At 37.4% G+C, this 72089-nt stretch overlaps 4 protein-coding genes and 1 long non-coding RNA gene across 5 annotated transcripts; 2 read left to right on the top strand and 3 right to left on the bottom strand.

Annotated features, from left to right (window-relative positions):
- Window positions 1-4090: 4090 nt before the first annotated feature.
- LOC138903524 (uncharacterized) lies at window positions 4091-4758 on the bottom strand. The gene is made up of 2 exons (XR_011412716.1): window positions 4654-4758; window positions 4091-4543 (listed from the first exon to the last, which is right to left on the bottom strand). It is a non-coding gene; the product is annotated as an uncharacterized lncRNA (long non-coding RNA).
- A 2458-nt stretch (window positions 4759-7216) lies between these two features.
- LOC108948700 (uncharacterized) lies at window positions 7217-9088 on the bottom strand. Its single transcript, XM_070191126.1, has 2 exons — window positions 7451-9088; window positions 7217-7354 (listed from the first exon to the last, which is right to left on the bottom strand). The coding sequence occupies exons 1-2, from the start codon at window positions 9086-9088 to the stop codon at window positions 7217-7219; spliced, it is 1776 nt and encodes a 591-aa protein (XP_070047227.1).
- Window positions 9089-31569: 22481 nt separating this feature from the next.
- LOC104087937 (uncharacterized) lies at window positions 31570-32509 on the bottom strand. Its single transcript, XM_009592533.1, has 3 exons — window positions 32447-32509; window positions 32106-32207; window positions 31570-31986 (listed from the first exon to the last, which is right to left on the bottom strand). The coding sequence occupies exons 1-3, from the start codon at window positions 32507-32509 to the stop codon at window positions 31570-31572; spliced, it is 582 nt and encodes a 193-aa protein (XP_009590828.1).
- Window positions 32510-33387: 878 nt separating this feature from the next.
- LOC104087935 (glycosyltransferase-like At2g41451) lies at window positions 33388-40419 on the top strand. Its single transcript, XM_009592531.4, has 11 exons — window positions 33388-33923; window positions 35514-35663; window positions 35804-35856; window positions 36738-36846; window positions 36924-37058; window positions 37215-37259; window positions 37518-37705; window positions 37987-38128; window positions 38436-38482; window positions 39523-39610; window positions 39741-40419. The coding sequence occupies exons 1-11, from the start codon at window positions 33606-33608 to the stop codon at window positions 40035-40037; spliced, it is 1572 nt and encodes a 523-aa protein (XP_009590826.1). The 5' UTR covers window positions 33388-33605; the 3' UTR covers window positions 40038-40419.
- A 2926-nt stretch (window positions 40420-43345) lies between these two features.
- Window positions 43346-44803, top strand: LOC104087936 (UPF0481 protein At3g47200-like). The gene has a single exon (XM_009592532.4). It carries the CDS (start codon window positions 43346-43348, stop codon window positions 44801-44803), a length of 1458 nt encoding a protein of 485 aa, XP_009590827.1.
- Window positions 44804-72089: the final 27286 nt, after the last annotated feature.

The following is a 72089-nucleotide window of genomic DNA, read 5'->3' as shown; positions in this document are numbered from 1 at the left end:
CTTATGGGTTATGGCTACATTGTGGATGCTACTGAATGAGAAGGAAGGATCCTCAATTTATACAAGTCCAATCTTTTTCCTCCAAGAAAAGGGACTAGCCAAATATGAAAAAATTATAATTTTCTTCTAAAAAGGCAAAACACATAAGTTGCCACCTGAACTATAGACCAAATCCCTGTTACACACTTTCTGACGATGAAAATTATCTTACACACTCAACCTTTCAAAAGTGTATATATGACACACTACTTTGGTTAGCTGGCACTCGCGTGTTATACACAGAAAACGGGCGAGTGAAATAAAAAAAATAAAAAAATTTATAAAACTTTATCTCGGTTTTGAACTCATAAGAACTCAACCATGGAAGTTCAGAATTCCTGCTCAAATCACTCCGTTCAAATTTTAAGCTCAAGGAATTAGTTCTTAATCAATTCCAAGCAGCAAACAATCCACATAAGTTTTAGATCTCAGATTCACATCAACCTAGAATTCAGTAACTATTTTTGCATTCTTCTCGCCAATAAAGTCTTTTGGAATCGGCAGTTGCGGCAGTTGCTTTCAAAATTCAACGCAAAAAATTATTATCCATTGATGCCAACTGTCACACCTCCTTTTTCCCGCGGGGACAGGGGATAAGGGAGTTTTTCCAATTAAAGTGACAATATTCGAAATGGGATTATTTATTTGATCAGAGTCGCCACTTGGAATAATTTATGGTGTCCCAAGTCACCGGTTTATTTTAAATTCCAAATCGAGAAAATTTGACTCTATTTATGGTCTGCGAATACAGAAGACCGGGTAAGGAATTCTGTTAACCCGAGAGAAGGTGTGAGGCACTCCCGAATTTCGTGGTTTTAGCACGGTCGCTCAACTATTATTAATTGGCCTAATTATCTGATTTATTACATGTTTGAAGCCTATTGCGCATTTTATCTTTTTGACCGCTTTTAATATTTATGGAATTTATTTGAACAAGTCGCGATGTCGTGCACTCGTTTGTTTTTGTACATATTACGAATCGCGTCACGTGAAACGCACCCGCGATTTACGACATGCTTATTTTATTGTTGTTTGAAGTTATGGTTGGGTCACATGAAATGCACACCCGAATTGGAATTTACGTATCGTGACCATGCCACGGAAACCGTACCCATGACCACGATGATTCATTATTAATCGCGCTTAAAGTAAACTACGATGTTCATTAATTAATTTCCTAAAGCTAATTTTAGATTATTGTAAGGTCAAGAATTATGAAATTATTTGTGGAAGAATGAAGTAAATTAGTTAACGGAATAAATAGGCCAACAAGTACCAATACTCTATAGCCCCAACAGATTAATGACCCAACATACTAAATCCAAATTCCATTATATCAAATCTATTATCATAATTCAGAGAACAAGACAATTAATATTAAGAAAAAAATGAACAAACTAGTCAAATTAACAAGATAAATGTATGTTATCACGCAAGAACGACTTAAACATCCACCAAACTGCTTAATAGATTTCACCAACGATTTTAACCCTCACAACTCAAAGGAATAAACCAACAGAATATTATGAAAATGAACAAGACCAAACAAAGCAACAACTAAAACAATGCTGACACGAAATAGGCATAAGCTAATCAAAAATAAACACCAAACTATAATAAGCAAAAGAAAACAAGCAAAACTAAGGAAATGCCGAAAACGGACCTTTTTATAACTTTCGAAATATCAAAAAAAACATACTTCTCAGCTGGTTTACAAAGAAGATCGAGCCGATAATACCAGACCCGTTAACCAAAGACCATGCCGGAAAACACTCGAATCTCGCGGACGAACTCGAACTCTACTCGACCCAGAGAAAACCGAAACTCAAAGAGCTTTTGTAGGGCAGCGAGCTGAGGCGGGTCTTAGATGCGCTATCGAACTTCGACCTCGACTCTACTATTTTCCCTCGGACAAAAGCAGACTCCACTAAGATAATAAAGGATAACTAAATTTCTGCTATGGTAAATACCAAATAAAAACAGTAGAGGTGTTGAAGTTAAAGCTTTTTCTTTAGGAGATAACTAATAGGTAAAGAGTAAATTTTAGAGAGGAGAAGAGCGGCCGCTTTTTTTCTTGTTTTTATTTTGGGTGAGGTGTGTATTTATCTTTAGGTAGGGAGAAGGGGCTTAGGGTTAAGGGATTGGGCTTAGATTTAGGAAATTGGGTTGGGTCCATGTCTTGTTGGGTTTTAATTTTGGGCTAAGAAGACTAAAATAATGTAATGTATTTATAAAAATCACTCCTAATAAACTACTAAAATAAAATTAAATATTAAAAGTAAAACTATATTTTTATATTTTTAAATGTTATAATAAAGTAAAAATAGAGAAAATAGGCTAAAGTCATGGTAAAATTAAAATACTATAAACATAAATATACTAACTGACCTTAAACTAAAAATAAAAATATTTTTGAGTTTTTTTAAATTGTAATTTGAAGTAAAAATTGATTGAAACTCTATAAAAATTAAAGTTAAGTGAAATAAATATTTTAAACACTAAAATAGCTCAAAAACGTGCCGGATCAAAAATTACGTGCTTACAGCTGCCCCTCTTTGCTTGGAAACACGAAGAGTTTTCGGAGAAAAGAACAATAAGCAACGTAATTGATACGCTTATTCAAAGCGAAACAAAGACGGACAAAAGATTATGACCGAGCCCTGGTATCTGAGTTGCCTACATATCCTTGGCTTTAAAGGAATCAGGTCACGTGTAGTTCAGGGGTGAATGAAGTAATGGAGTGTGTGGAGAGGATGACAGAGTCGAGTGAGATACCGTTCCGTCGAGGTTCCGGTCCGCGGTCCTGTTATTACATCAAAAAATGAAAAAAGACTAACTAAGCCTGTCAGCTATGAGTTACAAGATTCCTATCTATAAGTCTTCCGAAGCTTGATCTTGAGGCTTGAATGGTTCTTCATGCGGACTTTTGACTTAAACCTTGATGTTTGCTAGCTGCAGGTGCTAGTTCTCTCTTCTTCAGCTTTTCGGATCAAGACGGGACATGCAAAGCTTGCGACTTCAGCCATGTCTTGAGCAGTTCACATCTTTCATCGGCTTCTGCATTTTGGATTCACCCTTTTCCTTTTATTCTGGATTGAGACTTCTTCCTTTGGTTATCTCGGACTGTCAGCTCGCATTCTCGAGGCGAACTTTTGCTACTTCTAACTTGGATTGAATTCTTAAGTGACTTCCCTCGTTCTCCAGGTGGGCGCCTGATGACTTTAAACTGAAATGAATTCCCTTGTTCTCCAGGTGGGCGCCTGATGACCTAAAAACTTGAAATATATTCCCTCATTCTCCAGGTGGGCGCCTGATGACTTAAAAACTTGAAATAAATTCCCTCATTCTCCAGGTGGGCGCCTGATGACCTAAAAACTTGAAATATATTCCCTCATTCTCCAGGTGGGCGCCTGATGACTTAAAAACTTGAAATAAATTCCCTCGTTCTCCAGGTGGGCGCCTGATGACCTAAAAACTTGAAATATATTCCCTCATTCTCCAGGTGGGCGCCTGATTGACTTAAAAAACTTTGAAATGAATTCCCTCGTTCTCCAGGTGGGTGCCTGCAATCATGACAACACAGACAAAACAGAGAAACTTTTTCTGCCCCAGTTTACACTAGGAAGATTTGTGAGTTATTAGCAGAACTATAAATTACCTATGTTATTGATGAAGGATGCAATGATGAGAGCAAAATTGAGGACTCGACTAGGATGTGCATCTTCTAAAGAAATAAAAATCTGAAAAACCCAAACTAGGAAGTGCATCTCCTAAATTTGAGATTGAGCTTACAGAAAACTATAAACTAAGCTTGACTAAACTAAAAACTGACCCTATTCTCCAGGCGAGACCCCTGATTTCAAGAAAACTAAAGATTGATTACTCAAGAAAACTAAAAGTTGACCTTTATTTTTTTTTCAGATTTTCTTTTTTTTAAAACTTATTATCCTAGGAGAAAATTCATCAGACTAGTTTTTTTTTTTTTGGTATCTTAGGAGAAAGATTCATCAGACTAAGATTTCTATCCTAGGAGAAAGTTCATCAGACTAGGTTTTCTATCTTAGGAGAAAGATTCATCAGACTAAGACGTTTATTCTAGGAAAAAGTTCATCAGACTAGGTTTTCTATCTTAGGAGAAAGATTCATCAGACTAAGATTTTGATCCTAGGAGAAAGTTCATCAGACTAGGTCCTTTTGTTATCTTAGGAAAAAGATTCATCAGACTAAGATTTTGATCCTAGGAGAAAGTTCATCAGACTAGGTCTTCGATCTTAGGAGAAAGATTCATCAGACTAAGACGTTTATCCTAGGAGAAAATTCATCAGACTAGGTTTTCTATCTTAGGAGAATGATTCATCAGACTAAGACTTCGAACCTAGGAGAAAGTTCATCAGACTAGGTCTTTTTTGTTATCTTAGGAGAAAGATTCATCAGACTAAGTTTTCTATCTTAGAAGAAAGATTCATCAGACTAAGATTTTGATCCTAGGAGAAAATTCATCAAACTAGGTCTCTTTTTATTATCTTAGGAGAAAAATTCATCGGACTAAGATTTCGATCCTAGGAGAAAATTCATCAGACTAAGATTTCGATCCTAGGAGAAAATTCATCAGACTAGGTTTTCTATCTTAGGAGAAAAATTCATCAGACTAAGATTTTTATTGGGAGAAAATCCATCGAACTAGGACTTTTTATCCTAGAAGGAAAAATGTGAAGAGCAATGGCAACATTTATGCATACTAGCAAGACAGATAAAGGCAAAAATTTGAGAAACTTACCTTTTGTTGGCTCTTCTCTTTTTTTTTTTTTTTTTTTTTGGAAACCCAAATTCCTTGCACTGCTTTGTTCCTGTTTCAAACAAAGAAAATTTTGTCAGTTTTAAAAGTGGTGGTCGGTTTGCGGCCTTGAGTCTTGGGTGGCTTGACTTTGTGATCATCCAACTTTTGGAAGACTGACTGCATTGGTAGTTGGCTGCACTGCTGGGAGACTCTGTTGTTCCTTACACGGGACCTTTACTTTCTGTATCAAACCTGATTGTTTCGCTCCCAATTCCACTTATGTTTTGAGGCTCAATCAGCCTTATCTAAAAAAAAGAGAGATTTCTTTTCTTGGATAACCTTTTCAGATATCTTGAATGGCTTTTGCTTTTAGAGCAATTTGGTCTCTCAGGGAGAATCACAACTGGTAAGTGTGTTTTGCACAATGTGCCACTTCATAGTCCTTGTTCGGTACTACAGGGAATCCCTGATTAACCTTGAGGTTATCTTTGCTTGCTTTAGCCAAATAGGCTGACAAGAGTCTTTTGGGGGAAACCTTCGTATTGCACGAATCCTCAAGACATGTTGGCTGTAACAACTGACTGTGCTGGCCAAATTTACTTTGTGCAACTGAAAAGCTGGTAGCAGATTTTGAAATCTTTTCTTGCTTGTTTTGACAAGGACTGACTCAGAGCGAATGACACAATGATGCGAAGAAACAATATTAACAAGAAATACCCCTATCGGGAAGGAAAGGAGGAAGATTTTTTTTTGGGGGGGCGGCAGCTAGCCTTTATGATCATGACATGCATTTTGGACTTAGCGGCCTGATCTTTCAAACTGTTCAAATCTTTCCTTTTATCATTCCTATGACATTTGAAGTCGGGCTTGTTTGTGCCAAATCTTTGCATCAGCTTAATGACTCACTTTCGACTAGTGGTGCCCCGAGGGGTTTTCATCAACAAGTCTCTCTCATTTATTCATCTCTGATTACCGTCGTCTTACAGTGCCCATGAGGGTTTTCACTAGTAAGACTCTCTCATTTTTCTTCTTTTTTTTTCTTTTTTTTCTTTGTGTGAGCAACCTGACAGTGTTCTATGTCGTGTGACAACCGTTGCTCATTGCATGCGTTTCTTGGCATTCTTGAAGGCATATCGGGAGGTCTTTATTTGGAAGGTTTTTGGATAGGGTTGGAAAGATGGGTCGGCATGGAGGCTCTAAGTAGACTCAATATGATGGGTTGTACACTTTACAACTCTTGGAATCGACTCTTTCAAAAGTGAAATAAAATCTTTGCCACAGCTTTAGATATTGGGGATTTTTGGATTTTTTTTTTTTTTTTTGAATTCTTATTTTGTTGGACCAAACCGTGTAAGGCTGCCTATGTATCCCTTTTTTAAAGGAATCAGGTCTAACGTAGTTCAAACATCTGACCTAACTATTATTTTTCATCATTCTTTCTGCTCTTTTTTTTTCTTTTTTCCGTTTTTTTTTCTTTTATTTTTTCAAAACAAGTTGCCCAACTTCTATTTTCTGGGGGTATGAGCTTTTGACTGTTCTTTTCTTCTTCTTTTTTTTTTTTTTACTTGTACTTTCTAAGAGTTGCCCCAGTTCGTACTCTTTGGGCATGGACTTTTCTTTTCATTTTTTCATTTCATTTTTTTTTGGACTTTTAACTCTAAACTTGATTCCAAAAGAGGGTGGTCGAAGAAAATAACACAGGCTCAAAAGGGGTAACAAAGGGTAAAGTGTTTCGGTAGCAGAAAAATGGCCTCCTAGCCTCGAGAATGCCAAACATGGTTTCCTTTCGCGATACAACATTGATGAACATGTCTGTCTTCTTGGTGTGTCGTGGTCGAAAGACACTTTCCATCCCTTAATGTCAAACTTTCCAACAAACTTCAATTGATTCTTTCCCAAACCCGATCTTCACAATAATTTGAAGGTAAAACTTACTCGAGCTTAATTCCAAAGTGTTTCGACTCTTTGTTCATCCTAAAAAATATCTTCTTCTTTTTTCGGTTATCCGATTCAAGATTAGATCAATTTTCTAAGATCTGGCCAAAAGTTCCGCATGCATACCATGTCACTAGAACTAGCGGCGAAAGAACTAAGCATGGAATGAAACAAGGACAAACTGTATTTCACTGAATAACGGATAGAAGGATTTGACAATAAGACAAACAAACTAAAATCCGAGTTACGACCCTAAAATAACCCGGCTAATGAAAATAGCAACAAAACGAACAGACAAGACTCACACAGACAAAATAGAGGGATAGAAGGGTTCGACTCAATAAAACAAATAAAATCTGGATCACACCCTGGAATAACCCAGGTAATAGAAAAAACATCAAAACAAGCTACCAAGATTCCTTCCTAGTGAGGAGGGAATGACTTTTCAATTGCTAAGCTTGACATTTAGCCACAAATTTGTTCATCAGAATCACCATGGCCTTCTCCAATTTTAGTCGGCAAGTTCCCGAGAGGATTCTCATACTCCATGTCACCACACGTCATCCCCACAAAGTGTGCATCATCATGTGCATATAAAGGATTCTGCGTGATATTCTGGGTGTCATTATCTTGGATCACTATCAGTTTTTCCTGGATCATCCTTTCTATTTCTCTTTTCAAATCCCGACAACTTTCAACATTGTGCCCCTGGGCATTGGAATGGTATTCACACCTTTTAGAAAGGTCAAAGTTTCTTGCACGTGGGTCCACATAATTTGGAGGAATAGGTGCAATCATGTCATAATGCTTTAATTTCTCAAACACACTTGCATAGGACTCTCCTATTGGTGTAAAATTATCTTTCAACCTTTGTTCCCCTCTATACCCCTGGCTCCGTTGTGGGTTATAGGGCATTTGAAAATTTTGTGGAGACTGGTGGAGATTTTGCGGTGCTGGTGCTCGCTTTCTGGGGTGTCTTGGTGGCTGGACAACATACTGAAATGGAGCAATAGAGTATTGTGGGTTCTGAGGTGGATAGTAGTGCTCAGGGGAATCATCGGAAACCTGATGAGGCTGCTCATACCTTCGAGATGTTCTCCTAGGACCTCTTCTCGACCTTATTGTCATCATGGTTTCTTCATCCTTCTCATTCGTGTCACTAAAATTATCAGATTCAATCTTTACAGCCTGAGTTGCAGCTTTGAGAACTGCTTGACTTATAATTTTGCCTGTCTTAAGGCCATTCTCAACCATTTTCCCAATTTTGATTGCTTCCAAGAAGGATTTGCCAACTGCGGACATCATGTTTTGAAAATAATCTGGCTCTTGAGCCTGAAGGAAGACAGTGATTAGCTCGTGGTCATCCATGGGTGGCTTAACTCTAGCTGCTTGCTCTCTCCATTTAATGGCATATTTCCTGAAGCTTTCAGTCGATTTCTTCTTCAAGTTAGAAAGGGAATTGCGGTCTGGGGCGATGTCGATATTGTACTGGAATTGTCTGACGAAGGCCCGGGCCATGTCATCCCAGACATGCCAGTGAGAGGTGTCTTGATCAATAAACCATTCAGAGGCCACCCGTGTCAAGCTTTCCCCAAAATAAGCCATTAGCAATTCTTCATTTCTTCCCGCACCTCTTAGCTGATTGCAATACCTTTTCAAGTGAGCTATGGGGTCGCCGTGTCCATCATACTTTTCAAATTTGGGGATCTTGAAACCAAGTGGCAAACGAACATCGGGGAACATACATAGATCCTTGAAGGCAACACTCTTCTTACCTGCCAACCCTTGCATATTTTTCAACTGCTGTTCTAAGCTTTTCATTCTTTGGGTCATTTCTTCCTGTGCCATCTTACGGGCAGGATTCTCAATCTTTGCAGGAAGATCGAATAGGTACGAGTGGTACTCAGGAGAATGGTATTGTTCTTGTTGGGTAGCAAATTGTGACTCGTGAGTTTTCTTTTGCACCACCGTCGGTTGTGGGATGGTGAAGATGGGTATAACAGTAGTGGTTGTCTGATTGGTTGTCAATGGCACACTTTGGGAGCGCGCAACAGAAGTTTCAGTTGTAGTCATACAGTTAGGAAAAAGACTGAACCCAGGTGGATAGGATTGATCGGGCAATGAGATCGGAATGGTAGTAGTCGAAATGGATGTGAACTCTGGGAAACCATGAATAGAAAAAGGCGGTCCTTGGCCATTGGCCCATGCTTGACACATTTCAGTCATTTGTTGCTTCAGTACTCTATTTTCCTCAACCACAGTAGACTCATGTAGAACCCTCTGACCCTGAGTCTCTTGAGCACTTGTAACAACTTTGATGCCAGTTGTTAATGGCATTTTTTTCTTGGATATTGTGTTGCTAACTTACCACAAACCGACCACCTCAAACTTTTTCTATGATTCAAAACAAGAGACACGTTAGAATGGACTCAGTCGGTCCTTATTATCATCATCATTTTTATTTTATTTTTTCATTTATTTAGTTTTTTTGGTCGATCGAACCTGATGTGGGTTGTCTACGTATCATGTGGGAACATGAATCAGATCGTGCGTAGTTCGAGAGGATCAGAAATAAGGTAAATAAACTAACTCTTTTTGGATTTTGATTTTTTTTCTTTTTAATTTCCGAAAGAAAGACTTATATATAAAAAAAAAGAAAATATTTTTGGAATTTGATTATTTTTTCTAATTTTTTTCCGATAGGACTTCTATATAAGAAATAAAAATATTTTTTGGCTTTTGATGTTTTTGTTTTTTTTTTGGATTTTTTGGGAGAAAGACTTTCTAAAAAAAAGGTAGAAAATATTTTTTGGATTTTAATTTCATTTGTTTTCTTTTTCTAATGAAAGACTCCTACAAATAAATTATTTTTTTTTGGTCTAAAATTATTTTTTAATCTTTTATTTGTTTGGGATTTTCTAAAAAAAAAAGACTCCTAAAAGAAGGAATTAAAGGAAATATTTTTGGATTTTTAAAAATGGGGTCTCAAAGAAAGACTTTCTAAACAAGGAAATAAAGAAAAATATTTTTAGATTTTTTAAAAATTGTGGTCTAAAAGAAAGACTTCCTAAAGAGGAGGTAAAGAAAATATTTTTGGATTTTTTGAAAATTGTGGGCCGGAACCGATGAGGTTTGCCTACGTATCCCACATCCGGTGAGAATCAGACCCGCGTAGTTCTGTCATTTTGATGCACAGAAAAATATGATTTGTTTTGGAATGATTCTCTCTTTGTTTTTGAAATTTCGACAGAGTAACGGGATTTTTGAATACCGGAATTATCAAAACCAGGTGTTTTTCTATCTTACCTCACTCTTGGTTTTTCTCTTCTTCTTTTTTTTGGATTTTTTTTCCTTTTTAAGTCACGAAGCCGGTCAACATACAAGCCAAGCAAATTAATGCGCAAGTAGCACGTAAAGAATGCATCAGGATGGTCCTTTAATTTTGAGTACACCTGTCCTAGACGGACCCAACCCCTGTGTTGAGTCCCCTAAGTCAAATGCACGTGATGCAAGCAAACGTACCTACTAGGGATCCGGCATGAGGCTATGTTATTCTAAGTTTAAATCCTGGGTGCATTGTTCTAGACCTGGCTTACCCGAGCGGACAACTCGAGCCGGGGGGGGGGGGGGGCAATGTACCGGTAACCAAAAGGCCATCCGGCTTTGTAACTGATCCGATCCTCGTTCTAAATTAGGATATGAAACTAACAGAAAAGAAGTCACGCCAGCATGCACTTCCCAGAAGATTTAGAAGACTCAGAGAGGAGAATGGTTTCGTGACAGTTTATATACAGTCCAAACAATATCAAAGTAGTAAAAATAGGCATTTAGTACATTAGGCTCAAACACGTAAAAAAATCAGGATAATAAGTAAAAGCCAAGTATAACAGTCATCTAAGCTCGAATTCTGAACCCTGAACCAGAGATTCTGGGTTCGTTCCCCAGCAGAGTCGCCAGAGCTGTCACACCTCCTTTTTCCCGTGGGGACAGGGGATAAGGGAGTTTTTCCAATTAAAGTGACAATATTCGAAATGGGATTATTTATTTGATCAGAGTCGCCACTTGAAATAATTTATGGTGTCCCAAGTCACCGGTTTATTTTAAATTCCAAATCGAGAAAATTTGACTCTATTTATGGTCTGCGAACACAGAAGACCGGGTAAGGAATTCTGTTAACCCGAGAGAAGGTGTGAGGCACTCCCGGATTCCGTGGTTTTAGCACGGTCGCTCAACTATTATTAATTGGCCTAATTATCTGATTTATTACATGTTTGAAGCCTATTGCGCATTTTATCTTTTTGACCGCTTTTAATATTTATGAAATTTATTTGAACAAGTCGCGATGTCGTGCACTCGTTTGTTTTTGTACATATTGCGAATCGCGTCACGTGAAATGCACCCGCGATTTACGACATGCTTATTTTATTGTTGTTTGAAGTTATGGTTGGGTCACATGAAATGCACACCCGAATTGGAATTTACGTATCGTGACCATGCCACGGAAACCGTACCCATGACCACGATGATTCATTATTAATCGCGCTTAAAAAAAACTACGATGTTCATTAATTAATTTCCTAAAGCTAATTTTAGATTATTGTAAGGTCAAGAATTATGAAATTATTTGTGGAAGAATGAAGTAAATTAGTTAACGGAATAAATAGGCCAACATGTACCAATACTCTATAGCCCCAACAGATTAATGACCCAACATACTAAATCCAAATTCCATTATATCAAATCTATTATCATAATTCAGAGAACAAGACAATTAATATTAAGAAAAAAATGAACAAACTAGTCAAATTAATAAGATAAATGTATGTTATCACGCAAGAACGACTTAAACATCCACCAAACTGCTTAATAGATTTCACCAACGATTTTAACCCTCACAACTCAAAGGAATAAACCAACAGAATATTATGAAAATGAACAAGACCAAACAAAGCAACAACTAAAACAATGCTGACACGAAATAGGCATAAGCTAACCAAAAATAAACACCAAACTATAATAAGCAAAAGAAAACAAGCAGAACTAAGGAAATGCCGAAAACGGACCTTTTTATAACTTTCGAAATATCAAAAAAAACATACTTCTCAGCTGGTTTACAAAGAAGATCGAGCCGATAATACCAGACCCGTTAACCAAAGACCATGCCGGAAAACACTCGAATCTCGCGGACGAACTCGAACTCTACTCGACCCAGAGAAAACCGAAACTCAAAGAGCTTTTGTAGGGCAGCTAGCTGAGGCGGGTCTTAGATGCGCTATCGAACTTCGACCTCGACTCTACTATTTTCCCTCGGACAAAAGCAGACTCCACTAAGATAATAAAGGATAACTAAATTTCTGCTATGGTAAATACCAAATAGAAACAGTAGAGGTGTTGAAGTTAAAGCTTTTTCTTTAGGAGATAACTAATAGGCAAAGAGTAAATTTTAGAGAGGAGAAGAGCGGCCGCTTTTTTTCTTGTTTTTATTTTGGGTGAGGTGTGTATTTATCTTTAGGTAGGGAGAAGGGGCTTAGGGTTAAGGGATTGGGCTTAGATTTAGGAAATTGGGTTGAGTCCATATCTTGTTGGGTTTTAATTTTGGGCTAAGAAGACTAAAATAATGTAATGTATTTATAAAAATCACTCCTAATAAACTACTAAAATAAAATTAAATATTAAAAGTAAAACTATATTTTTATATTTTTAAATGTTATAATAAAGTAAAAATAGAGAAAATAGGCTAAAGTCATGGTAAAATTAAAATACTATAAACATAAATATACTAACTGACCTTAAACTAAAAATAAAAATATTTTTGAGTTTTTTTAAATTGTAATTTGAAGTAAAAATTGATTGAAACTCTATAAAAATTAAAGTTAAGTTAAATAAATATTTTAAACACTAAAATAGCTCAAAAACGTGCCGGATCAAAAATTACGTGCTTACACCAACTACAAATTCGAGTTCGAAATTAAAGTTTATCTGTGGCTCGAACAATGGAACCCACCTCAAGTTTATTACATTAACATCAATATTTTTTTAATCAACAAATTTTAAAAGAAAGTGTAGTGTTGTCGAGATCGAAAATTGAATTGTAATCACTATTTGGGATGGGATTTGGGTAGAGTAACATTCAAATCACCATTACTGTCAAAGCTTCAAAGGTTAAAGTCGGAATTACATTTGAATATGAAATTTCATTTTCAAATTCAAGTGGGTGTTCTAGGTCCTTGATGAAAATACTTGCACACAGCTAAATCTGATGTTTGGAATGAATTGAAATTGATTAGGGTGGCTTTGAAACAAAAAAAAAAAGCAACTAAAAGAGAAGTTGAATCCTTAAAAAAAAACGTCCAAGGGTTTAAAAGCAACTAAGAAGGAAGGAGACGAGGGTAGATTTGTAATTCTAAGTATTTTTTTTGTTAAGGACACGTGTCGCAATTTCATTGGTGCGTGATATAGACATGTTTTGTAAAACTGGTCAACTACAAGAGTGGTGTGTTATGGACACACTTTTAAAAGATTGAGTCTGCAAGATAATTTTTATTGTTAGAAAGTGTGTAAGAGAGATTTGGTCCATAGTTCAGATGGCAATATATGTATTTTGCCTTCTAAAAAAGGAAAATCCAATTATGGTAAATGTGTTGCCTTTTCCTCCAAGAGATAGGAAAACCAAATATGTTAAGAAAATAAGGACAAACACCCAACAATACTAAGTTATCTTTAACTGAAAAGGGTATACGTGTGGTCCTCTCATCTTCCAACATTTCTTTTATGTTTTTTTTCCTTGGGAAAACTATACATTATAGCTGCTCCCAAAATTAATAGCCAATAAAATATATTATTTACCGTAAAAATCGGATAACAATTAAATTTATACGCGGTTTTATGAATATGTGATATAACTTGATACAAATTAAGAAAATAGATTGATATTGTAACTGACAATAAAAGAATAAATGCAAACCACGCAAATCGAACAGTCTTGGCCCTCGAGTTCGATCACCCTCGAACCAAGAGATGACTCCACTGATGTATGAATAGAATAACAAGATGCTGAAAGTTAGAAAATGACAGTATATTGCTTTATGTTGCGTAATGAGATGTGTTTTACAAATGACCAGGCCCCCTTTATATAGTAGGGGAGTCATACTCTTAATATATTTCTATATAAGGTAAAAAATCTCATGATTTGCTAATTAATCGACCTATCCTTGATACGTGCCGAGATTTCCGCCGTGATCTACAACCGATTGCGGATATTTTGTCCTTTTGTAATTCGGCTTGGCAAATTTCTCCCGATCTTGCCTGATCTCGATTTCGTTCGGTCCTGGGGTCTCAAACTTAACGATATAACCTCACACCTTGGTTCGATATAATTCGAGGTCGAACTTTAATTTATCATATTTCAGTCTCGATTAGTCACACAAGGGGCGAACCTATTTTTGACCATATACAGATAGTCCCCTCGTTTCTAGGAGAGAAGATGACGAGAAATGATATGAACTTCCGAATCCCGTCTTGATGGGACATGACGTAAGCGACAAACGGTCACTGAGACACCCGACTATGACATAAGCGACAAACAGATACCAAACGTCCCATCAGTCCAGTTACCAAGGCATTAAATGCCTGTCAGTTGCTGGTCAGTCACTACGGGTTCTGAACCATCATTAACAAGCTATAAATACCCTAACTTTCATTCATTCAAACTTTACGTTCAAAGCTCCTCATATCCTTGTTCATCAAAAATCCTTTTGTTCTCCAACTCTTGCACCCAAATTTCTTGAACTTTTAGCAAACCGCATATCTTCCTAATTTCCCTTTCTTCTGTTCTACAATGGTGAAAACTTCTAAGATTGTACCGTAAAAGTAGGTCGCCTCTTCATCACGACCCGTCGGCGACGGGGCTACGGCGGAACCTCACCCTAAGGAGTTCGTTCCTGCAGGGTGCCCGACCATTGCCGATTTTAAGATTGAAAAGACTTCCTCAGTACTGGGTCGATGCGAGCCGGTCTCTAGGTACATATGTACAATAACCGATGATCTCCTCACCAAGGTTAAAGAGGATTGCAACTGGGCCAACAAGCATGTGGTGGTGCCTTCGCCCGAGGAGTCGATCATTACCCACGTGAAGGGTTTTCTAAGTGCTTACACTTACCCCTTCATGTTGGGTCCCTTAGACCCGATCATCATTGCCTTATGCAAGAGGTATGACGTGACTCTTGGCCAGATTCACCCTTCCTTCTGGAGAATAGTGATTCTCCTTCGATTCTTCATAAACAAAATCGAGGGTTGTCCCTTCACCCTCGATCATCTTATGCGCCTTTACAGTCCCGAACTCTATAGGGCCCTTTTCTCGAGTATAGATGAGGCTCGGGACTGAGGTTGGATGGGCCAATTTATTCGAATAAAGACTTCAAACTTGATCCCTGCCGAAGATATGCCATTTTCCAAGAAATGGAACATGAAACGTAAGTAGTACTTTGCCTTAAAGATTTAATCTTGTTGTTTTTCCTCTTATCTCCTTTCTTATCGATGTTTTTGGTGTTGTAGCTGTAGCCCAGATGCCGGATGTAGTTCCTCAACTCAAGGAATGGGTCGAGGGCCTTGTGTCACAGAGACCATATTCCGAGCGTGTTTGGATGGAATTATCGAAGGGTCGGTGGGAGGCTCATAATCGTGGTAAGGTTTTTTTTCTGATGTAATAATGTTTGATTTCCTCCTTGCGCTGTTGAATTCTTATCGGTTCTATTTTCTTTTGTAGGTCTCCCCAAAGATGTTGCTATGAGGCCTCCATCCGGTAATGAAGATATGCCTCTCGAGTCCCCAACTCCGAGGCAGGGTGATGAAAAGAAGAGAAAAAGGGCCCCGAGTTCCCCGAACTCAGAAAAGAAAAACCGAAGAAGAGGTCGCGCAAGCCCAAGGGAAGCACCGGCGCCCTATCCTCAGACTCAATCCACCGGCTAAGGGACGAGTCTGAAAAAGAAGAAGAAGAGAAATCCAAGCTGGTGGCCCACTTGCGGGCAGATGTCGTGATGTAATGGCCCTCCGAATCGGCGAGTGCTGAAATTGACCTGTCTCGACATGAGGAGGTCGATGAGGGAGTTTTAGCTGAAGCCCCCAAACCAGAAGGGGGCGAGAGGGAGACCGGTGCTGATACTCCTCGAGCAGAGGAAAGTTCCTCAAAATACGCGCTTGGGATAATCAACCTTACCGGGAGGTCTCCTCAGTTCTCAGATGCCATGATCTATGAGGCCGGCATGCTAGAAAGTCGTTCTTACGAGGGGCCTCAGGGGGATGCAGATATCCATAATTTCTTAGATGGGATAGATTCTGCTGCCTCAAAGGACGTTACTGGGCTTGGAGACTTGCCGGTGCCAAAGAAGGTACCATCGTTAGGAGCCAGTGGGTCTTCCTCGAGCCCAAAGTTAGTGGACCGGTTCTCGGCTTCGAGTATTGACCCTGACCGAAAGTGGTCAATAGTTTTCTTTATCCCGGAGGATGCCCAGGTTTTCTCTGCCTCTATGGGGGTCGCTAGCTATCTTCGGTGTTTGGTGACCGAAGAGGATCAGGCCATGATGGACAAGGTGGAAATGCCCTGCCTTTTCAATGAAGCTCAAAAAGCATTGAATCGGGTAACTTGGAGCATCTTTTTCATTATGTAATTTAAACTTAAAGTTGTAAACAATCATAACATCTTCCTTTATGCTTTCAGGCCTCGGTACTGCACCATGAGACTTTTCTCTGATACCGGTAGGAGTCAACCTAACACGAGGTCGAGGTTCGAGTGCTTACTGAGAAGATGGACACCTACAAGCTTCTCAGTGAGAAGCTTCAGGCCGAATTAGAAGCAGCTTTGAGGGAACACACCGAGATAGCCGAGCAGGTAATTCGAGTACTTCACAATAGTGAAGACCAATTAGATATAGTGGCTAATGATCCGATCCTGCAGGTCCGACAGAGGCTTGAACAGATCGGGAAACTCCAGACACAGGTAGATACGATACAAGCCGAGGATGAGGAGTTCAAGAAAAATATGGACCTCTTAGCCTCGAAAAAGGAAGCTGTCCAAGCACAACTGGAGTCGGCCGAGGCTCAGCTTCGGGTTGCAAAAGAGAAGACCTCGGTGTAGGACAAGAGGATCGAGGAGCTCCAATCTGAGCTTAAATCGGCTATTTCTGGCCAAGAGAGCCTGGCCACAGAGCTCGAGGCGGCCAAATCTGAGGTGGTCGTGGCCAATATCAAGGCCGATGCTAAAGTGGCCCAATTCAAGGTTGACGTCGAGGCTATCCAGGCACAGGCCAAGAGCATGGTGGATCATGTAAGGTGGGAAGCTCGAAGGGAAGTTCTCGAGGGAGTCCACGCTCAAGGCTTTGACATATTGAAGTACTTGAAGAGTCAAGGTAAGCTTAGTAGGAGGCATGCTAAGTGGGTTGAATTTATTGAAACTTTTCCTTATGTAATTTCTTACAAACAAGGGAAAAAGAATGTTGTTGCTGATGCACTTTCAAGAAGGTATGTCTTAGTTTCTACTCTGACTTCTAAATTGAGGGGTTTTGATCAAATCAAGGGACGTTATGCTAATGATGTTTATTTTGGCAAGATTTTTGCAGATTGTAAGTTGGGTCCTTTTTGAGAGGTTTAATCTTCAAGATAGGTTTCTTTTTAAGAAAAATAAGTTGTGTATCTCTAATTGCTCTTTACGTGAAGTATTTGTAAGGGAAGCACATTGTGGAGGGCTTATGGGTCACTTTGGAGTCCCAAAGACATTAGACATACTTGCTGAAAATTTCTTTTAGCCTGGCATGAGAAAAAATGTTGAAAGAGTGTGTGCACAATGTTTGGAATGTAAAAAAGCTAAATCTAAAGTGTTACCTCATGGTCTTTACACGCCATTACCTGTTCCTACTTCACCTTGGATTGATATTTCTATAAATTTTGTGTTAGGCTTGCCTAGAACAAGGTATGGTAAGGATATTACATTTGTTGTGGTAGATAGGTTCTCCAAAATGGCTCATTTTATTCCTTGTTTAAAGACTAATGATGCTTCACATGTTGCTGATCTATTTGTAAAAGAAGTTGTTAAATTGCATGGTATACCTAGAACTATGGTTAGTGATAAGGATGTCAAGTTTTTGAGCCACTTTTGGCGTGTATTTTGGGGGAAGTTAGGCACTAAATTATTGTTTTCTACTTCTTGTCACCCACAAACTGATGGACAAACTGAAGTAGTTAATAGAACCTTAGGAAACATGTTGAGGGCTATTTTGAAAGGTAAATTAACTTCTTGGGAAGATCACTTACTTATGTCTCCTTTTGAGGTTGTTTATGGTTTTAATCCCTTTACTTTCCTTAATTTATTACCATTACCTACTAATAATATTGCTAATCTTGATGATATTACCTACATGTATGTCTCCTTTTGAGGTATGTCTCCTTTTGTCTGGAATGATGAAAAACATTCATGAGCAAACAAGGGTTGCAATTGAGAAGAAAAATGAGCAAACTGCCTTGAGAAAGAATAAGGGTCGAAATCGAGTTGTTTTTCAACCGGGAGATTAAGTTTGGGTTCACTTTAGAAAGGAGAGATTTCCTTCCAAAAGGAAGTCAAAGTTACATCCTAGAGGAGATGACCCATTTCAAGTCCTTGAAAGGATTGGAGACAATGCTTACAAGCTGGACCTTCCTGGTGAGTTTCAAGTAAGTGCTACATTCAATGTTGCTGACTTGTCTTTGTTTGATGTAGGATCGAATTCGAGGACGAATTCTTTTCAAGAATAGGGGAATGATAGCATCAAGGACAAGGATAGAGTTTTGGAAGCTCCAAGAAGGCCATTTACATGATCTCAAGTTAAAGAATTGCTGACTAAGGTTGCTGGACTTCAGTGGCAAATAAAGAAGCTTTTAATTGTAGAGGAAGAGCTCAATCCCAAAGGCGATGAATTGTCCAAGTTTTATAATTATTTGGTGGCCCCAATTGAAGTCCAAGAGGAGGAATTTTGGGTCCCAACATCAGCCCTTGAAGTCCACCAAAAGGGCACCCGGAAGAGCTTAAAAGAGTTCCAAAAGAGGTGTTTCAAAAGGAGCCCAATTGGAGTCCAAAACAATGGCCCAAACTAGTAGTTTTAAGGCCCAAATCTGCCCCAAAGGGATTTGGCCTCCCACCCTTTTATTTTTATTATTTTTTATTAGGTTTTATAGTATTTAGCTTAGCCTCCAAGTTAGGGTTTGCTTGGCAGCTACCCTACCTGGTTTTAAGGACTTTTTACTCCTATAAATAAGAGTTCTTTTCATTCATTGTGGTACTTGATTATTGATTAATAATATTATACTTTGAGAGTTCTTTTGAACCTTTGTTACTTATGCTTTGAGATTTATCTTTCAACCTTTACTAGTTCATAGTTCAAGGTAGTAAGATAACTTCTTTATTATGGTATCATTGATTTCTTTGTGGTATTCTTCGAAGGAGATTAATACTAGTTATTAATTGTTGTCTCAAGTTAATCATAAAGCGGTCACGATCTGAATCTATTATTTTTGATTTGTTCTTAAGTAAAGTCATTTGATTTCTTCAATAAATCAAAACATTGTTGCTTGGATCTTGTCAAAGCTATAGAACTTGCGTTCTTGGAAGTTCTTGGAATTTTTTCCCTGAATTTTCCCATATCCTTTATTTTCTGCACTTTAATTCTAGTCGTTCAATTCCTTATTGTTATTGCTTCCACATTTACTTCTCAAATTCTTACTCTAGTTTGGATTCCTGACCTTTTTGTTATCACCCATGCTCTACTTGGATTATTCCGACATTATTTTTTCTCCCCGCACAGTGGCCCTAGCCTCAGAGCGACGAGCCCCTCCTTGCTATGGAGGAATCTGATTTTGAAGAAAAGGTCTGTCATTCCCCTCTTTCTCCCAACAGTTTAGAAGTATTTTCAATTGCAGTAACCCTAGAGGATTCGGCCAGAGAATTCACAATTAGAAGCAGATATTTTGCTCAAAGAGAGGGAGAAGGAAGTGAGAGAGAAAGAAGAAAAATTCTAAGAGAGAATCGTGTATTAATTGAAAGAAAGAGAGATGAAAATCATAAATTGCATATTTCATGCCTCAATGGTAGTATATACCATAAATGCCTATTTTGAAATAAAATATAAAAGATAGCTATAGAAAATAATATTTTAAAATATTTTTAATTTATAATAAATAGGGTGTATACCTTTGCTATAAGAGGTAAAATTTCCTAACTGTAATATTGTAAATGTCCATGGGGGCCCATTCTCCCTTATTATCGGAGATGTATTTAAGTTCTTCCATTGTACCAAGTTAACCATCCCCATATTCGATCTTCATCTTTTTCTCTTAACTTGACTTTTTATGTTTTTATGAATTAATTCTTTGCTTAAATACGGTTCATTCAGAGCTCTTTTACTATATAAATTCATGTTCAAAAACGGGAAAATAGTTGTAAAGTCGTATATAGTAATAAATAAAAGCATGTAATAATTATGCCATTAAGTCTCTTCCTCTTCTCCTTATTAAGATATGTGCTATTTGTACCTCATACCCCTTTACAATTTATAATTTAAAAAAAATGACCCAACACACCAAACATTCCATCCAAAGGAAGAAGCTTTACCCATGAGTAATTACTCTGATCTTGACTTAGACTCTTGCCTTTTTGTGTGAGTCTGTGTATGTTTCTTTCAATATTACAACGTTAAGGTTTAGTCGATTATGAGAAAAGATTCAAATAATTATTATACACAAAGTATCAATGATTTACTCTTCTATAAAGATTAATATACAATATATTTTGATTGTTCGTTCTGTCTATAATTAAAATTATTTAATTCTATCTCTCTTTGAAAATAATTTGATTAACATGAAAGTACAAAAAAAAAAACTTCATTAAGAAAATAAATTGTGGTCTCTTAATTTTCTCTTTTAAAGGTTTATGTTAAATAATATCACTTTGATCTTGCACTCTTTTCCTTTAAATTTTGTTTATACCTAACTGATGGTAGGCTAGGAACCCGTGTTTTATCTACATTTTGCATTCTAATTACTGTATTTTATTTGTATTTGAGCTTAAATAATGATGATTTGCACTTATTACGTGTATTATGCTTTGTAGGAGGTGATTCATCGTTAGGAAGCAATTTTGGAGCTAAAATGGATGATTTGGAGCTTTGAAGTCTGATTAGAAGTCCAAGAAAATGAATCGAAATCACGTTTGGGAGTCGAGGACCAAGTTTGGATGTTAAAAATTGGAGTAAATTCCTATCTAAAAACATTGCACTACCCGGTCGATTTTGGGATTGATGTCTTGCCAGACACTCAACCTATATTGATTCCGTCTTATAGAATGGCCCTAACCGAGTTGAAAGAATTAAAGGAACAATTGAAGGATCTTCTAGAGAAGGGCTTCATACGACCGAGTGTTTCACCTTAGGGTGCACTAGTTCTCTTTGTGAGGAAGAAAGATGGTTCGTTAAGAATGTGTATCGACTATCGGTAACTCAACAAAGTCAAAATCAAGAACAAGTACCCATTCCAAGAATTGATGACTTGCTTGATCATTTACAAGATGCTAAGTACTTCTCCAAGATTGAATTGAGATCGAGATATGACTAGTAGATATTCTGAAGACGGCTTTAGAACTTGATATGGACACTTTGAATTTACGATGATGTGCTTCGGGTTAACGAATGCTCCAACAACTTTCATGGATCTTATGAATCGAGTTTTCAAGCCTTTCCTCGACGCACCCATAATAGTGTTCATTGATGATATTCTTGTGTACTCACTGAGTCGAGAGGATCTTGCTAACTTTCTTAGAGAGACCTTGCAAACACTTAATGATAATGAGTTGTATGCAAAATATTTAAAAGAGTGAGTTTTGACTTGAGTCTGTGGCTTTCTAGGGTCATGCGGTCTCTAGTGAAAGGGTTAAAATTGATCCGAAAAATATAGAAGCCGTGAAGAATTGGACAAGACCTATAATGCCAACAGAGATACGTAATTTTTTGGGTTTGGACGGTTACTATAGAAGGGTTGTGGAGGGGTTTTCTTTTCTTGCTTCTCCATTGACCAAGTTGACCGAAAAGTCGGCCAAATTCTAATGGTCAAATGCTTGTGAGAAGAGCTTTTTGACCACAACATTAGTGTTGACCTTATTAGTTGGTTCGAATGAGTTTGTGATATATTGTGATGCGTCAGGAATAGGTCTGGGATGTGTACTAATGCAACATGATGAAGTTGTTGCTTATGCTTCCAGGCAACTTAAGAACCACAAAAATAATTATTCGACTCATGATTTGGAGCTTGCAGCAGTGATTTTTGCATTGAAGATTTAGCGTCATAATTTGTATGGTGTTCATGTTGATATATTCACGGACCATAAAAGTCTCCAATACATTTTTAAACAAAGATAGTTGAACTTAAGGCAAAGAAGACGGCTTGAGCTACTCAAAGGTTATAATATCAACATTTTCTACTATTCGGGAAAGGCTAATGTTGTAGCCGATGCTCTCAGCGGGAGGTCAATGGGGAGTTTGGCTTACTTGGATGAATCCAAAAAGCCAATGGTGAAGGAGGTTTACCAATTAGCAAGTTTGGGAGTTCGACTCATGGACTCCGATCAAGGTAATGTAGTTGTGTGAAATAGCGCTGATTCTTCTCTAGCGGTAAAGGTAAAGGAAAAATAATATTATGATCCTTATTTGGTGCAATTGAAGGAAGGAATTTAAATGAAAAAGACTATGACTTTTGCATTTGGTGTGAATGATGGTGCGGTGAGGTATCAAGTTCGATTGTGTGTTTCCAATATTGATGGGCTTAGAGAGAGAATCATGACTGAGACACACAACTCGATGAGCTCTATACATATGGGTTTCACAAAAAAGTACCATGATCTCAAGGAGATTTATTGGTGGAATGACATGAGGAAGAATATAGTTGACTTTGTGGCTAGGTGTCTATATTGCCAACAAGTTAAAGTCGGGCCTGGGCCCGGAGGCTTAGGTCAGAACATAGAGTTCATGACTTGTAAGTGGAAAATGATAAAATGGACTTTGTAGTAGGTCTACCTCGCTTGTTTCATATGTTTGACTCAATTTGGGTGATTATTGATCGACTTAAGAAGTCAACACACTTTTTACCCGCGAAGACTAGTGATGCTGCAGAGTAGTATGTTCAGTTGTACATCAAAGAAATAATCAGGTTGCACAATACCTAGTTTCTACTATCTCTGATAGAGGTGCGCAATTTACAACTAACTTCTGGCAAAAGTTTCAAAAGAGTTTGTATGCTCAAGTCAACCTTAACACAACTTTCCATCCTTAGACTGGCGGGCAGGCTGAGCGGACAATTCAGACGCCCGGGGATATGTTGCAAGCATGTGTTTATGACTTCAAAGGTATTCAGGATGATCACTTGCCACTTATTAATTTTACGTACAATAATAACTATCACGCGAGCATTCAAATGGCTCCTTTTGAAGATTTTAGTGGGAGGAGGTATAGATCTCATGTTGGGTGGTTCGAAGTTGGTGAAACAGAATTGATAGGTCCCAACCTTGTTCACCAAGCTATGGAAAAAGTTAAAGTAATCAAAGATCGATTAAAGACCATTCAAAGTCACCAAAAGTCCTATTCGGATGTGGACGAAGAGATTTGGAATTCAAAAGAAATGATTAGGTGTTCTTGAAAGTTTCTCCCATGAAAGGTGTAATGCAATTTGGGAAGAAAGGAAAATTAAGTCCAAGGTACATTGAGCCTTATACAATATCAAAACAATTTGGGCAAGTAGCCTATAGACTTGAATTACCTTAAGAGTTGTCTTTCGTACATCCTGTTTTTCATGTATCTATGTTGAAAAAATTGATAGGTGACCCGTCCCTCATTTTACCTACAGAGACTATTGAAATTTGATATTTTAACTTCAATACCACACAAAAGGTGGGGGGGGGGGGATGATTTATGTGGTGTCCAATATTTCGCGTGCACAGATTATAGAAGGACCCAGTTCTTCTATGTGTTTCTTATACTACTGTTGCGGAATAATAAATGCATAAATTAAAGAACACAAGAGTTTTTACGTGTAAAACACCCGACTCAAAAGATGAAAACACCACGACCTACTTCCCAGTAGGATTTTTCCAAAAATGTCACTAAATCACTGAGCCAAAAACTGTATTTACAAAACACGTTTGTAAACCTAGGATTAACTCTAATCCCGTTGTGGAAACCAGCCTCTAACTGCTGCGACAACTTCAAGTTAACTCTAACTTGAATATTTTGAGTACCTATTACAATTGCCTCTAGATAAAGCTGAAAGGTACAATATGAAAACACTTACTACAATTGAAGTAGAATAAAAGACAAACACTTGAAGCTGGTTCTTCTATTTGGTTCATGTAGCTTTAGGTTTGTACACTTGAATCACACACGAATTTCTTGCAAAATGCCTTGCTATTTTGCTCTCAATTCATGTTTAACTTCTGCTTTTATGCGTCTCCTGTAGAGTGAGAACATCCTGCGATTTATAGAGTTAGTAGAGTAGAAAATAACTAGAGTTCTAATGCTACTCTTTCTTGGTGGAAGAGTTCTAGTTAATCTCAACTCCTAACTCCTTCCTTATCTTGGATAATGTTCTCGTTGAGTAAGGAGTCCTTCTCCTTATCAATTATGCAATCTTTTCGATTAGGAGATATCTATTATTATGCCAGATTTCATTTATCTCATGCATGTGCATCTTACGTGCTTTGAATCTGCCCGTGTCTATGCCTACCAGTGATGGACCTGGTTCATCCCTGAGCTTCCTTTATCAATCTTCAAAACTAACTTTCATTTAGGCCAACAAATTTCCCCTTTTTGATGATGACAAACTCTGTGCTTTTCATAAGCTTAGGCCCTGTTTTAACTTAGCTCAACATCAACACAATATTAGAAATATTTTTCCTTTTTATCACTTATCATCAAGGACCGGTTTATTAGGTTATAAACATCACTGTTCAAAGTACAAAGCACAAACATTTTTCCCCTTTTGGCATCATCGAAAAGTTGCATAAAAATATACGATACCCAGATTTTAAAACTTACTCATCATAGATCAAGCTAAGAATTTTAACCATCAAAGAAATATAAACAAACAGTTAGAGCAAAAATAATGAATTTCATTGACGATTGATAAGATTCTACCACAAAGCATAAGAGGAAATAAAAACACTGGAAACATGAGCAAAAACAAAAATCCCAAACTGGGTCACTAGTTGATCTACACTAGGCTGGGAGCTTAAGGCTGGGAAGAACTATGTGCTTGATTTTTGGCTTGGAGGAGTTTCAGCATATCCTGAAGAATGCCATCATTCTTCTCCTTTTCTCTTGCCAGCTCAGTTCTGAGAGCAGCTCTCTCTATCTCCACCTCAGCCAACCTTTTCTTCAGCCTCTCAATCTCAGCATCCTTAGCCCCACTTTCTTGCACCAAGGCTCGCACCTTGCTATTCACTGGTACCTTTTTAGATGAACCAGGTTCTTTAGGAGTGACATGGACTTCATAGTCACAAGCAGGCAACATATTTGCCCCAAAATGATCCTTGCTTGTACCAACCTTCTTTTCTTCTTTGGATTATAACTTTCAGTCACTCTCTTCAGTAGGTCTGCGAGGGTTTTCTGTTAAGATGAAATGGGTTCATCTATATTTTCCCAAGTTGGACCAGCCCTTCAGCGGCTTTGCCAGACCCACTTTCCCCTATTTTCTTTACACTCTCATCTACTCCAGCAGATGTTTCTCCCCAAAAAACCATTGCAACTGTCTCTTTGGTTAAACTCACAGGAGTGGGTGAAGAATCAACCACTCTTTTACCCTTTCCCCTCATAGCACTTCGAACACCCTTGCTCTCTTTTTATTTTTAATTTTTTTTATCACCAATTCCTCCAGACTCTGTAGTTTCAACACCTGCTTTAGACCCTACTAGTACAAACCTATTCTCCAAATTTGTACATGTTCAATATCATAAGAAATAGTTTCTTCCCCCTCAGTAGCAGATTTGAATGATTCATTAGATTTTTGGGGTTCTTCTTTCTTACCCGCTTTTAATTTTTCCATTTATTTTCTTGATTTGTTCTCCCCCCGCAACAACCTTGCGAGCAAGCATCTTTACTCTTTTATTAGAGATTGGGGTGGTGGAAGGGATGATAGTGGGTGTGAAAGTCTAATCAAACTGAATTTCAGTTTTGAAAAGACTTTGGAGTGTATCCCTAGAATCTAGGTACTTCAATTCGGTTGAGACTCTTTTGAACAGAACTGGTTCACTTGTAATAGATAAGTCCAAAAGGAGTTTGGAATTAAGTAGGACTCTGCTCATGATCCAAATATTATTATTTCAAATTATGCAGAGTGTAGAAAACATACAGTGTTATCTTGATGAACCAGGTTCTTCACTGATAATTCTCTTGTGTAAGTTTAAATTTTCCAAAATAGAGAAAATATCATTATAGATTAATGTAATGAGTCATTTTAACACATGGCACAAGAGTATACTATTGAAAGTATGAGTCTTAGTAAAACTTAATCTAATTATATACACATTTTCAGATTTTCTAACCAAAACAATAATTTTCTTTCAATTTGTTTTTCATTTTTTTTCGTTGTGAATTGTGAACTGATCCTTTTAGGTAATCTTAATCATCCCTAATTCTAACCCGTTCCTTTCAAAGTGATCTCTACTTAGGGCTTTTGTGAAGATGTCAGCTATTTGCTTGTCAGTAGCACAAAATTCCACAGTGATTAACCCCTTTTCATAGTTATCCCTCAAAGAGTGATGCCTAACATCTATGTGCTTAGTTCTCTTGTGATGAACCAGGTTCTTGGTCATACTAATTGCACTAGTGTTATCACAAGAAATGGGGATACAACCAATATTAATTCTAAAATCCATTAATTGTTGTTTGATCCATAACAATTGAGCACAACATGAGGCAACAACAACATACTCAGCTTAAGCAGTAGATAAGGCCACTGAATTTTGCTTTTTGACATGAGCCAAGAAAGTGTGCCATACCTGAGGTGCTCTTTTTATCCACAAGAAAACCTGCATAATTAGCATCGGCATATCCCACAATTTTGAAATTACTAACTTTTGGATACCAAAGACAAAGATCAGTGGTGCCTTTTAGATATCTCAAAATTCTCTTGACAACAGTCAAGTGAGACTCCTTCAGGTTTGCCTGAAATCTTGCACAAAGGGCTACACTGAAAATAATGTCAGGTCTTCTAGCAGTGAGATACAACAATGAGCCAATCATTCCCCTACACAACTTCTGATCACAGATGAACCAGGTTCATCTATATCCAACTTTGTAGCTGTTGCAATAGGAGTGTCAATTTCTTTGGAGTCTTCCATTTTAAACCTTTTAAGTAACTCTTTTACATACTTCTGCTGATAGATCATAGTTCCATTTGAATTTTGTTTAATTAGTAAGCCTAAAATGAAATTAAGCTCTCCCATCATGCTCATTTCAAATTCACCCCCCATTAGTTTAGCAAATTCTTTACTTAACTTATCAGTAGTTGCTCCAAAGATTATATCATCAACATATATCTGAACTACCAAGAGATCTTTACCTTTTTCTTTCAAGAACAAAGTATTGTCAATTTTACCTCTTTTGTAGTCATGATCAAGCAAAAACTTTGATAATCTTTCATACCATGCTCTTGGCGCCTGCTTGAGCCCATAAAGTACTTTGTCAAGTTTGTACACTTGATCATGACTCTCCTTGCTTTCAAACCCCAAAGGTTGCTTGACAAACACTTCTTCCTTTAGATAGCCATTGAGGAAGACACTCTTGACATCCATCTGGTGGAGGGTGAATTTCATGTAAGCAGCAATGGCTATAAGGAGTCTTATTGCTTCCAACCTTGCAACTGGAGCAAAGGTTTCATCATAGTCTATGCCCTCATCTTGGCTATATCCTTGAACCACCAATCTTGCCTTGTTTCTTGTAACTGTTCCATCTTCATCAAGTTTATTTCTGAAGAACCATTTTGTGCCAATTACTGATATGTCCAAGGGTCTTGGTACCAGATGCCAAATATGACTCCTTTCAAATTAGTTGAGTTCATCTTACATTGCATTTACCCAGTCTGCATCCTGCAAAGCCTCAGTAACATTTTTAGGTTCAATAAGAGATAAAAAAGCATCAAAAGCCCAAAGATTCTTTAATGAAGATATGGTTTTGATTCCATAGGTTGGATAAGTAATTATGTTCTCAATGGAATGAAAACTTTGATACTTGTAAGGTTTCACCACCAACTGGTTTCCCCTTGATGTTCCTTCAGTGTTTTGTTGCTGTGGAACAAGTTCATGGACAGGTTCTATTGAGGTTTGGGGATCATTTCCTCTTAGTTTTGTTCCCCCTGTCATGTTGCTCTAGGTGGAAGAACCTGTTCCATCACCTGTTCCTTCTTCAAGTGCAGCTTCAGTCTGGGCTGTGGTTTCATTTAAGTTTCTTACCAGCCGAATTGCTTCATCATCATGTTCCTATCTCTTAGAAAGAATTTTATTTTCATCAAAAACCACATGAACACTTTCTTCAACACACATAGTTCTTTTGTTATAGACTTTATAAGCTTTTCTATGTGAAGAATATCCCAAGAATACTCCCTCATCACTTCTAGGATCAAACTTGCCTAGGGAGTCTTTACCATTATTGTGCATAAAGCACTTGCATCCAAATGTCCTAAGATGGAATGTATTTGGTTTTCTCCCTTTAAGTAACTCATAGGGAGTCTTCTCAACAAGAGGTCTAGTCATGCATCTATTTATGATGTAGCATGCTATTTTTGCAGCTTCTGCCCAGAAGCTATGAGGCAGTTTACTAGAAAGAAGTATAGTCCTAGCCATATCTTCAAGTGTCCTATTCTTTCTTTCAAATACTCCATTTTGTTGAAGAGTCCTAGGAGCAGAAAAATTATGATCTATGCCATGCTCATCACAAAATTCAATAAATTTAGCATTTTCAAATTCAGTGCCATGATTAGACCTAATTGATGCAAGTTGATTACCTAGTTGTTTCTGAGTTTTTCTAATAAAAGAAGTGAACATGTCAAATGCTTCATCTTTAGATGTTAAAAATAATGTCCAAGTAAACCTAGAGTAATCATCAACAAGCACCATCACGTATCTTTTATCACCTCTACTTAATGTTCTCATTGGACCACAGAGATCCATATGGACCAGTTCCATCGTTTTGGTGGTACTTACCACTTTCTTGCATTTAATGGAGGATCTTACCTGCTTCCCCCTTGCACAAGCCTCACAAACTTTGTCTTCCTTGAACTTGATGTTAGGCAGTCCTATCACCAAGTCCTTGGAGACTAATTTGTTGAGTTGACTCAGACTTGTATGTCCAAGTCTCTTGTGCCAAAGGAGAGGATCATTATCCAATACACTTAAGCAAGTGAGTTCATTTTCTGACAGTGTCGACAGATCTACAATATATATATTGTTCACTCATTTTCCCTGCAAAACAATCTTGTCAGTGGTAAGATTAATCACAAAGTATTTAGTAGAGGTGAATGCTACCAAGTTACCTCTATCACACAGTTGTGATACATTAATTAGACTGTATTTTAGGTCATCTATCAAATAGGCATTCTCAATCGAGTGAGAGTCATTCTTACCTACCTTACCAACCCCAATGATCTCACCTTTCTTCCCATTTTCAAAGGAGACATTACCTCCTTTGAGGTCATCAAGTGAAAGGAGCTGGTTCTTGCATCCAGTCATGTGCTTTGAACAGCCACTATCCATGTACCATATTTGGCTGCTCCCCTTCACTTGAACCTGCAAAAAGAAATCAGGGGTTAGTCTTAGAAACCCAAACTAGTTTGGGTCCCTTTCTATAAGCAAAAGGATGAATCAAATTCTTTTTAGCCCAACTTGGCAGCCTATTTTTTCCTTGAATAAACTTTTTATTCTTTTGACTAGCCTTTTCTTTTACAGTGTATTCACTTTTATAGTGACCAGTCTTACCATAGTGTATGCAAATTATGTTCTCAGGAAGTGTGAGATGCTTGCTTTTGGGATCCCATTTAGGTGATAGATTCCCAAAGCCAATTTCTCTTCTATTGCTACTATGATGTTCCTGTAGCCATGACAGTGCATCGGAGGACCTGTTCCATTTACAAGTTCTGTCTAGTTCATGCTTGACCTTGCCTAGATCCTCTGTCAAAGTTCTTACCTGCTCATCCTTCTTATACAACTCATCTTTTAGTTTACCTATATTTTCTTCTAGAGTGAGTTGTGTGCAATCAGCTGTCTTCTTACTTGTTCCTAATTTTAGTTTTAGGTTTTCAGATCTAAGTTCTAGGATATTTGATTCAAATGCATGAACCTGGTTCTTTAGTGCAGTATTTTCACTTATAGTCTCACTAACTCTAAGTTCCAGGTTCTTACACTTTGCTTTTAAAATCACACATTCCTTAGACACCTGTTTCTTTTCATTGTTTATATCCTCAGATTCATCAATGAAATCTAGATGTAACCCATATATCCTTTCTTTAGACAAAAACTTAATCTTGTCTTTTAGATGGATTATACTTACATCAGATTCCTCATCGGATTCTCCAATTGCCATAAGTTCTTGTTCATTTCCATCTTCATCATCTGAGTCCTCATCTGAGCTTTCTCCCCAAGTAGCAACCATATCCTTTATTGATCCTTTGTTCTTCTTGGGATGAACCTGTTCCTTCTTTCTGTTTCTTCGTTAAGCTCTTTCTTTCTTCCATTCAATTTCCCATTGAGGACAGTGTTTGATGTGGTGATCAGTCTTCCCACACTTGTAGCAGCCCTCATTGGTCTATTTTTTCAGGAACCCTTAGTTTGCTGTAGCCTCCACTTCTTGAAGAACCCTTTCCTCTCATTAGGTACTTCTTGAAGTCCTTTGTGATCATAGCCATTTCATCATCTTCTAGATCAGAACCTTCAGTGATTCTGAGTGCTAGGCTCCTTTCCTTCTTGGGTACATCCATCTTCATGATTTGCCTTCTAAGTTCATAAGCAGTGAGATTTCCAATTAGCTCATCCAACCTAAGAGTGGCGATGTTCTTTGATTCCTGAATGGCAGTGATTTTGCTCTCCCAAGTAACTGGCAGAACCCTTGTTAGAATCTTTTCAATTCTATATTCTTCAGAAATAATCCTCCCAAGAGACTTAAGTTCATTTGTCAGTGTGGTGAACTTTGTATAAGGATGGTTTCCCCTTCCTTCATGGTGAAATTCTCATATTAAGAATATAGTAGTGTTCCTCTGGACCTCTTCACTTGATGTGTTCCTTTATGGGACACTTGCAAAGTGTCCCAGATTTTCTTAGCAGTGGTACAACTTTAGATTCTACTGTACTCATCTGGATCGAGTCCACAAACAAGTCATTTCTTGGATTTAGCATTCTTCTCCTATTTTCTCAAGTCGTCACCAGTGCAGTCAGCTCTTGTCTTTGGTACCTCTTCTCCTTCAGAATTTATCTTCATGGTAGCCAGTGGACCATCTGTGACAATGTCCCACAGCTCATAGTCTTCCACTATGATGTGATCTCTCATCCTATTTTTCCACAAAGAGTAATACTGGCCATTGAAAAGTGGTGGCCTAGTAGTGGATTGCCCTTCCCAGTTTTCAGGTGGTGCAATCATCTTGATCTCCTCCTAAGGTGTTAGCCTCTTCAAGGATAACCTGCTCTGATACCAATTTATGTTTTAACTATAAAGTTCAACCAAAATAGGCTAACTATGCGAGGCTAGAGAGTTACGGTCATCATCAAAACCCTATGCATGAACCTCATTAATGTTAGCAACAGTAGAAAAGGTAGGAACTTTAGGTGACACATCTAATGTGTGGTTGGTAAGATCGGTATTTGGTTGATGCGAGGGTAAGAAAACTAATTCGCGTACCCGCTTAACCATTACAGGAACTATATGATCGGTCAGTGCAGGAATCAATCGCATCACTAACTCATCCAGATTCCATGTCAGTGTTGATTGAGCATTTGGAGGTGCTGCTGACGATGTAGCATCAGATCCAAAAGAGTCACGAAGATTTGGCCCGTAGTAGCATTTTGCTTGAGATCTAAGACCATATACTCTTCTTTTCTTTTTTCCTTCCGCGGCTTGATAATATGCTTTACACTGATCAATTACAGATTGAGTTCGTGTTTGTTGTTGTAATATCTTCTGATATATTTCCTGTAGACGAGTTAATAATTAGTGAAATAGAAAGACTAAAGAATATTGAGAATTCAATTTACAAAACGAAAAAATATATGAAAGTAAAGTCAATAAAATTATTTAAAAAGTTTTCTTACATGTACGATTCGGAATTTCTTACCAACAAAAGATGTTTCATCATTACCATGTACGTGCAAATGCATCTCACTTGGTATTTGATATCGACCCTTTTTAACAACCTATACAAAAGTTATTAAATTCAGAAGATTGACAAAAAAAACGTCCTTGAAAAATATTTTTGAGAAAAATACTTTTTAAAATAAGTTGATTTTATAAGTTTGTCCAAACGTTAATAGGCTATTAAACTTGCTACCGAACCCAACCTCGTTTTAGTTACGGGTTTATAATGAAATATTTATATATAGTTAATAATAATTTTTTAATACAAATATATGAGACTTAGTGGTTTCATCCAAACCGTCCCTAATATTATGGCAAGTACAAAATCCATCTCACCAACAAGTTGACTAGGGGTGTCCATAGTTTGGTTTGAATCTGATTTTCCATAAAAAGAAACCAAATCAAGTAAGTTGGTTTTTTAAATATTGGAACCAAACCAAACCAATTAAGTCGGATTTTTATTGATTCGGTTCGGATCACTTTTTGTCTTTTTTCGGGTTTTTGGATTATTTATCGGTTTTTCTTACATATGAGACATACTATCCCAAACACATATTCCGGCGACTATATTTCAAGTTAACACTATCAAACCAATTACTATTTGATAAATCTAAATCATTTACAAAGATATATTGATGATAATTGAATCAAATAGTGATGAATTATTTAAGGACTCAATTAAAAATAGATAATTTTAACAAGAAATAGATTCTTGTACTTTTGCAAAAGAAAACTATCAATCAAACTAGAATGTAAAAGCAAAGAACTAGATTATTGTAGTAGCAAAAAACTAGACTAAAAGTGCAAACGATTAACATGTGCCATAAAATTTTAGAAACTTTGTATAAAAATATACATATATAGGTGTAATAACAAATTTTAAATAGCTACTTTTATAGTCGGTTTGATTCGATTTTTCAGTTATTTTTTAATTAAAACCAAAACCACACCAAATTTGATTGATTTTTAAAATTTAAAACCAAAACAAAACAATCCAAGCCAAAACAATATCATTTTTTTAATCAGTATATTTGATTTTTACTTTGGTTCGATTTTTTGAATTTTTATGATCACCCCTAGGTGACAACTAACTGAATTACGAATATTCTCGGTTACTATAATAAATTAACTTTTCCACCTTATGAAACCTACCATAATCTAAATATTATAGTAATCCTTATCGATTAGCTCAATAGCCCATGAAATTACATTCGGAGTTATCAAAGCTAATGACAACACTATAAACGGCAAAAACGACTCCTAATACAAAGTTCCCATATGCTGCACGACTCAAAACTCTTCAGTTTCAACTCTCTCTCTCTCTCTCAGAGTCCCAGTTCTCTGCATGAAAACATCTCTATATATACACACACAAAACGTATACAATCAAACGGTTTATTTTTTCTTTATCATATCATATATAAATATTACAATTCTCCATTTTCTTTGAATTCTCAATGGCGGGTCTTTATCATACTTCTGCTTTTGTTTCTCGTTTGCTGTTTTTACTGACAGTTCTCTCTGTATCACTCGCTGCTTTTGCTTTTGTTCTCCAATGGCGTGGCGGGTTACCCGACCCGAGTACCCGATGGGCACCTGATGATGATCCCACTGAGTTTCACGGCATGGGTGGGTCAAAACCCGTACGTTTATCGGATTCTTCCTTGTCCGGTTGTGAAAATATTCTTGGCCAGAGTCGTATGCCGTCGTTTCCATACTTCAAAGATTGGAAGTTTAACCTCGAGTCATCTTCCGGGTCGGATCTTAAGCCTAAGGTTAGTTTTTATTGTTTGTATATTTTTATGTGTTTTCTTGAAGTTTGCTCCTTTAGTTCTTGGTGGGGTTTTTGATCTTGTTTTGGGTTATGCTCTTATTTTTTATTTTTTTTTGTCAATGTATGTTATGTGCCTAAAATGCATGTATGTGAGGAATCTCAAATATGGTGTAGAAATTCAGTTATTTGTCAACATGATTCATTTTGTTAATTATGGGTGACTAGTTTGGAGAATAAAAGTTTAAAACTAATTTAATAAATCTTGGAATAGTGTGGTTGTATTCTTGATTATGATTCTGGATTCATGTTTGCTTGTTTATTTGCTTTTCGTGGTTCCTTTATATCTTTTTCCTTTATTATTGATATAACAACTTCATGTTGAAGTACTAAACTTTTTAGTTACCAAAAAAGTAGTAGTACTAAACCTTTAATCAATCGAAGCAAGATGAACACGTTTCTATCTTTATTTGCCAAGTGTCTTTTTGCTATTGTGGCATGGATTGTGCAAAGAGTTCGTTTGATGATGGGGTCCACCTGTTTGATAAACCATGTTATTAGTTCTTGGCCTTTTCTGATATAGAATTAGGTTCTATTCATTTTGTTTTTAGCATTATTTTATCTATGTGTGTCATTAATTGTTGCCACCTTTAGCTCTCATATTCATATTCGAACTGAAATTGCTAACTGAGTTGCTGGTGATGTTTAAGAACAAAGGTAGTCACATTCTTGAAGTAATGGAATTGATTGAACCTTGCTCAATGTTGATATTTTTAAGCAATATAACGAGTGTATTTCTATTTTATCTTAAATGTCATGGATCAGGATCAGAATGATATAATATTTTCATTGTACAAGGTCCTTGACCCCATTTACTTTTGACGATTTCAATGTTTCTCTCAAATTTCAAGTTTGATGTTCATGCTTCTGCTTAGGCATGATAGGTAGTTCCTGAAACTTGAAACATATTTCTCCAAAGAAGATAGAAATGTGACAGTTAAATATAACTTCACCATTTTTTACCATTAGTCTCAATTTAGTCTCAAGATAAAAATAAATGCATGCTCACTCAGGACATGACCCTCGATAGGATAGTGTGGAGGTCGAGGATTAAGGTAGAAGGTTAGTTGGTAGTTTTTAGTTGTTCACCGATAGTCTTAGTAGCATGCATGTCCCTTCATATTCTTAGATTTTTATTACGTTATGTGATTTTGTTCGCCTCAGGTATTGTATTCCTTGTTGCTATTATTTGGTACTACTTATCCTTTATCTCTCCCTTTTTCTTTTCTCTTCCTTCCTTCTTCTTCCTTCCTTGCTTTCTCTTCTTCTTCTTACCCTTCCTGAGCCGAGAGTCTATTGGAAACAACCTCTCTACATGCATTAGGTAGGGGTAAGGTCTGCGTACAGACTACCCTCCCCAGACCCCACCTGTTGGGATCATACTGGGTTTGTTGTTGTTGTCTCAATTTAACTGAAGCTCAAATATAAATGTCAGCGTCTTGGATATTTAACTGAAGCTTTACTGTTCTTTCTCCAATCTCCACTTTATCAGTACCCTAAGCAACATGTTACCTTTGCTCGATATATATGTTAGATATCAATCACTACAAGTACGTCCGCTGGCTTAGAGCAGATACTACCCTGGTTATTTTATCATAAGGTTATCGGGGTAACAAACTTTTTCCTGTTTGTGGAGGGAAAAGCTGCATCCCCCAATGTATCAAAGGTGCTAGAATCCATCCAAGTAAGTGTTAATATCTCCTTATAATTTCCATTATCTTTTTTTGCCTTGAACTTTCAGTTTCAGCACTTTTACTGTTTTGTGTATTTGGACTTGACAGATTTCATCTCTTGATTAATATATGAAATGTATATACTCTGCAGGGAGTAAAAGTTATATATAGAACAAGAGAACTAGAAGATGTACAAGCCAAAAGGTAACTGATCTTTGCATGTCCTATACATATTCTGTGCTAAACTATTGAAAAATAAGGTCTCCGTTCAGTAGAGTAGATATTATATTCCTATTGTTTTGGAAAATGTTTGTTTTGCCTTCTGGGGGTTTTGTTTTCTGTATTCAGCCTCGTACAATTCAATTGCTTTATGTTGCTTCAAACACATAATGTTCTTGGTTTCTAGAAGGGAAAGGGAAGGGTAAATGAGAGTGAAATTCATTGATTTATTTCGACGGAGCACTTACTTCCTTTGTTTGGTATACTGGAAGGTTAGTAAATGAGGTATTACTTATTTCTTTAAGTCTGATAATGAAGAGGTGTGAGACTTCTATTTGCCTCTTCTTTCATCCCCTTACTAAACAAGAGAAATAACTCGTTCACCGCTCTTCCTCCAACCCTTACTCCTTTCAACACAAGAAACATAGTACTGACGTATATTTTATGTCATTCATCCTCTTGAGAAGCTTGGATCTGTCGTGAGCGTTATATGACTGATGTTTTGAAATATTGATCTCTGAGCTTAAAAGTTTGACTATAAAAGTGGAACTTACTGTCTTCTTGTCTTCTTTTTATTTATAACTGATAACTGAGATCAATTTGTTCATCAGAGATTGCTAAAGAAGAGACTTCTTTTACTACAATCTTGACTTCTCAATTTCTAAAAAGCAACATTTTCCTGGAAAAGTTGAAGGAAGGTAATATCAGGTTGTAATAGACTTAGGTGAAGAAGTGATTAATCAAGATAGTAACTTAAATCAAACTAAATTTAGGTAGTGCACTTTCTGTAAGACCTAGAAGACATGCTCTGTTTTCTATATTTCATCTCACCTTGATTTGCTGATCTATTATGCCCCGTATCCTAGTCGGATCTGGAATGAAACTTGGCTTGCTGGATTCTTCTACCAACCATGCAACTACGAGTTATTTGTTAAGCAGACTCTTAACATGGAAATGGCCATCGTCATGGCAAGGGTATGACTTCTATAACTTCATCTGTTTCCATTTATGGTTGCCTTCTGATCCACTTTCATTACCTTGTAAATCTACAGGAAGCTGGCGTGGATTGGATTATTCATCTTGATACTGATGAGCTATTACATCCAGCTGGAACTAGTGAGTATTCTTTACGACGTCTTCTGGCAGATTTACCTGAAGATGTTGATATGGTGGTCTTTCCTAATTATGTAAGTGATTGTACTTGCTTTTTGCTGTTTTTTAACTGTGTGTAAGCATGTAGTTGCATGCACGGAAAGCGAAAAAGCATGGATTTGCTTCCTTTTCGTTTTCTGCAGGTCCCTTCTTCTTGTTGGTATCTTCTCTGATGATGGCAAATATTTCAGGAGTGCAGTGTTGAAAGAGATGATGTAAAGGAACCTTTTAGTGAAGTAAGATTTCTTTCACTATATCATTTTTCTACTCTTTCAAGTTCTAGTGTTGAATGCAACCGTGTTTCTGCAACATCCTCAGTCGCTATACATGAGTAGCTTTTAATTTCTTTCAAAGATAAATATGTATAACTTGTTGGCCAATACTTCGGAAGCAAGTACTTGGAAATGAAGAAATTAATTATGGAACAAGTTTTCAACTTTTATGCTTTTCTCATTTGGACTGTTTACCAGTAATACATTTATACCTTGTGGTAGGTCTCAATGTTCAAGAAGAATTACGACCATCTCCCGAAAGAAACTTACTTTGGAAACTACAAGGAAGCAACCCGCGGTAATCCTAACTACTTTTTGACTTATGGAAATGGAAAATCAGCTGCACGAGTTCAAGATCATCTTCGTCCTAATGGTGCTCACAGATGGCACAACTACATGAAAAGCCCAAAGTATGGTGCTTGTTCGGCATGTAATTTCTAACTTTTTATTTCCTTATATCCCTATTTCATTTTTCATCTATCCCCAGTCTCCTCTAAGCACTGTATTATCAAATTCTTGCGCACACAAATGATGTTTGTGATGGTTTTTCACTTCTTTGGTATGTTCCTTAGATGATCTATTTTTCTTTAGCTATGTCGTTTACGTCTTAACTTTTACGTTAGTGCAGTAGAACAATCCCCTTAATTTTTTCCACTTGTGTAATGAAAATGTATTTTCTTATTGATTGTAGAGAGATAAAACTGGATGAGGCTGCTGTTCTGCATTACACATACCCCAAGTTTTCAGATTTAACTTCACGACGAGATCGTTGTGGATGTAAACCTACAAAAGAAGATGTGAAAAGATGCTTCATGCTAGAATTCGACAGAGCTGTGAGTAATCGGCAAGCTGTTGTGCTTAATCATGTCAATCTGGATTACAATCATAATGTTAATGCAAATAAACATATAATGAATGCTCAAAAAACACTTATATGCAGGCACGCCGATTGAACTAAGAGTGAATAGTATCTAGTTATCTGAAAAAACTAATAAATTGAAAAAGCTGGAAAATAAAACATATGAAAAAAGCAAAGGGATCTTTTTCAAGGTTGTGTGCATACACATGTACACAATTTCTTAGTTCAAAAGATGGACTGTGAAATTTCTTTGCCGATTAATTTTCATCTTTGCATTGCAGGCTTTTATAATAGCTTCAACTGTGACAGAGGAGGAAATGTTTCAGTGGTAATACTTCTTTTAACTTCCCTTCCTCTGACTTCATCATGAATCAATTCCTTTCGGTATTCTGTCACAGTTAATGGCTGCTCATTTAAGTAAACTTACTATGGTGATTCTGAACAGTACATTTTATTTGTATCAGGAAAAGACGGGAAGAATACTTCCTTTTTTTTTTCTTTTTTAAAAATGTACAGCTTTGAAAGAAAATGAACTTGACATAAATAGTTTGATATTTGTCAAAGAAGGGAGTAATTGATAGTGCTTTCTTTTATTTGATTTCCGGCATTAGAGTATATGCCACTATGCAAATTAAATTATACATATATGAAGCTACAACAACATAAAATTGTTGAACATGAATTGGAACTTCTAGAACATAGTCCTTTCGTTTCATTTCCTTTTCCCTCTTAGGTTGATTAATACCAGGATACCGGATGGATGAGTGAGGTTTATTTGCTAAAGCACTTCCAGAATAAATTCACCTTTGAAATAGCTAAAGGGAGCTCTTTCGAGATTGTGTTGTCTTAAACTGTTGTGCAGCATTTTGGATTCGGTTCTCTCCTTTATTACTGATAGAAATGATTTTAGAAAAACCAGATGATTTGACGAAGATATGAGACATGCTAATATTACTTGGCACTGCACCTCTCTTATTTTTAAAACTATCACATTGCAATTCATACTAAAATACTATTCAGTGAATGTATTCAAGGGTTACAGAGCTATCCCATGTAACCATAAACCAAACTGTGCAAATATTACTATTTGGTGCGACCTGCTGCTTCTATGAGAACTTGTTCTATACTTAGCTTGACAAAAGTTACTGCAAAATTTTGATTGGAACAGAACAACTTGTTACTTTAAACAATCAATCTATCAACTACACTTTAATCCTAGATGGAACGAACTACTAAATACTTATTTGCTGTAATTATTCCCATGTTATATTGTAAAATCTAATTTCTAGTTAATCTTTAGTTCACATGGTGCTGATTTATTCTTGGTTTGTAACTTGGAAATGTTCACAGATTCTTTTCTTGGATCAGGTACCGGGAACATGTTGTTTGGACCGACAAAGCACTAATTAGGAAACTCATCAAGAAGGGCATATTGACACGCATATATACTCCTATGGTAAGATCAAATAATACTTGATTGTCCAAGTTCATTTCAATTAACTTTGGGGGCCGTCAACCCTCAGACAAACATAGTTACAAGAAGCTCAACTCTTGAATCAACCTGTTTAAACTTCTTCTGCCTATAGGTCATTATACAGGGATTGAAGGAATCTGGCGTTTTCGCTTCTGTTGTTGCTTCAGCACATAGAAATATCATAAAAGAAGAGTCTTTATCTTCTACTGGAAACAGAAATGACTCCAGATATCCTCATATTACTGATACTTTTCCGAGAAAGATGGGTCGTATATTGGAACCTCAAGCAACTGCAAGGAAATTCTTGGAATTTAGTGAAACTGATCGTCAGGCAATTTCACCCCAATCGCCTCCTGGCATGGACGGAATTCACCTTCACAAAATACCTTCTGTACATAACTCTTCTTGAGGAAAAACACCCTTGGGAAGATTGCTGCGAGGAATTCTTTCATACCGTGATGGTGAGGTACATGAGTTGTGTCTTGCATAGTGATATATACTCTTAGGAAATTGGTTTCCATAGAATTGTCTGAGTATCTAGCCAAGAACTCAGATACACATCTTAGAGTCACTTGGAATCATAGACTGAAGTATTCTTAAAGATTTTGGCCAATTCTTGCTTCTCTTTCTTTTTAACCCCCATATTTTTCAACACGAGCGAGTGTTAGAAATTTTTCAATTTTTAATGTGAATACATGACAGAAGGATTTGGACGATGACAATCTTAATTAATGGGGTAGATTTATCATGTTAGATGTATAAGAACAAATTAAATACCTTCCATGCCTCAATCTTTAAAAGATTTTCTTACATTTATTCTTGTGTGCATCTGTCTGCAACCATGCAATTTTTCTTTATTCAGTTGGGATTCAATATATTCGATTCGAACTCCTAAAACTGAATATGGTTCTTAGATTGTTATTATTTTGTTGTTAAATCCAGTTGAAGACCAATAGGTCTGGTCCAGAAAAAGATCAATAAACTCCTTGTGGGGCTGTGACATTTGATTTGCTTTCTGGCCGTTATAGTGCCTTTTTGTACTGATCAAAATTAGGGGTTGCAAAGACATATTTAATTTTATATTGGTTAGATGATAGTAAAAGGCAGCCCGGTGTACTAAGCTCCCGTTATGCGCGGGATCCGAGGAATGGCATGATCACAAGGGTCTAATGTACGCAATTTTACCCTGTATTTCTGGAAGAGGTTGTTTCTATGGCTCGAACCCGTGACCTTCTGGTCACATGGATTTAATCAAGTTGAATAGATTTGTCACTTGATTTCTTGAAAGCTACTATGAAAATTGTTTAGACTAATTTTAGCTGAATAGTAAACTATCTGCTGAAGAAACTAGATAATGACTGGTTCAAAATTCATCGCTTATCAGAATGCCTCTGTTTCAAGATTTATTCTTCTCATGATGCCAAAATAATAATATAACAATTGTACTATAACAATAAATTATTGAGATGTTGATGCTACTAAAATTGACTTCTGATCTGTCTTTACTATATATGGACAAAAGAATGTAATTCAAATTTGCAGGACCACTTATTTCTTGTGCAAGGCAAATATAGTGCTATGCCTGTAACACAGTTTTGTAACATAACTGGACTTCCTCAAAACTATATTGTCAAATGGAAAGGTTGTGTGGAGCTTTCTGATTTGGTGTATGAATATATTAAGATCAGACCTGTAAACGAATTAGCGTAATGTCCTACATCACCTCCCCTCTATTTAATTATTAAATCAGCTAAACCTATTGAGGACTCAAGTTTGCTTCATGTGAACTATGTCCATCTTTTTAATTATAAATGGAACATGTCCATTAATCCATTAACTTCATAAAATAAAAGGAAACAAAAAAAAGGGTTCATCTCCTTTAAGTCTTTTAAAAATGGATTTAGAAACAGAGAATTGATAACAAAGTCATCGATATATAAATTATAGAAAAGGACTGCAACTCCATGCTTATATTGCCACATCAATTAGAAGGATTTTGGTGTAAGGTAGTCTTTTTTTTTTTGGTTTTCCACCCGGTGTCCGCTACCCGCATTGTAGTCCGACTATATCTGGATTCGCGCCGCGTAGGGCTCCAGTCGGGGTGGAAGCGCTCCCTACCAAGAAATTTTTCATATCCAGGGCTCGAACACGAGACCTCTGATTAAGGGAAGAACGGTCTCATCCACTGCACCACATCCTTTGACGGTGGTATGAAGTAGTCACTGGTATTATAAATGGAATTTGATAAGAGGAAATCATCTAAGTTGGCAAATTTCATGCTTTTAAATCCCATGACATCAGATGGGAAGCTTTAACTTGGTATAACTTTCAATTTATGGCGCCAAAGTCATAAATTGCATTTGTTTAAACTGCTGTTTATTGCAGCCTACTTGCGTTTTCTGGGACTAAATTTAGTACTTCCCTCTGTTTTTACTTTCTGTGAAATATTGGCATAGTTGAATTATTGGTCTCTGAGCTTAAAAGTTTGACTATAAAAGTGGAACTTACTGTCTTCTTGTCTTCTTTTTATTTATAACTGATAACTGAGATCAATTTGTTCATCGGAGATTGCTAAAGAAGAGACTTCCTTTACTACAATCTTGACTTCTCAATTTCTAAAAAGCAACATTTTCCTGGAAAAGTTGAAGGAAGGTAATATCAGGTTGTAATAGACTTAGGTGAAGAAGTGATTAAACAAGGACTGCAACTCCATGCTTATATTGCCACATCAATTAGAAGGATTTTGGTATAAGGTAGTCTTTTTTTTTTTTTTTTCCACCCGGTATTCGCTACCCGCATTGGAGTCCGACTATATCTGGATTCGCGCCGCGTAGGGCCCCAGTCGTGGGGAAGCGCTCCCTACCAAGAAATTTTTCATACCCAGGACTCGAACACGAGACCTCTGATTAAGGGAAAAACAGTCTCATCCACTGCACCACATCTTTTGATGGTGGTATGAAGTAGTCACTGGTATTATAAATGGAATTTGATAAGAGGAAATCATCTAAGTTGGCAAATTTCATGCTTTTGAATCTCATGACATCAGATGGGAAGCTTTAACTTGGTATAACTTTCAATTTATTGCGCCAAAGTCATAAATTGAAGTTGTTTAAACTACTGTTTATTGCAGCCTCCTATTGCGTTTTCTGGGACTAAATTTAGCACTTTCCTCTGTTTTTACTTTCTGTGAAATATTGGCATAGTTGAATTATTTTCTCATTACAAATTTTATGATAAGTCAACCCTGAAAAATATTCTCATGGCAGACCAAAACTTCACATGTTCAGCTGAAACTAACAGTATTCTATATGTGGCTGTTGGCATAGAATGTTTCATAGGCAACCAAGATTCTTAACTGATTTAGGTAAGAACTGCAATAGAGGAAATTATACATTTGACCATGAAAGTTGAAAAGTGGGCAAATAAACAAAACCAGATGGATGAAGTGCTGACTTAGAGAATTCCTTAAATCTTCTCCAGATTCTGGTCTTGTGAATAAAAAAAGAAAACAACTTCATGGTAGGCAACTTATGGGTTTGACATTCTTGAGTCCCTAGACTTTTTCAAGTTCCTTGATTTATTTGCTCTACAAAACCTTACTTACTCCAAAGTCCATACATATATAAAGTTCCATAACAAATCTTCCTTCACTACCAAAACCCCACAAAAGAAAAAGGAAAGTCTTTTCTTACCTCAAAAAGCAAGAAGTCCCAGAAAATGGAAGGGCATACAGGACAACAAGAGGAGCTATTTGCAGAAATTGATCAAAAAATAGATGATCAAGCATTCAGTGATGGTGAAGCAGCTTCCTGTACCACAGATGGGAATGAAATAGTGAATATTGTCATAGCAGATCCAATTCTGCAAGCAGACTCTATGCCAAGAGAATATACATACTCGTGGAGAAGACGAATACAGAAAGTTTTACCCCTGCTGAAGATGGACGAATACAACAGGCACGAGTATGATCCGAAGGTAGTTTCATTGGGACCTTATCACCATGGTAAACCAGAGCTGCAGCTAGCAGAGGATTTCAAGCATATAGCCCTTGAAATGTTTGTCTCAGGCAGTAGCAAGGACGTAGCTTATTTCTATAACAAGATACTAGAAGTTGTCGACAATGCAAGAAATTGTTATGTTGATGGCTTCGCAGACAAGTACAATGATCATGAATTTGCCTTAATGATGCTTCTTGATGCCTGCTTTATTATCAACCACATCGAGCTTAGCACATCAGATAGGTATAACAAACTCAGAACCACCAGGCACCATCTTGGAATGTTGGCATTATCAACAACAGTTCGAGACATGTTTTTGCTTGAGAATCAAATTCCTTTTTGGATCTTGAAACTCTTGATCAGCTTACGATATGACAAGGATGAAGGAGAAGAATTGCTCGAGATGTTCTTGAATTTCACCCTCTTTGGTGAATATGATCAAAAAGACGAAATGAGTTACAAACATGCAGAAGAGCCTCTGCATCTTCTTGAAGCATTTAGAACAAGACTTGTCTCACAATACAGTGAAGTCAGGAATTTGCATCGTACTTGCACACCTCAATGGCTCAAAAGGAAGAAAAGTATTAGCAATGAGCGTGCTAATATGAAAAGTTACATTCACTCCTTTCGTTCGGTGACTGATCTCAAAGCTAAGGGAATTTACTTCAGACCTAGCTGTACTCATTCATTGAAGGACATAAAATTCAAATCAAGATACTTCTATGGCCAGCTTGAACTTCCAACTTGGTATGTTTCTATCTACACAAAGGCATTCTTCTTGAACATGATAGCCTATGAGATGTGCCCAAATACTGTTACTGATCGTGCTGTGACATCGTACGTATACTTCATGAAGTCATTAATCGAGAGCCCCAGGGATGTAAAAGAACTACGCGAAAAACAGATACTATTCAACATGCTTGGTAGCGATGAGGAAGTCGCAAGAATGTACAAAGAGATCAATACTTATGGAGTGAACAACGCGCACATTTTCTACAATGTGAAAGAAAAAATTCAGGAGCACTACCATAACAGGGCAAAAACATGGATAGCTGAGCTGATACACACTTACTTTAGGAGTCCATGGACTGCTCTAGCATTACTTGCAGCTACTTTCTTGCTTTGCTTGACTTTTACTCAAACCTATTTTACAATAAATCCCAATCCCAGATCATGAGCAAATGTAATTATTTTCTGCATTGAGTTGAGAAATGTACTGGTACTTGGTGATGTCCAATCCTAAAACTCAATATGAAGCATTAGCAATAACAAAATCCAACAAAGGTTAGGGTCGATCCACGAGGAGTGTGGTGTGTGCTAGAGTGTCAAAGAGTGTGCTAAATTGTGAATTCCTAATGTAATCTTCAAAACAAGCATAGGATTTGCAATTACGACTACATTTATAACTAAAATTACTTCACTAAGGAATCAAATTAAACACGTAGAAGGCAACTAAAAAGGGATTGTTTTCTTACAAAGAGAAGGAGCGGGGTTGTAACCTCAATATGACATAACTAGTTCATTGGTGTATTTAGCTTGCTTAAATGTACTATAGATTAGTGATTGTGGTCCAACATGCCTAGGAAAGTAATTAATAAAAGAAAAGAATATTCTAACAATGCTATAAATTATATAATAATGCTCCAAAAGAATAGTATGGCCTTTTAGAAATAAATGGAAGTCTACTAAAGTAAATATGATAAAAGGGGAGACGAGAATTGGGTATCAAATCTATAATTATTAAATACTATATTTTCAAGAAACGATATGTCTTTAAATACCTAGTGATAAATAAACTTTAATATATGTCACATAGACACATATTTGTCAAAAATTAAGGAAACGTTTAACTAGCTCATCTGAAAAGGAAATTTATTTAGTTATTGATAATTAATTTTTATTTTTAAATTCTTAAGAAATCAAATTTGTAATTACACTTTTGCAATCAAACATTACACTTATAGTTACACTATAATTACATTACGGCATACAAACATATCTTTGTAATTATTAAACTGTGCAATCACTAAACTATGTACTTACTACCCTAGTAATTATACCAAATCCAAGTTGCAAGGTGTCCTTCCAAACAAGCTCTTAATTGAAGTCAGCAACACCTTTTTGTGGGGACAACATAATCTATCGGGATTAGGCCTCATTTGTTTGTATTCAATAAAGATCTAGATTTTAATTATTTAGATTTCAAATATTAAGTGCATTTAGTTTTTAAGTTTGGATATTAATCATTCAGTTACAATCATTAAGAGCATATTTGCAAAGCCACATACTAATTGAATTTAAGTGTAACCGAGTGTAATTAAAATTTGATATAATTGTGTGACCAAGTAATTACTTGGTCAGCATGGAATTAAATGTAAGTAATTACACTGAGTAATTATAATGTGACTTTTTCAAATTCTTTTTTTGCTTTTTACAAATAGATTAGTTTTATACACTATTTCTCTTTCATTTTTTCTTCTCATTTTCCAACTTTTCAATACGAGATGTGCTGTGCTTCCAGGTCTGTTTTTTTCTTTATTATATTTCTTGGTTGTGCTATTAAATATTTTATGAGTTGTTTTATATAAACTAACGCACTTCTGCTTCTTAATTCGTCTTTTCCTACATTTGAGATGAAACTAACTTAATTTTTCCTTTTCTTCATTAACTTAATTTCTTCAAGTTTAGCATACCCTGAAGGTTTAACTTAATTTTTCCTTTTTCTTCATTAACATAATTTCTTCACGCTACTTAGTTGATAAACTCATAGTAAAACCTAATAGAGGTACTCGCATTATTAATAGGTGGCTTTTTTCCCTTGAACATAAATTTGTCGCGTGCAAATTCACGTAAATGTTAATAGTGTAGCAAATTAAACTTTCCTTCTAATAACATTCATTAAATAATTAGATAAAAAAATGTGTTACATAATTATTTGATTATTTATCAATTTATAATTTTTAAATTTATTTTTACTGAAAAAAATTTATTTTAAATACCTCATAATAAATTAATATTTGGGTATTTCTTATTTTGCATATATGTATGTGACACAGTAAAACCTATCTACATGTTAATTTGAAAGTTCATCTAACTTGTAATTACATTTGTCCAATCAATCATAGTAGTGTCAATTAAAATTTATCTAACAATTAATTATAGTTGTCCAACCAAACATGACATTGAGAATTACAAAAATTTTATGTTCTATCAAACAAACATGTCATTGTAAGCCGTGCTAGTAAAGCAAATGCTTTAGGTCTCAAAATTTTAGGGGCCTCATTTTTACTATTAAGAGATTTATGAATTAATTTTATTTACAATATTGAGTATTTTAATGTAAAAAGGTTAGAATATTTTAATAAAAAAAGGAAAGAAAAAAAAAACCTTGATTGTCACTGATAACACCATATTTACTTCATAGGTAGATATTGGTTTTAAATATTTCTTAGAATTTAAATATGTCAACAAAAAGACTCGATTCTTTTCGAATGCCTATATTTCTTATAGAATAATATTAATATTTTCTTGAATAATTGCATCTACATAAAAGATTCTTTTCAAAATTAAAATAGATAAAATTTTATCTACGATCAATAATGTATCGAGAGAGATTAAATTAATTATCTATATTATCACTTAGAAAAAGAATTATTTGGAAAAATTAATTATAAAAAAATTATTACAATAACGTTGCATCATCAAAAGTTAGGGAAAAACACTTTAAATAAAAATATATACGAAGTTGCTTTTTATTTAAAGATAATAATTAAGGCATCTTATTAAGGTGTGACTTTAGGCCCGCCACTTTGTTGAGCTGCCCTTATTGTAAGTGCAATAAAGTGTAATTACTATTTTAGTAATTAAACAACCAATGTAATTATACACGACTTTCTAAATAGATCCTAAATGTATTTGTTTCTGGATCTTAATCAATGATCAACAAAAATTCATTAGATAAATTACTATTTTCAACAGGAATACCGAAGAAAATAAGATACTTGTACATCTCACCTAAATCTATATCTATCTATCTATCTATCTATGTCTATATTATATTAAAAGTATGAAAATCCTTAGCGAAATGACGTTCGCCTTTTTTACCCTTAAAAAACATATTTCACATTAGACAAAATTATAATTTAAGTTATTTTCCTAATATTTAAGATATTGAGATCAACTAAAATTTTAATTGTTAAATATTTCCTTATTTGAATTATATAAAAGTCTTATATTAAGGACTCTAAATATCAACTAAAAATCTAACATATATAAACTATTCCTTATTTAAATTAGATTTGTTGTTTTTGTCCTTTACGCTAGGGTTTGTTCCATCTATGAAAGTATTAATGCAAAATAAGCTATTGGTGTCACAATTAACCGTCATGCATTTAGACGAAGTCGTGAAGAGAATCGTGCAAGATTTAAAGGAGGCAAATTGTTATATGGTTCTTCTAGGTATTGATGAGTTTGAAAATATTTTTTGTTACTCAGGTGAAGCAGATTCGACTGAATATTGATTTTCAATTGAAATTCTTACGTTGTATTATTTTCTTCAAAATTCTAAGGTACGTTCAATCCCAATCCCAGTACTCATTAAATTCGTTTAATTTTCTATAAATCCAGCATACTAATGAAAAGACAAGGATTTTGTGTATTTAGGGGATGTATATAATTTGTAGGGTGCATGTTTATGTGTAGTTTGTTATTCAATTCAGCGAATCTAATCCAATATTTGAGATCAGATTGCTTGATATATTTATTTGATATTGATTGTGTCTTTATGAAATTTAGTGTGGCAGGTACCTAATTAGTAAGATTTACCGATGAATAAAGGTATTTATTAAATTTAGGACCCCACTTAATCATGCTATAATTGAATTGAAATTTGCAGGAATAATACGGGTTGCACAGAGCATATTGGTAAGAAGATCTTTGGCAAGTTAAAAATGATTCCCATAACAACAATATGAATTAATATATGTAATTACATTATTGTTTTATGTATTGAGTTAATGTTTACTGAAGTTTCTCCTTTTTTTTCTCACATAACATCGTGCATTTATTTTTTCAAGTATAAAATTATCTTGACTCTTGCTTGTTGGGAGTATATAATAGACCGAATGTAAAAGAGTAGTTTTTCTATATTAAACTTTTTTATATTACATTATAATATATTCAGGGGTAGGCTTGAAAGAAGTTATCACTTTGAGTACAAAGAATTGAATTTATATTTCGATACATAACTGGGATTTCATGGGTGAAGAGCTTAATTATTGTCTTCCTTTTAGGTACAAAATGATGTTGTGTTCATTAGGAGTTCATTATTCCAATGTTTAGTCCTGCGATACATTCTCAATTTGGAAGCTTTAATTTGGAAGAGTTGACTAAGGTTTGACTTTTGAGTAAACGATCTCGGAATCATGATTTGAAGGATCCAATAGGTTCGAATGGTGATTTCGGACTTGTGCATATGTTCTGGTTGAGTATCGAGTGGTCCGGAAGCATTTCGGTGCCTATTATGGAAGGTTGGCATTTTGAAAGTTTAAGAATTTCTTAAGTTTGATTTGGAGTGAATTTTGGTGTTATTGATGTCCGTTCAGAGTTTCGAGCCTTGGAATAGGTTAGTATTGTGATTTATGACTTGTGCGTAAAGTTTGGCGTCATTCCGGAATATTTAAGCATAATTCGGACGCGTTCAGCGAAGTTTAAAAGTTTGAAAGTTAAAAAAAAGTTTCGATCGTCGATTAGTAGTTTTGATGCTGTTTGACGTGATTTGAGACTTTAACTAAGTTCATATCATATTTTGGGATGCGTTTTATGTTTGGATGAGTTATCCTTGCCTGTTTAATTCATTTATTTCGCGTTACGACCTGAGACTAGGCTTGCATAGTATGACAGACTCGCTATTGTAGAGATTTGACGAACTACTTGGTTAGCCGCAATATAATTGTGCTTTCCCCTATCAATTTCTCCCACGTTGTGCGTTTTCATCAAAAAGCTTCCTTAAAATTCATTACTCACACGTATATTCGTGAGTGGGGTCAAGGACCTGTTAAAACTTCGTATTCTAATAGGATCCTCGGCAGGATTATGTAACATATTCTTATGAGATATGGTTGTTCACCTCGGTAGTATCATATTCTTATGAGATCAGGCCGTTTGCCTCGGCAGTATTATATTCTTATGGGATCGGGCCGTTTGCCTCGATAATATAATATTCTTTTGGGATTGGGCCGTTCGCCTATGCAGTATTATATTCTTATTGGATCGGACCGTTCGCCTCGACATTATCATACTCTTATGGGATTGGGCCGTTTGCCTCAACAACTTCATGAAACACTCTTTTGGGATCGAGTCGTTCGCCTCAGCAAAATCGTGCGTAATATTTGACAAGAAGCCAGCATATCCGTGAGCTTTCCTGATTTGAGTTGTGACGACCTATCTGGTAGGGACTATTTTATATATACTCTAGTTGAGGAGGTAACCGGTAATTGAGATCTAGTGTTTACTGTTCAGAGGAGGATTGTACCACATACCTATATTTGTTTATACTGTTTATTTACCATACCTCATACTTGCTTACTTACTTCTGTATTTGATTTATTGGACCACTAGTAAGTGTCGATGTCGACCCCTCGTCACTACTACTTCGGAGTTAGGCTGGATACTTACTGGGTACGTTTTGATTTACGTACTCATGCTACACTTCTGTACTTATTGTGTAGGTATATTTCTCTGGTGGTCTTTTAATTTGGGCACGAAGGAGAAGCTATTGCGGGGACTTTCGGTGAGCTGTAACCGTTGTTATGATCCACAACATACAGAGTCTCCATTAGAATTATTTATATTTTTCTGTCTAACTTGTATTTCCAGACAGATATCGTATTGTTATTGTACCTTCTATTAGATACACATGCACTTGTGACACCGGGTTTTGGGGGTTGTTCTAGAAGTTATTTTTTATTGTTTTATATTGGCACGCTTTTACCTTATATTTTAATTAAACTGTAAGTAACTACGATTTATTTTAATGCACTGACCTCTCTACAAAAATAAGATTCATGATTTTAAAACTAATAAAATGATTAATTAATTGTTAGCTTGCCTAATGGCGACGTTGGGCGCCATCACGACCTATAGTGGATTTTGGGTCGTGACAGCTTGGTATCAGAGCGTTAGGTTCTCTTAGGTCTCACGAGTCATGAGCAAGTCTAGTAGAGTCTTGCAGATCGGTACGGAGAAGCCAATACCTATCTTCGAGAGGCTAAACGGCTATTAAGAGCACTTCCCTTATTGATTCCTCGTTATGCGATTTGATTCCATTGGAGTTTATGCCTTCATTTCCTTCCTACTCATTCTTATACGGTGTGGAGTGCTTGTTATCAATTGGGCGCCAACGAGTTGTGAAGATGCTACAGATGCGGTATAGGATGGCTTTCCCTATGAATGTGGGTGGGCCATTAAAGTCGCCTTATGAAGGAATATTCTGTCATTTCAGCCCAGTGTTGGTATTGCCTACGGTCGAGACTTGATAGCTCCAAATTTGGTGGAATTTTTGTTAATATTGTGGTGACACCGTCCTTGATTGAATGCATTGAGGCTCATCGGCATGTTGGTCTTCATTTGGTTGCCTCTGGGAACGGTGTTGTGAGATCGAAACTAAGAGGAAGTTATCAGAAAGGGTTGTGCACTGCGACTTTAAAACCAGACCAGCATTTCCAGTGTTCATGGTTCGAGGGAGATGATATGTGAGGTGGTTTCTATGCTTGGGAATTTTGAATGTGACGAGAAGGGCTTGATTGGAATATAGTAAAAAGTGAAGTATTCGATCATGGTCTTTGGGTGAGTTATGACTTCGAGTTTCAAACACGTTGTTGCAACTTTGGGTGATATTAATGGATGGAAAAATTCTTACGGATGACAAATCAGTGTGGACCCAGGGAAGTTAATTGATTTCATGATGGATGTAACTATAGCAATGACTTTGGAGGAGTTCGATATAAAGTTACATATGTGGGCTATCTCCTGTGAGTAGGTTAGCGGTTGTGTGGATTTTTTGAAGTTTCTACGTAGAGTTCTACTTTCTGGCCAACATGGGATGCATGTACTGCGATATGAGCTTGGATCGCTTGAAGAAGATGGTGCGACTGTTATAAGGTTGAGCGTGCGATGGTGGCTGATAATTCAGGATGTGTTATGATTGGCGCAACAAGAGCTCGCGAGAAGTTGGCCGAGTAATGGTGTGGAATCATGGTAACTGGGCAGAAGGGGTCATTGTGGGGTCTGGATCTATGTGGTTGTAGCGTCAAGCTAAGTAGGGGAGCCCATCATTTACGATTGGGTCACATGGTTGTGTGCCTGTGCAGTTTCTGGTTGTCGGTGCATTGGTAGACTAACTATGACTAAGGAGAGGAAACCTCAGGGGTAATTCGAGCAAAGGACTTGAGGAAGGTGTGCTAAATCTCGCTTTATCTATTCATGTGCAGGTGTTGGTATGACTCAGAATTTATGCTTCCTGTGGATGTGATGTGCAAGGAAACAATTTTATCTGGTTGCTTCTTTAGAGTGTTCATGTGCTAGCAAAGCACTAGAGTTTGGTTACGTATTCGGGACCAAATCAGAGTGGGTGACTCTCAACAATGGTTCTAGTGGGTTCAAGAAATAAAATGCGCTGTTTAAAGATTTTGGGTTCGTTAGGTGGCTAAGGACTGGGTTTTGTAGTAGAGTGCGAAGAATACTGAGGGGAATTCTATGTTATCATCGGGTCTACAGTGCAATGTTTGAGAAATGGGAGAAACTGCTTCGAATTCGCAAGAGGTATTTCAGAACGGGCGTATCAATAGGAGATACTATGAAGTGCACAAGGAGAGTATGAAATAGCTTATGGGTATCGAAACGGCGTGGTCTCGCAATTTGTGTCACTTGGGGTGAGTGTTGATTGGGTTCCATTATATGATTGAATAGAGGTATTGATTCTGAAGGCAAGTCAAGGATAAATCGGAAGAAGGTGACTCAGCCTATAAGTGGTTTGGATCGGCATGGTTAAGGAAATGATCGGTTCCTTCAGTGTGGTAAGACTATACAAGTGAATTGTGGTTGTACATGCGGGATTGACAACCTCCGTGATTTAATTGATTTGGAGGTATTTGATTCTGATGGTTCTATTATGTGTAAATGGATTCCGGAAGAGTTATGGATGTTTAGACTACAACTTGAGGTTTGATTTTCCGCAATTATGGGAATTTGGTTGCGTGTTGCAATTGTTCTTCTGAAATAAGTGGAGTGAAAGAGGGTTCTAGTCGATAAAGTGTTTATTCTTGTAACGACCTGGCCGATCGTTTTGAATATTATAACCCAGTTTCCCCATTTACTGCTCAATTTATGCCTTGCTATTGATTTATGACTTATCGGGTTAGTTGGTTCGGGTCCGGAAGGAATTCAGAGTGAAATGAGACACTTAGTTTCATAATTGAATAAAATTAAGTTAGAAAAGTGGACCGAATATGGACCTATGTGTAAACGATGTCGGATTCGAATTCTAATAATTCCAATAGCTCTGTATGGTGATTTAGGACTTAGGAGCGTGTCCAGAAGAAATTTTGGAGGTCCGTAGAGGAATTAGATTTGAAATGCCGAAAGTTGAATTTTTGAGAAGTTTTACCGAGGGGTTGACTTTTTGATATTGGGGTCGAAATCCGATTCTAAAAATTTTAATAGGTATGTTATGTCATTTTATGACTTGTGTGCAAAATTTGAGGTCAATCGGACATGATTTGAAAGGTTTCGCCGTTATTCGTAGAAATTAGAAATTTCAAAGTTCAATAGGCTTGAATTGGGGCGTAATTCATGGTTTTAGCGTTGTTTGAGGTGATTTGAGGATTCGAATAAGTTCGTATGATGTTTAAGGACTTGTTGGTATATTTGATTAAGGTCTCGAGGGCCTCGAGTGAGTTTCGGATGGTTAACGGATCAAAAATTGAACTACAACAGGGCCTTCTGTTGGAAATTTCTTCTGCCAGATTCGAGCCCAAAAATCTCTCAGAATCGAACCCAGATGTGAACCCAGATCGAGCCCAGGGTTGAGGGCCACGATTGAAGACATGATCGAGCCCAGGGTCGAGGGCCACGATCGAAGGCAGGGTCGAAGACATGATCGAAGGCCAGGGTCGAGGGCCATGATCGAGGATCAGGATCGAAGCCATGATTGAGGCCTAGGATCGAGGGCCAGGATTGAGGCCTAGGATCGAGGACCAGGATCAAGTCCTAGGATCGAGGACCTCGATCGAAGGCCAAAATCGAGGCAGAATCGAGGTTGTCTGGGCAGAATTATAAAAATAAGGACTTCGTTCCATTCGCCATTTTTGACAAATTGGAGCTTGAGGAGAGGCAATTTTTGATATATTTTAAAGAAAAACTTGAGGTAAGTCCCTTGTGATCATTTCTACTCCATAATATTGAATTATCATCGAATAATCTGACTAGATTACATGATTTTGAGATGTAAATCGGAGATTGGAACTTAGAAATTTGGACATAAGATTTGTAGATTTGAGGATTGAGTTGAGGTCGGATTTTGGTAAAATTGGTCTGGGTAGACTCGTGGTTGAATAGGCCTTCGGATTTTTTTAACTTTTGTCGGGTTCCGAGACGTTTTGAGCTAAATTTTGGATTTTTATGAAAAATTAGTATTTTCTTATGTAATTAATTCCAATAAATTTTATTGACTGAAATGAATTATTTGTGACTAGATTCGGGGCATTCGAAGGCCGATTTGTGAGGCAAAGGCATAGCAGAGTAAAGAGTTTCACGCTCTGAGGTAAGTAACAGTTATAAATCTAGTCCTGAGGGTATTAAACCCCGGATTTTGGTATCATATGATTATTTTGGAGGTGACGCACATGCTAGGTGATGGGCGTGTGGGCGTGCACCGAGGGGATTGTGACTTGGTCCGTCCTGGGAAACTGTAAAGTTGAAATAATTTGTTGTTAGCTATATGCTCTCTATGTGTTGATAAAATTTGACTGTAAATTATGTTAGAAATCATGCTTAGGCTATGTGATAGTACTGTTGGGACCCACAAAGGTCGCATACTTTTTGAATTGCCTACTAAATGCTATATGTACTCAGCCTCAGCTTTTATTTGCATATTTTATCTATGTCTCTGTTGTTATTATTGATACATCATATCATTGTTGTTTGGGCTGATTTCATGATTATTAGGAGCCCGAGAGACTGGAGAGATTTATGAATGAGTGAGGCCGAGGGCCTGATTGTGAGATATTAATACTATATCACGTGAGTTGTCCGTGCAAGACGTGAGCTGGCCGTGCAGATTCTTATATTATACTAAAACACGTGAGTTGGCCGTGCGGATCCTTATATTATACTAAAGCATGTGAGTTGGCCGTGCGGATCCATATAGTTATATTATGGCACGTGAGTTGTCCGTACAGCATGTGAGTTATCCGTGCAGATTATAGTGCTTGGGCTGTAGGAGCCCCTCCGGAGTCCGTACACCTCCGGTGAGCGCGGGTACCCATGGAGAGTGAGTGATGAGGGCGGAGAGACCAGTGAGTGATGAGGGCTGGGAGACCAGTGAGTGATTGTTGTCCTCAGAGGTTGTACTTGATTTCCTTTTGTTGTTGCACTTAGTTACTATTTGTCATTACTGTGAAATATCTGAAAAATTTTTATCTACGGATTACATGAACATGAACTGTATAAAAATTGATTTGACATTAAACCGCCAGATTTGATAGCATGTCTATTCTTTGCTGGAATTACTGGAAATGAACCATAACTGTGTAGCTCGTTTCTATCTTCAGTTCCTTATTTATTGTTACTTACTGAGTTGGTTGTACTCATACTACACCCTACACTTTGTGTGCAGATCCAGGTGTTCCCGGTCATAGCGGGTGTTGATTCTCTCACACAGTTGATTTTTGTTTTGGAGATTCAGAGGTAGCTGCCATATTTCGTAGACCTTGTCTCTTCTTCCCTATCTCCTTGTTTGTTGTATTTGGTCTCAGACTATTATAGACCGTATTTTCCAGACTTGTATTCAGATTAGATGCTCATGTACTCAATGACACCAGGTTTTGGGAGTGGTTGTATTAGTAATTGTAAGATTTGTGGATTTTATTGAAATATTATATTTTCATACTTAAGAGAAATTGTGGTTTATTGAGATTTTCGGCTTGCCTAGTATTGAGATAGGCGCCATCACGACGGGTGAGATTTTAGGTTGTGATAAGTTGGTATTAGAGCTTTAGGTGACATAGGTCTCACGAGTCATGAGCAGGTTTAGTAGAGTCTTGCGGATCGGTATGAAGACGTTTGTACTTATCTTCGAGAGGCTGCCAAACCGTTAGAAAAATTTCACTTTCTTGTATTCTATCGTGCGGAATGGATTCAGCTTGAACCATAACTCTTTGAATTCCTTCCACACATTCGTATGCGCACATGAGCACTTGGTATTATTTGTTCATCGCCGGCTTATGATTCTATGAATGAGGTTCAAGATGTTTGTTCTATGTTTTGGTGATGGGCCAGTCTGGAGGACTTAAGGCCAGGTTTAGACCGCAGCTTAGGCTCGGTAGCTTCAGTTATAACCTGTACATTTGGACTCATATGTCCGATAATGTCCCTACGAGTGGAATTTGTGGCTCGATGAGCGGTAGAATGGCTTTGTGATGAGTATGATGTAACCGCGGGATGTGTTAAGAAGATTTGAATGTGACGAGAAGTGTTTCCTTGAAATGTAACGGAAGGCCATTGGGTGCTTTATTTTTGTTTTGATGTGACGTACAATCTCGAGTGTGAATGTTTTGAGAGATCTTTCACGTTGTTAAATTTTGGGGCAAATTAAATTCTCGTGTCTGGTTAATGAGTTTGGACTTAGAAAGATTAAGTGATTTTATAGTAATTGTGACTGCGAAAGGGTATAACAAGATGTCAATTTGAGACTAAGCAGGTGGTTTATCTTATGCACAGTAATATATGTAGGTGTGTTCCTTATGATGTGAATGTAGATTTTCTTTTCTGCCAGCGGGGCATATGTGTTGAGACTTGAATTTGAACTTGGATGAGAAAGTTGACTTGAGCGTTAAGAGAATGAATGCAAAATTAGCGGATGATTGGGGTATTTTGTGGTTGGTGTGTCTTGAGCTTGAGAAGAATTTTCGTTGAACTGACTGCGGTATTAAGGAAGTAATAAAATATGGGTATTGTGAGTTATCAAGTATTTTAATCTATGGCTTTGAGCCAAGTAGGGGAGCCTTCTATTGACAATTCAATTCATGGTTATGTGTCAAATATTTTTGTTTTGGTCTGAAGTACACTTGGGAATTAGTAATGACTTGCAGAGGTGGATTTCGAGAATGACTCGAGTAAGGAGATTTCTAGATACGGGTTATATTGCGCTTTATGAGTATATGAATATCGTGGGATGAGTGAATTGTTATTTGTGAATGATGTAGTGTGCACGGAGTATGAATTTGATAGGTGGTAATAAGGCAAGGTTACTTATTTGAGTGTTGATTGTGCTAAAGGAGTACATGTCTTTCGACTCGTTTGGGACGGAGTAAATTAGATTTGAGTAGAGTGGATAACTATCGAGAGGGTTCTAATGGATTCAAAATGTATATGTGGAAATTGAAATTGTTTTTTTTTTTGAATTTGTATATCACTAGAATCAGTTACTTACATTCGATGGTATCGGGATGTGCGGTAATTCTATTTGACTATAGATTCTACATTTCAGTATAAGAAAGGAAACATGAACAATTTTTAAATTCGTATAAGTTATTTTCAGAATGAGTGTTACAGTTGGGGTATCTATGAAGGTGCTTAAGAAGAATACAATGGCTTATGGGCCTTAGGGTGGTGTAGTTTTATGTTAGGATGCCTTGTAGCGAGCTTTGGGTAAAGTAGTACTGTTCTGACAAGGAGAAATGGCAACTTGAGGATAATCCAGAAAAAACTCAAAGAAAATAGGAAAAACGGGTAACATGCTGGATTAGTATGGTAATGGTATGCTCGACTCTTTTGGTTCTTAAGATTAGGTGGGGCTTTATGGGTGTTTTGTGGCAATACTCTCGGATTTGTCAACCTGTGTGTCTTGGTGGAGTTAGCAGAATTTGGTTCTAATAGCTTGGTTGTGTGCAAATGGGTTTCGAAGAGTTCTCAATAGTTTTTACCACAGTTCGAGGAGTATATTTCCTGCCGTGAGGAATATGTGGCGTATTGGGATTTTCTCCGGGAGGAGATCAAGTGGAAGGTTTCTGATTGACCGAGTTTGTATTCTGCTTGTGACTCAGAGTGATTATGAGATTCTTGTACTCTTTACAGGATGGCATGGTAGACGCGGTGTATTGTGTGGGATTGAGATTTACTTGTACAAGGTGACAATTCAGTCTTGAAGAGAAGGTAACGAATGTTGGACAACATAGTCAGTTTAAGATATTTCGATGAATGTTATAACTGCTCGGTAATTCCTGAGAAGGGTGCGCATTTCAGAAGGCGCATTACATTTTGACTTACAAATGTTTCGTTAGTATTGCGATACTCACCTGGTTGATAGACTGATGATATTCAAATTAATGCTATGTGGCACAGAAGAATTATAAAAGTATTCCTCGTGGAATAATCGTGCATGGAAAATGTGTTAGTCATTCGAGTGCTGGAGTTGGGATCAGTTACGGTGATTCATGTGTTCGGTGAATTTGGAGACTGGGAGTTCTCAGAAGTATATTGTTTCAGGGTTGCGACCTATTTGAGGTGACTATTTTATTTAAAACTCGGTGGAGGTACTAGTTGCGTTAATTATTTGTGATAGCTATGCACTATGAGTGCGCATATATGTGAGGTTTGAGCCGTGTGCGGTCATTAGAGCAAGTATTCATACTCGGAAGAATGCTTAGGCTATTATATGCCTAGAGTTGACTATTAAGCGTAAAGTTATAACGTTTTCTGTATTTGTATCTTTGATGAGAACTATCTAGTCTATACTTGAGGTTACAAATAAAATGATTCCCTAAATAAACGGGATAGTTACTAAATTTGCGTTAAAAAAAATTCTGATTTGGAGTGTGATAACAGACTTTACACGTGCTTACACAATGGCGGGCTATTTCTACCAGTCCAGGAGCATGAGAATCTTATTTCATTATCATATATAAGTGTACCTGTTTAATTGCTCATGTATGATATGCTGGGACTAGAGGCCTGTGACCATGCCGGGCGATTCATATTATTGGCACGTGAGTTGTCGTGCCGTGTGTGGGAATTTTATTTCTATAATAATTTATCTTATCTCTTAATTTCCTTCCTCTACAATTGTGCACATGCACCTACGGTTATCCTCTTCACGAAATTTGAGGAGTTGGTTGTAACATTGCGGTTGTGGTGGTGCTTGTGGAACTTGCAATACAGTTCTCTTCCTTGAGACATCTACCATATTTGGGTACACGGAGTGCGCAGTGGTGGCTTAAGTTATATTGATGTTGCGTGTTTGTGGGATAAATGCATTTAATAAAATAAAGTCGTTGGACCTAGAATGGATACTATCATGCTTGATTATAGTTATAGCTCGATGTAGCTTGTTCAGACTCATACAGTGTGTAATTGTAAGATTCGTGTCTTGAAAAGAAATTCTGAAGGTTGGGAATTGAATTCCAAGGTTTTTGGGCTAAGGTTAAATTAAGGATTTTCAGTTGTATTGTGTTGTCAGACCTATCTGGAATAGGGTGACGTGGGATCACCCCCAGGTACGTGCGTGGTAAGATGGAATTGTGATTTAAAGGCTTAGGAACAACTCTTGGTACGTTCGAGGACGAATATATGTTTAAGTGGGGGAGAATATAAAGACTCGGCCGGTCGTTTTAAATATTATAACCCCATTTTCCCATTTACTGCTCAATTTATGCCTTGCTATTGATTTATGACATATCGGGTTAGTTGGTTCGGGTCCGGAAGGAATTCGGAGTGAAATGAGACATTAGTCTCATAATTGAAAAAAATTAAGTTAGAAAAGTGGACAGGATATGGACCTATGTGTAAACGATATGGGATTCAAATTTTGATAATTCCAATAGCTCCGTATGGTGATTTTGGACTTAGGAGCGTGTCCGGAAGAATTTTTGGAGGTCCGTAGAGGAATTAGACTTGAAATGTCGAAAGTTAAATTTTTGGGAAGTTTGACCGAGGGGTTGACTTTTTGATATCGGAGTCGAAATCCGATTATAAAACTTTTAATAGGTATGCTATGTCATTTATGTCTTGTGTGCAAAATTTGAGGTCAATCGGACATGATTTGATAGGTTTCGGCGTTATTTGTAGAAATTAGAAATTTCAAAGTTCAATAGGCTTGAATTGGGGCGTAATTCATAGTTTTAGCGTTGTTTGAGGTGATTTGAGGATTCGACTAAGTTCGTATGATGTTTTAGGACTTGTTGGTATATTTGGTTGAGGTCCCAAGGGCCTCGGGTGAGTTTCGGATGGTTAACGGATCAAAAACTGAACTACAAAAGCTGCTGCAATTTCTCTCTGTTGCAAATTTCTTCTGCCAGATTCGAGCCCAGAAATCTCTCAAAATCGAGCCCAGATGTGAGACCAGATCGAGCCCAGGGTAGAGGGCCACGATCGAAGCCATGATCGAGCCCAGGTTTGAGGGCCACGATCGAAGGCAGGGTCGAAGACATGATCGAAGGCCAGGGTCGAGGGCCATGATCGAGGATCAGGATCGAAGCCACGATCGAGGCCTAGGATCGAGGGCTAGGATCGAGGCCTAGGATTGAGGACCATGATTGAGGGCCAGGATCGAGGCCCATGATCGAGGCCTAGGATCGAGGACTTCGATCGAAGGCCAAGATCGAGGCAGAACTGAGGTTGTCTGGGCAGAATTATAAAAACAGGGACTTCGTCCCATTCGCCATTTTTGACAAATTGGAGCTTGAGGAGAGGCGATTTTTGATATATTTTCAAGAAAAACTTGAGGTAAGTCCCTTGTGATCATTTTTACTCCATAATATTGAATTATCAACGAATAATCCGACTAGATTACATAATTTTGAGGTGTAAATCGGAGATTGAAACTTAGAAATTTGGAAATAAGATTTGTAGATTTGAGGGTCGAGTTGATGTCGGATTTTGGTAAAATTAATCTGGGTAGACTCGTGGTTGAATAGGCCTTCGGATTTTGTAACCTTTGTCGGGTTCCGAGACGTGGGCCCCACGGGAAATTTTTGAGCTAAATTTTTAATTTTTATGAAAAATTAGTATTTTCTTATGTAATTAATTCCAATAAATTTTATTGACTGAAACGAATTATTTGTGACTAGATTCGGGGCATTCGAAGGCCGATTTGTGAGGCAAAGGCATAGCAGAGTAAAGAGTTTCACGCTCTGAGGTAAGTAACAGTTATAAATCTAGTCCTGAGGGTATTAAACCCCGGATTTTGGTATCATATGATTATTTTGGAGGTGACGCACATGCTAGGTGATGGGCGTGTGGGCGTGCACCGAGGGGATTGTGACTTGGTCCGTCCTGGGAAACTGTAAAGTTGAAATAATTTGTTGTTAGCTATATGCTCTCTATGTGTTGATAAAATTTGACTGTAAATTATGTTAGAAATCATGCTTAGGCTATGTGATAGTACTGTTGGGACCCACAAAGGTCGCATACTTTTTGAATTGCCTACTAAATGCTATATGTACTCAGCCTCAGCTTTTACTTGCATATTTTATCTATGTCTCTGTTGTTATTATTGATACATCATATCATTGTTGTTTGGGCTGATTTCATGATTATTAGGAGCCCGAGAGACTGGAGAGATTTATGAATGAGTGAGGCCGAGGGCCTGATTGTGAGATATTGATACTATAGCACGTGAGTTTTCCGTGCAGCACGTGAGCTGGCCGTGCATATTCTTATATTATACTAAAGCACGTGAGTTGGCCGTGCGGATCCTTATATTATACTAAAGCATGTGAGTTAGCCGTGCAGCACGTGAGTTGGCCGTGCAGATCCAGATAGTTATATTATGGCACGTGAGTTGTCCGTGCAGCACGTGAGTTGTCCATGCAGATTATAGCGCTTGTGGTGTAGGAGCCCCTCTGGAGTCTGTACACCCCCAGTGAGCGCGGGTACCCATTGAGAGTGAGTGATGAGGGCTGAGGGCCCAGTGAGTGATGCGGGCTGGGAGCCCAGTGAGTGATTGTTGTCCTCAGAGGTTGTACTTGATTTCCATTTGTTGTTGCACTTAGTTGCTATCTGTCATTATTGTGAAATCTCTGAAAGATTTTTATCTACGGACTACATGAACATGAACTGTATAAAAATTGATTTGACATTAAACTTCCAGATTTGATAGCATATCTATTCTTTGTTGGAATTACTGGAAATGAACCATAACTGTGTAGCTCGTTTCTATCTTCAGTTCCTTATTTATTATTATTACTTAATGAGTTGGTTGTACTCATACTACACCCTGCACTTCGTGTGCAGATCCAGGTGTTCCCGGTCATAGCGGGTGTTGATTCTCTCGCACAGTTGATTTTTTTTTTGGAGATTCAGAGGTAGCTGCCGTGTTTTGCAGACTTTGTCTCTTCTTCCCTATCTCCTTGTTTATTGTATTTGGTCTCAGACTATTATAGTCTGTATTTTTCAGACTTGTATTCAGATTAGATGCTCATGTACTCAGTGACACCAGGTTTTGGGAGTGGTTGTATCAGTAATTGTAAGATTTGTGGATTTTATTGAAATATTATATTTTCAAACTTAAGAGAAATTGTGGTTTATTGAGATTTTTGGCTTGCCTAGTATTGATATAGGTGCCATCACGACGGATGAGATTTTGGGTCGTGACAATTCTACTGGTGCTTTAGGGGATATTGATGAAATTCTTGGACTCTCCCATAGCGGCATGATGGGTGCAATGAGCGGTATGGAGATTGGAAGTTGAGGATCAAAGTTACGGTTCAGTTTTGATAAGAATGTCACAAGCTCGGAGAAGCGGGGAAAGATTTAAGATGTTCATAGTATGCTGGCATTATTTTCGGACAGTCTGAGGATGGTCTAATTTGTGGACGAAGTGTTGGGTATTGAAATGCGGATGCTTGACTAGCACTATGTAAATAGCATAGTCGATGGCCATTAATGTTCAAGTTTTACTACCTGGTGCGGAAGGTTGTGGGAGTATACCCCACGGGAAGATCGTATAAGTGTGATGTGATAGTCATTTGATTGTTAGAGATTGATATCAACTATGGAGATTTTGGTGTTGTCGCCAACGGGAGAGGTTATGACTAAGAGGTGCTCTATTCCTTATGGTCTTGTGTAGCTTGTCATTATTGCACCTTAGCCGTGCTTGAGTTTTTGTAGCATGTGGCGCTATCCATCTCCCCCAAGGTTGTATTTATGCACTTGGCATGCTTGTGGTCGATATTCGGGCATTTCATAGGTATGAGCATTATGGCTCGATGGGTATTTCCTTATTGATTGTTATGTGTGGATCGGGTGGTGCGCCGCCACGGGTATGATGTTTGGATCGGGTTGCACGCCACAACGGTATCATGTTTGGATCGGGTTGTACGCTGCACCGGTGAGATGTTGCGTACGGTTCCTTATACTTATTTTTGTGTATTTTGTTTCTCATTCTCTAAGAAAGGTTCATAGCATCTGTGCGGCTGTTTTATTCATTAAGCGGGCCGTGTAGTCCTTTTCCAGAGTTCGTTCTTCCTTATGTGTCATGTTTGAGTTATAGCTTGTTGGCTCTTTGATGGCGTCATATGAGATCTTGGTCAGTTTTTGAGGTGGCTTATTGCTTGAGCAACTTTTACTGGGTGAGACGAGGTTATTGGACCTAAAATTGGTGCGATCGGATTTATGCAAGGTGTATTAAAGAGAAAGTGTCACTATTCAATTAAGAATGAGGTAACGGTTCTTGTCAAGTGGAGAAACTCCGTGAGTTATTGATTTAACGAGTGGTTATGAGTTCCTGTGCATCTCTTTCATCATTGTAGTATTGTGAGGGTTGAGACCGGGCTTATATATGTTATGAGGTATACTATGGGCGTCGGGTCAGTGAATTTGCAGTTGTTGTTCTTGGAGGAGGTTACCATGGGAAAATGAGTTATACAGTGCATTGTGTGATGTCAGCATAGGTGTATGATCATGTGTGGGTTCAACGTGTGGAGATTGATATGGTGTTCGTATGTTAGAATTAAGTCTTGAGAGAAATTTGGAGGTTGGAATTGGGTCCTAAGGCTTGTTGGCTAAATAAAAGGGAGGATCTTCAGTCTGGCTCGAACTAAGGTACTCAATAGGGTTGTGGTGGCATGGGTAGGTGCACAAGGTGTTGAGCAGTAATTCTGAGGCAACTCCAGAGCAATTCATGGCACATTCGAGGACGAATGTATGTTTAAGTGAGGGAGAATGTAACGACCCGACCGGGCATTTTGAGCTCTAGCGCGTCGTTCGGCGGTTTGAGGCCTTGAGTAGCTTCACTTCATGTATTATGACTTGTACGTGTGGTCAAAATTGAATTTCGGGAAGTTCGGAGTTGATTTATCAATTCGAAAGCTTTAAGTTGGAAGAGTTGACTAAGGTTTGACTTTTGAATAAACGATCTCAGAATCGGGATTTGAAGTTTCCAATAGTTTCGTATGGTGATTTCGAAATTATGCGTATGTTCGGGTTGAGTATCGGGTAGTCCGGGAGCATTTCGGCGCCTATTATGGACGGTTGGCATTTTGAAAGTTTAAGAATTTCTTATGTTTGATTTGGAGTGAATTTTGGTGTTATCGATGTCCGTTAGGGGTTCCGAGCCTTGGAATAGGTTCGTATTGTTATTTATGACTTGTGCGTAAAGTTTGGCATCATTCCAGAATGTTTAAGCATAATTCGAATGCGTTCGGCAAAGTTTAAAAGTTTGAAAGTTAAAGAAAGGTTTCGATCGTTGATTAGTAGTTTTGATGTTGTTTGACGTGATTTGAGGCTTCGACTAAGTTCGTATCATATTTTGGGATACGTTGGTATGTTTGGATGCGGTCCCAGGGGGCCTCGGGTTTGATTCAGACTGAAATCGAAGTGAGAATTTGGCCTTATGCATTTTCTAGTTACAGCAGATCTGGTGTAACTGCACCTGCGAGGCTTTGACCGCAGGTGCAGAGCTGTAGAAGCGGTCAAGGGGATCGCAGAAGCGGTTGTAGGCGTGCTGGGCAGTAACCGCAGGAGTGAGCCTATTGCCACATTTGCGAACTCGCAGATGCGGGCGATAGAGTGCAAAAGTGAAGAGGTGAGGAGGAGTGGTTTTTCGCAGATGCGGAGGTTCAAACGAGGAGCGAAGTATATTCCGCAGAAGCAGAAAGGGGCCTTGGGATGAAGAAGCGCATAAGTGGAGGAATTCAACGGAAGTGGACCCTTGCCCGTAAAGGCAAAGTGCTGGAGACATGGGGTGTTCGCAGATGTGATGTTTGGACCGCAGATGCGGTCAACTTACCGCAGGTGCGATGATCGTTGGGCAGAATGCCTTGTTAAGTACGGGGGTTTTTCTCATTTTCATCTCATTTCTTCCATGGGAGCCGACCTTGGAGAGATTTTGGAGCGCCATTTTCATCGTCAATCATGAGTTAAGTAATTTCTACAAGTTGTGAGTTAAATATACGAGTTTTGGCTTGTAAATTCATGAACTTTTGTAGAAATTGTGGAGTTTTTGAAGAAAACCTAGAATTTGGTATTTTTGGATTTTGACCACAAAATTGGACATGGAATTGGGAATAAATTATAAATTTGAGTTTGTAATATTATGGGTAATGTTTATCTTCGAAAAGGTTCGGAATCCGGGAACATGGGCCCGAGGGTTGACTTTGTTGACTTTTTGAGCGGAGTTGGGAATTATTATAAATTGCTAAATTGTACACATTGGAGTATATTTTGATTGATTTGCATATTGTTTGACTAGTTTCGGATTGTTTGGCTTGAATTGAAGAGTTAGAGAGGCTTTGGAGCCGGTTATTGGAACTTCGGAGCGAGGTAAGTCTCTTGTCTAACCCTGTGAGGGGGAATTTACCCCATAGGTGGTATTCTTGTTATATACTACATGTTGTGGGAGCTGCGCACGTATGAGTTGACGAGTGTCCGTGCGTATGCTAGAATTCCTAATTATGTCCGGGTGGACTTAGGTTCACGCCATGCTTTAATTGTACTAATATCCTTGCCTATTTTATTCCTTTATTTCGCGTTACGACCTGAGACTAGGCTTGCGTAGAGTGACATACTCGCTATTGTTAAGATTGGACGAGCTACTTGGTTAGCCGCGGAATAATTGTGCTTTCCCCTACGAATTTTTCCCCGTTGTGCGTTTTCATCTAAAAGCTTCCTTAAATTTCATAACTCACATGTATATTCGTGAGTGGGGTCAAAGACCCGTTAAAGCTTCTTATTCTAATGGGATCGAGTGATGTGTCATACAAATGTGGCACTTTTGACGCTAATTCCATAGAGTTTAGCTCATCTTTTATAGCATTATAAGTCATTTCTTATGTAGTTTTGGTGTTTTGTAGGAGACCAGACATGAAGTACCAAGATCATGAAAGAAATGACAAAAACCTATGAAAGGCAGAAATGCGGCTGGTTTGCGGTCGCAAAAGTTATGTGCGAGATGCAGACTCATCGCAGAATAAAACAGAGAGGTCCAGTTGCTGATAGAAAAGTTTGCGATCCATTATGCGGTCACATAACATTTGTGCGGACTGCATAGTGATCATATAATGTTAAGAGAATTTCACTGAAGATGATTTTGCGATATGTTATGTGGCCACAGAAAAGGTATCCGGACTACATAACCAACATGCGAAGGAAAATCTAGAAGATTGCTCGATCAATTCTGCGGTTGAACTAAAGATCTGCGGACCGCGAAAGCCGTCTGCGGCACATTCTGCGGTCGCAGATGCTATCTACAGGGTTATTATTGTCTGTTTTTTACCACGACTTTTAGACCATTATAAATAGAATGATTATGATTTTTGTGCTATATTTGGTCTGACATATGGTTTGAGTTGATAGCCAAGTCTGCGATCCATTATGCGGTGGCATAATGTTTGTGCGGACCGCATAGTGATCGCATAATGTTAAGAGAATTTCATTGAAGATGATTTTGCGATGTGTTATGTGGCCACAAAACAGGTATGCGGACCGCATAACCAATATGCGAAGGAAAAATTGGAAGATTTCTCGATCAATTCTGTAGCTGAACTAAAGATCTGCGGATCGCGAAAGCCGTCAGCGGCCCATTCTGCGGTCGCAGACGCTATCTACAGGGTTATTATTGTCTATGTTTTACCATGACTTTTAGACCATTATAAATAGAATGATTATGGTTTTTGTGCTATATCTGGTCTGACAAAAAGTGGCTACACTTAGAGCATTGAATGCACTATTATTTTTGAAGCTTGTGAGAGAAAATTCAAGACTTTGTCTATATTTGTAAGCTTTATGACTTTATTTATTACATTGGCTTTGTATTCTAGTATGAGTAGCTAATTTTAAATACTAAGGTTGTGAATCCTATGTGGGTGTAATGTTAATGGGTGTTCATCATTGAATATTTATATAATGGTTGGTCGATTTTTATTCATTTCTCATACTTCATTTGTAGTTGATGGTTGCAGACATTTACTAGTGCCAAATTCACTTTATTTTTGCTTGGGAAAGTGGGTTAGAGTTTGGTAGAATTGAATAGCAAAAACTCAAGGCTTTAAACCTTGCTTAATAGAATCTCTTAGGGATAAGTGGGTTCTACTTGGCATAAATTGGTTGTTCTTAATTGTTACTTCTTTTATATTTGAAAAAATCATAAAGAGAAAATACTATCTAATTATTGGAAAATATTGGGTAGTAATTTAGGAATCATTTGCATATCAACGGATCTTCCATTAAAAATATATAATATAAACATCGTTAGCATTATATTCCATTGATGGAGACACAACCTTGGTTTCTAAATCAATTGAATCAAATCATATCAACAAAATAGCTTTTCTTGATAATTCACAATTACAAAACTCGGTTTAAATTAACGGAGTAGATTTACGGCTTAAGTCAAGTCTCGCGCTATTTAAGTAACTTTTTCACTCATATTCCATGTGGGATTCGACCCCAACCTAGTTGGGTTATTATATTTGACACCGACCGCCTTACACCAATTATATAAGTGTAATTTGAGCGTATCATTGGGTCGTTTGCCTCGACAGGATTATGTAACACATTCTTATGGGATTGGGTCGTTTGCCTCGGCAGTATCATATTCTTATAGGATCAGGCTGTTCACCTCGGCACTATCATATTCTTATGGGATCAGGCCGTTCGCCTCGGCAGTATCATATTCTTTGAGGATCCGTCCATTTGCCTCGGCAGTATCATATTCTTATGGGATCGGGCCGTTCGCCTCGACATTTCTATAAAATACTCTTATGGGATTGGGTCGTTCGCATCAGCAACATCATGAAACACCCTTATGGGATCGGGCCGTTCGCTTCGGTAGAATCGTGCGTAATATTTGACAACAAGCCAGCATATCCATGAGCTTTCCTAATTTGAGTTGTGATGACCTATCTGGTGAGGACCATTTTATATATACTCCGGTTGAGGAGGTAACCGATAATTGAGAGGTAGTGTTTACTGTTCAGAGGAGGATTGTACCACGTACCTATATTTGTTTATACTATTTATTTATCATGCCTCATACTTGCTTACTTACTTCTGTATTTGATTTATTGGACCATTAGTAAGTGTCGTTGTCGACCCCTCGTCACTACTTCTCGGGGGTTAGGCTAGATGCTTACTGGGTACGCGTTAATTTAAGTACTTATGCTACACTTCTGCACTTATTGTGTAGGTATATTTCTCTGGTGGTCTTTTCGGCGAGAAGGAGCGGCTATTGCGGAGACTTTCAGTGAGCTGCACCCTTTGTTACGATCCGCAGCTTACAGAGTCTCCAGCAGAATTATTTACATTTCCCTGTCTAACTTGTATTTCCAGACAGATGTTGTATTGTTATTGTACCTTCTATTAGATGCTCATGCACTTGTGACACAGGGTTTGGGGGTTGTTCTAGAAGTTCATTTTTGATTATTTTACATTGGCTTGCCTAACAGCGACGTTGGGTGCCATCACGACCTATAGTGGATTTTGGGTCGTGATAACTTAATTTCAGAGTGTTAGGTTCACTTAGGTCTCACGAGTCATGAGCAAGTCTAGTAGAGTCTTGCGGATCGGTAGGGAGACGTTTGTACTTATCTTCGAGAGGCTACAAAGCTGTTAGGAGCACTTCCCTTCTTGTTTCCTCGTCGTGCGATTTGATTTCATTGGATCTTATGCCTTCATTTCCTTCCTACTCATTCTTATACGGTGTGGAGTGCTTGTTATCAATTGGGCGCCGACGAGTTGTGAAGATGCTACAGATGCAATTCAGGATGCCTTTCCCTACGAATGTGGGCGGACCATTAATGTAACCTTATGAAGGAATATTCTGTCATTTCAGCCCAGTGTTGATATTGCCTGCGGTCGAGATTTGATACCTCCAAATTTGGTGGAATTCTTGTTAATATTGTGGTGACGCCGTCCTTGATTGAATGCATTGAGGCTCATCAGCATGTTGGTCTTCATTTGGTTGCCTCTGGGAACTGTGTTGTGAGATGGAACCTAAGAGGAAGTTATCAGAAAGGGTTATGCGCTGCGACTTCAGAATCGGACCAGCATTTCCAGTGTTGAATGTTATGAGAAGGGCTTTATTGGAATGTAGTAAAAAGTGAAGTATTCGATCATGGTCTTGGGTGAGTTACGGCTTCGAGTTTCAAACACGTTGTTGGACTTTCGGGTGATGTTAATAGATGAAGGGATTCTTATGGATGGCGAATCAGTGTGGACCCAGGGAAGTTAGTTGATTTCATGTTGGATGTAACTATAGCAATGACGTTGGAGGAGGTCGATATGAAGTTACACAAGTGGGCTATCTCCTGTGAGCAGGTTAGCGGTTGTTTGGTTTTGATAATTAGTGCCCAAAAAAAATCTAAAGTGAATCCAAGTATTAACTTATCTTCACTAAATAAAATATAAGATAGAGGAAGCTACTGTATACAGTATCCACTTTTTGTAAACGTATAAAAATGGTCTAAAAATATCGATTATTTCTTTTAATTATGAAATAAATAATTAAGTTTTTGAATTAACTAATTAGCAAATAAATCCAATTAAATTCTTTCCAAATTTATCATACAAATAAAATTATTTGTCAAGTTGATAAAACCCTTATGGTAAGAAGAACATTGAGCAAAATCGATTATAGTATAGTATATACGAGCCAAATTAATAAATTTTAAGATAAAATAATAGAATATAAATGAATTGCCTGTCACGACCCAAATCGGAGAGCAGCAACGGACACCCGGTGCCTTACTCAACCGAGTACCAACGTAACGTATCTTTCTTATCACACCATCATGGGTAAATGGGCCGGAAGGGCTGTCATGAGATAAGCTGAATAAAACATAAGTGAATTCTAGATATAGGACGACCCAACATGATATAGAAACTTATACATGTGACATACAGGCTTATAAGGCCGACATGATCATTTATACACTCAAAATATTGGCCGTCAAGGCCATACAAGTATTCATATATATGACATCTATGTACAAGCATCTAAGAGTACATAAACATCATAAAGGTTGGGACAGGGCCCCGCCATACTAATCAATACATGTCCAAATCATACTAACCAAATAGGCAACTCCGGAGCAAATGGAGTGCACCAACACCTTCCGCTGAGATGATAGCCTACTAGGAGGACTGTCAACCTATCTATCAGGACCTGCGGGCCTGAAACGCAGCATCTCCGGGCAAAAGGGACGTCAGTACAAATAAAGTACCGAGTATGTAAGGAACGAAAAGTAGTATATAAAAGACATGAAATAAACATGGAGTAAAGGACTCAACCTGTAAGTTAGAATAGCTCTGTGAATCATGAAATATTTATAATGTCATACATATGAGTATATATGTCATATCATACATAGGTATATGCATATATAACATCATCAAGCCTCTGAGGGCATCCCATCATATCATCTTGGCCTCTGTGGGCGAAATCATCAATGTATACCAGCTGATCAGGTGGTGGTACGTATATAATAACATAACCTTTTCCCATATATATATATATATATATATATATATATATATATATATGGGTGTTTATAATGCCATCTGGTCATGGGTCAATGTACATGTATAAATGAATGCAATGTATATGAAGTAAGTCAATAAGATCTCTCGGGATGTCATAAGATCAATATGCCTTCGGTTAATATCATCAAATAAACTTTATCAACTTACTTATTTCCTGAGACCCTTGAACAAATGATATAAGGCACCCCAAGTACTTCTAAGAATAGAGTCATTTGTGAAAGTTCCGCGTTTGCCCGTTTCGTTTGTATCATATGTATCATGCCAAAAGGAAAGAAGGGATAGCCTTAACATACCTTATCACAGTATGTCCAATGACCACATTGAACTCGTCTCGTCGCACTTTAATCTACAACAATGATAATAATACTGTCTTTAAGCTACGCATGATAAAACTATTGCACAACGAATAACAAGCTTATTTTATATTAAACGGACAACATCTCCCCTGTTTTCCTTGCCTTCCCCAAGTCCATCAAAACAACAAGAACACATACAACCTTCAACTATATACCTTCAGCACCACAACACACCAAGCAGCCCAACAACACCAATCAATCTATACAACAACAAGTGCACAAATGTCACCAACGAAAATACTATTTAACACGACGAGCGGCAAGCTTGGATTGGAACCAAACCCCAAATCCTTTTCTGTCTCCCCTGTACTTACAACACCATCTAAAGGTCCAGCATATAAACATATATATTGACATGGCATTCCAACCTTATATCCATCATAAAAGTAATACCAAATAATCCAACAAGATATAACAACAACATAGACAACTTCTAGGTATTGTGTGGTTGATTCTTCTCCTATTTACAACATCATCGACATACTCAACATATTAACAATAATAAAAATAATAATAACATTATAACCAAGCTATTCCCCACGATTTCCAGCCATATCAAGTCATATACACAACTCCAAAATAGTCCAATAAGAGACAACAACTTCTTATACAACTTCAAGTTCTATCTTGTAATTCTTCATCCAAATAACTTAATCAACACATAGATAAGCTTAATCCCAAGAGAGAGGGTGTTATACATACCTTAAATAATCAGAACAAACACAAACAAAAGCTTCACTTATCTTATAATCACCCTTAAAAACATCACAACACCATAGAGATTTTCTTCTTCACTTTGGCTAACTTTTGAGGCTAGGTTTAGGTAAAACCACTTTGGATTCGGCTTGGAAACTT

Source organism: Nicotiana tomentosiformis, chromosome 12 (assembly GCF_000390325.3).
Source record: "Nicotiana tomentosiformis chromosome 12, ASM39032v3, whole genome shotgun sequence".
In the NCBI taxonomy this organism is placed as follows: Eukaryota; Viridiplantae; Streptophyta; class Magnoliopsida; order Solanales; family Solanaceae; genus Nicotiana; species Nicotiana tomentosiformis.
Note: the sequence above shows the minus strand (reverse complement) of the source record. Positions and strands in the feature narration are given on the sequence as shown.

What these genes read in the sequence shown, in the direction of transcription:
- LOC108948700 (XM_070191126.1), bottom strand. Translation starts at nt 9,088, where the DNA reads ATGCCATTAACAACTGGCATCAAAGTTGTTACAAGTGCTCAAGAGACT. An exon ending in CCAATGCCCAGGGGCACAAT is followed by an intron (nt 7,355 to 7,450) that starts GTTGAAAGTTGT and finishes AATATCACGCAG; the next exon opens with AATCCTTTATATGCACATGA.
- LOC104087937 (XM_009592533.1), bottom strand. Translation starts at nt 32,509, where the DNA reads ATGGACACCCCTAGTCAACTTGTTGGTGAGATGGATTTTGTACTTGCC. An exon ending in TTGCCATAATATTAGGGACG is followed by an intron (nt 32,208 to 32,446) that starts GTTTGGATGAAA and finishes ACTTTTGTATAG; the next exon opens with GTTGTTAAAAAGGGTCGATA. An exon ending in AGAAATTCCGAATCGTACAT is followed by an intron (nt 31,987 to 32,105) that starts GTAAGAAAACTT and finishes ACTCGTCTACAG; the next exon opens with GAAATATATCAGAAGATATT.
- LOC104087935 (XM_009592531.4), top strand. Translation starts at nt 33,606, where the DNA reads ATGGCGGGTCTTTATCATACTTCTGCTTTTGTTTCTCGTTTGCTGTTT. An exon ending in TAAAGGAACCTTTTAGTGAA is followed by an intron (nt 37,260 to 37,517) that starts GTAAGATTTCTT and finishes ACCTTGTGGTAG; the next exon opens with GTCTCAATGTTCAAGAAGAA. An exon ending in CACGCATATATACTCCTATG is followed by an intron (nt 39,611 to 39,740) that starts GTAAGATCAAAT and finishes TTCTGCCTATAG; the next exon opens with GTCATTATACAGGGATTGAA.
- LOC104087936 (XM_009592532.4), top strand. Translation starts at nt 43,346, where the DNA reads ATGGAAGGGCATACAGGACAACAAGAGGAGCTATTTGCAGAAATTGAT.